Source organism: Glycine max, chromosome 18 (genome assembly GCF_000004515.6).
Source record: "Glycine max cultivar Williams 82 chromosome 18, Glycine_max_v4.0, whole genome shotgun sequence".
NCBI classification, from domain to species: domain Eukaryota; kingdom Viridiplantae; phylum Streptophyta; class Magnoliopsida; order Fabales; family Fabaceae; genus Glycine; species Glycine max.
In genome coordinates this window covers 21,925,802-21,997,890 of record NC_038254.2, presented here as the reverse complement: position 1 = coordinate 21,997,890, position 72,089 = coordinate 21,925,802, and the positions used below count along the sequence as shown (strand labels likewise).

Genomic DNA, 72,089 nt, shown 5'->3' with positions numbered 1-72,089 from the left:
CACCAACATCTCTACAAATCAAGTGGAATTTAAACCGAGTCAAATGCCTGTCAGTGCCAACTTTAAACTTTTAGCAAAAAAATAAAAAAGGAATGCAATGGCTTTAAAATACAAAATAGTTATACCTTACATGTAGCAAAAAAATGAAACCAGTTACATAATATACATGTAAAAATGTAGTAAGCAAGTGGAAATCCTCCCCCAAAATACCAATACACAAACATAGTTTGATACAACTAGTCCAAACCTATGCCCAAAGGCATAAGCATCATTGTTATTAACAACAACTACAAAAATCCAAATGTCCAAAACCTCCATCCATATATATGACACAATACCAGATTGCAGAATATATAGTGGACCTTGTTTGGATAAGCTTTTCTATAAGCACTAATAGGAGAAGAAAATTAAAAAGAAAAAGCTTCTCCATAAGATAATGAGTAGAAGCTTTCTCATATTACTTCTCCAAAAGCTAATTTTTAACCTATGCATAAACTAGTTTTAGTTTATGAACTAGTTTTAGTTTATGGAGAAGCTTATTTCATTTTTTCTTTTATTTTCTTCTCTCATAAGTATTTATGAAGAGATTTATCCAAACAAAAATACCATGAAGAACATAAAATTAGTCAGCTTAACCTCAAAAGTACAAAGAAGGTTAAGTCAATTCATAAACTATCATTATGGTGTAGCACTTACAATTTGGAATTCATCTGATTTGCCTCCTGAACAAGATTGGAAAATGAAAGTAGCACAAACAGTAACGAATAGGTCTTGCTACTATAGTGGAGAGAGGAAATTCTGATGGTCCCACAAATGCTAATAAAATTTAAACATGAATAGGTCGATCAAGGGAACAATGAAAGCATGAAGTACGGTGAAGTTGCTCATAGAATACTAGAGTAAATCGCATATTCCAATTACCAATACCAATATTTAACTCTAACTCTATCCCTCTGGAGCCAATTGCCCTACAGTAGGCACAGGAGAAAATCTGCATTCCCAAAACAAAGAAGATCTGCTGAATATTTCCTCAAGTAGGGCTCAATAGAGTAACATAAAAAGATCTATAGTAACTACCTTAACATGCGAAGTGACCACTCCATGACATTTTCCTCAACCCCATCTAACAGTATGTTTCTTCATTTGAGTAGAATAATAGCTACTCATTATCATAAATCTTTCTCCCCATTAGCTGGGCCAATAATCCATTCTGAATACAATTGTTTCAGGTGATAAATATTCCTCAGAGCAGTATTAGAATTCACATTATCTCTTAAAGCCAATCAATTCGTGCAATATCATTCAATTCTATGAAATCCTCCTCTTGAATGGAAAGCATAAGTTGCTAAGATGTCATAGCTTCTACAAACAATGCACTGCCACTGGGAAGTCCAGAAAGCCTTTCCTGAACATGATTACCACAATAGCAAACAAAACAATTTAATGCTTAAGCAACACTTTCTTTTCTCAACTATAAAATGAAAAAACTGAAAAGGTGTAAGGGTAAAAGAATATGCTAAAACTGAATGAATGAATAAAAAAATAGGTTTTAAGCAATGCTGGAATAACAAGTAACAATGTTAACTATTCAATTGGCAGATGTAGAGCTTTCTGCTAACTAGTAAATGAGTTTTCCACCTTCAGAAAACTAGAATATGACTATAAATATATATAAAATGAAACACATGTACATGTTTCCAGTTTTCAAGTGCATAGATACACAGTCAAAATTTTAGTGACTTACTATGACAGAAGAATTAAAGGCTTAATTAAGATGTTACATCCAACAAAAAAAGTTATATCACTAGTAAAATATGCATGCAAATGCAATCTAAAAACACCATCACATGAATGAGTTCAAAACTTTCCAAATTTAAAAGAAAAAAGTAGTCGCAACAAACATTTTGACTGACTCCCAGTATTGATAACCTAAATTCTGAATAAAAGTTTCAGGTTTGCAATTGACAACTGCGAAACAAAAAAAGAATCAAATGAATGCAATGGAACTATCTGGCTTCACACACAAAACTACCAACCCACAAAGCCTTCCCAGCAGTATCTCAAAGTGTCAAACATAGATGCAGCATGATAAATGAAATACAAACAAGCAGCAACAACTAAGGAAGGTGACAGATTATCTCAGGCTCTTCAATTCCATCCTTCATTAATTACTAGTTTATAAAGGTGAAATAAATTTCTATTACTATTTGTAAATACAATTTAATGTAAGCCTTCCAAAAAATAAAACAATTTAATGTAGTTTTAGTCTTTTAAAAATTTACCCATCAGAAATACCATGCATGAATTTCTAAAACACGTGATTCACACTACAGTTTCATTGTTACCCATGTTGTCATTGTTTTGTGATCAAGTTACACATTTGTATTTGTAGGCCCAAAATAGCTTTTTGGTACAAGCGTTAACTTGGTCTGGTCTAATATCAATATATACACAGGGAGAGAAAAGAACAAGACATGATTTAATAGTATCATTGTTTTTAGTTGATCATCTTTGTATTGCACTAGTATCATTGTTTTACATCTTTTACCTAGATATTTGTTTTAAATCTCCAAATAATATATGCACATATTATCTTATATCATTATCATGCAGTTTGGATTGAGAAGAAATGGATCATAGCATAGTTGACACTGCAATGACTTCAAGAAAATGTAAAAGAGAAGAGTATAAGAAGATAATCTTATTAGCTGCTGCTTGTGTTGTTCATATGGTCATTGGTGTAGTGACATGGTATCATAATAACTATTTTGTTAAGGAACCAACCCGTAATTGGGAACTAGAACGTCACAGCTTCCTTAATCGTCTTTATAGAGGAACAAATAAAGATTGCATTGAACAATTGAGGCTTAGTAAAAATACATTTTTTAACCTTTGTAGAATTTTACAAGAAAAGGGTGGATTAGTAAGAACAAGAAATGTTCCAACAACTGAAGCAGTAGCAATGTTTTTACATATCCTTGCTCACAACCTAAAATATAGGGTAGTGCAATTTAGTTATTGTAGATCTAAAGAAATCATAAGTAGGCAATTTAATGATGTCTTGAGAGCGGTAATGAAAGTGAGCAAAGACTATTTGAATTTTCAACCCTGTACTTTAAAAGGTGCGAAAGCAAACAAGTGGAGATGGTTTGAGGTAAGTTTATCAATTGTTAGGAGAAATTAGTTAATTATAAAATTTTCTTAGAATCTAAAAAAATTGTCTTGTTTGTAGAGATGTATTGGAGCACTTGATAGGACTCATATCCCGGTTACAGTTTCTCCTGATGAGAGACCTAGATATTGTAATAGAAAGGGTGATGTCTCTACAAATGTGTTAGCTGCTTGTGGTCCAGATTTAAGGTTTATTTATGTGTTACCTGGGTGGGAAGGGTCTGCAGGAGATTCTCAAGTATTACGAGATGCATTACATCGTCAAAACAAACTTGAAATTCCAACTGGTAATATTTCTTAGAAATAATTTTTTTTTCTTTTTTTTTTTGGTCTAGTTTAAGTCTATGTTTGTTATTTTAAACATTGTAGGTAAGTATTTTCTTGTGGATGCGGGATATACCAATGGCCCGAGATTTTTAGCACCATATCGAGGGACTAGATATCATCTCAATGAGTGGATTGGAAACACCCCTCAAAGTTACAAGGAGTTATTTAATCTTGGTCATGCAAGTGCCCGAAATGCAATAGAAAGGTCATTTGGGATCTTGAAAAAAAGATGGAGTATATTAAGAACTCCTTCATTTTTTGATATAAAGACACAAATAAGAATTATCAATGCTTGTTTTGTGTTACACAATTTCATAAGAGACGAACAACAAACTGATCAACTTTTAGAAGTTCAAGACTTAGAATTTTTATCTGTTGTTGATGAAGAGTTAGTCCATCAATCAAGGGAAGAAGTTCAAAATAATGTCATAGATGATATCACAACTATTCAAGCTACCGAGGAATGGACAAGATTTCGAGATGCATTAGCTATGAATATGTTTGCTAACTATCAAGTTAGGAGAAACTTTGCTTAGGGATAGTTCTTTTTTAAATGTAATTTGCTATTGCTGACAAACTTTGTGTGCTTTGTTACTATTGTACTTTTCTATTGAAGATAGACTTTTATGTACTTTGCTATTGCATAAAAACTTTGCTTGAAGTATTTTCTATGATTTTGCAATGGACTAGTCAAATGAATAAAGTAGGTCATATCTAATATTTATTATGTGCAGGTTGAATAAGTGACATTAACTTCAATGGAGTCATCTAATGAAAAAATGACGAACAAAAGAAAAGTTTTAGGAAAAAATAATAAGGAAACAAGAAGTTATTTTACATGGAATTTGGAAATGGAATGTGTATTGGCTGATGTACTTAGAGATCAAAGGAATTTGGGCAACAAGGGTGACAGAGGTTGGGAAAGGTCAGCATTGAATGCTGCAGCCGCAGTGTTATCTACAAGCTTCAATGTTAATGTCACATCAGATAATGTCAAAAATCGTATCAAATTATGGAGATCATGGTATGGTATTGTAAGTGACATCCTTGGCCAGAGTGGATTTGATTGGGATGGCACTAAGCACATGATCACAGTTGAGAATGAAAATGCTTGGAATGAATATTGCAGTGTAAGTATTCTTTAATATGTTGCTATTTGTTATTCAAAGTAGATTGGATTTGACTTTTTCTTTGTTTTCTAGTCGCATAAATCGGCTAAACCGTTTCAATTCAAGGTGCTTCAAAATTGGTATGATATAGTGGATATATGTGCTAAAGATAGAGCCACCGGTCATGGAGCTGAGATAGCTATGGATGCTGATGAAGTGATGAGTAGAGAAACAAATGAAGTGGAATTCATGGGGTTAGGTGCTACTGCCATAGATTTAGAAGAACCAAGCTCTAATACAAAAGGAAAAAGACAAGGTTCGACTTCTTCTGGCACACATCCTCACAAGAGAAAGATGGGAGAAGAAGAAGGAATAACAGCTTCTTTGGATAAAATAGCGAAATCTTTCAACCGAATGGTGGAAAAAATGGATGGTAAAGTTGATGATGAAGATATTCAAGAAGTATTGCGTGAGGCAGCTTTCATACCAGATCTTAATAGACAACAATGGGCTATAGCTATTAAATGGTTAGCTGACGATCCAAAGCAGTTAGCTATTGTGAGAGCCCATCCAATTCACCAAAAGACAGATTATGTTTTAACAGATCTTTGTTTGGAACTTGATTAATTAGGACCTTGTAATGCTTGTGTTGATTCGTGCTTATGCGTTGGTGCATTATTAACAATTTGATGCGTTATTAACAATTTGAATTTTCTTCCCGTATGAACAATGAAATTAATATCATTTGAATTTTGTACGAGATCATTATCCTTAAATTACATAATTATTTAATTTTAATATGTTTTTTAAAATTATTGCAAGACTAGGTAATTAATTTTTTAAACAAGAATAAAGAATTACATATCATTCATCTTTTAATTTTGCAATATTGTTTAATCCAAGTTTTTTTGTGTTACTACAAGAATATTGTATAAGATTCAAAATTGTTTAGCATTAAAATTATTTTGATTATTTAATTATTAAATATTAAAAAAATTTATTATTATATATTTTATAACATTAAATTTATTTTGAATATTTAACTATTTAAAAAATGACTCATGTTTATTTTCATTCAATATTGAAATTTTAAATAAATATTTAAAAATGAAAATTTGAATTTCATTGAAATTGAATTACTTTATCCAAATAAGAAAATTAAAATACAAGAAATTGAATTGCCTCATCCAAACAAAATATTTACAAAATGAAAGGAATTTAAATCAAGGCAATCAAAATGCTATGAATTTGAATTTCCTAGAAATCTTTAAATTCCTCATCCAAACACATAGTTATGGTATATGTTTTTTAAAAAACACGGGCTTACAAAAAGGATATAGCCCACCTCCACAACACGCAATAGTGACAACACCTAACACAACTTAACTACAACACGCAATAGTGACAACACCTAACACAACTTAACTCCGACCCCGAGCAGCATAAACAAAAAAACATACCTATACTCAATAACAACATATGGAATTGATAACAACCAATAACACTACGTGCCATTACTATTATCTTGCAGCCTCTTTCTTCATACTTTGATATTTTATTATTTTTTATTACAATACTAGTTGGTGACCCGTGCGTGTACGCACAAGTCAGTTGATTGTTTTATTTTTTATTACATAATAGGAATAAAATGAAATATAGTGTGTAACAATAAAGAAACTTACTATTTATAATAATATTATGTCTGAAACTATAAAATATTAACCGTAAATTCTAATTTCTATAATCCATTTTCATATCATTTTCTTTCCCTTTCACTTTACTGTCAAATATACATATGTCAACCTAGCTACTTCCATAAAGTAAACATGCAAAACAAAGGAATGATTCTTAACATCATTAATCCGAACAAACTTTTGAAGATTCTTTGGATCAGCAAAAAATGACTACTACCAGTGTCAAATAAAAAATCCAGGGAAAAATCCTTCATATTTAAATGATTCTTTTACTTAAAGCAACAAAGACATAATGTCTAGGATCAAGCAAAATGTCTTGAAACATAACAATAACTAATTTTTGTTTGTAAGAAGAAGCATTGTTAATAGTACATAATTCGGATCCACTGTTCAATGAAAAGAGCTAAAAATAAATGCTGATACTATACCTTTCAATTGGTCCTTCTAGGATGAACTTATCACCAAAATATATGACCTGTTTACAATAAATCATTCTTGCATATGTTATCCTTGCATATAAACTATATGCTATCGTTGTATATGAACTTATTTATAACGATTAAATAAAGAAAGCAAGAAAAATCGGTAAAAGCTCAATTAATTAGGTATAGCTCTTCAAGTTGCAATATAGGCTTAAAATTAAATCGAGAAGTGAATTATGAAGAAAGTTAATATTTATAATTAACTAATTGTTCAAAATACATCTTTCAAAAACATTTCTAAAAAATTGTAAACTACAAAAGGTAATTTAATCAGTATAACTATTATCCCAATCCTTTTGTCTTCTAATTACCAATTTATTTTCTTGTCTAATCCTTTTTATTTATTCTTTGATTAGAACATAAACCAAGAAACTATAGAAGAACAAAGCCTACATAATAATAATAACAATAATAATAATAATATAAATGTTTTCTTGGCTCTTTCTCTCTCTAGGAATTGCCGCCACCTCTTTCAAAACCAAAGAATTGAACAAATAATAAAAATAATTTTAACATTTATAATATAAATGTTTACAACAAACAGAAATTAGACAATTACAGATAAATACGCAGCGAGTATAACAAAGCATGAAATAATTTTTTTTTAAAAAATTAAAGTGAAAAAATAAGAGGAACACTAACGTCTTCAAATCCCGTGGTTGCCCTGACCTACTCATGGTGGAGACAAGAGATCACAAAAGCGAATAAAGAACAAAGAAATATGAGAATAACATGATTGTAATTTTAAAGAAGAAAATGAAACACAAATTAATAAGAATGAAGAAAGAAGACATATATCCATAGTAGAATAGCATGAAATTTGAAGTTGAAGTACCTCTCAAATAGCTTGAACCTTCCATCAAAATAATAATAATCATAATAATAATAAACATGCCTAAAACAAAGCGTAAAGAAAGAAACTTGTTGACTGGATGTTTTTTCGTGGATCACCTTGCAAGCGGGAAAATCAGAAAGGGGAGAAAAACGGGAAAAATCAATAAGGAAGGAAAAATATGAAACAAACAACTATAACTAAATAATAATAATAATAATAATAATAATAATAATAATAATAATAATAATATTTTCTTTTGCTGATATTGCACCTCAAGTTGCACATCCACTCAAGAAATCAACAATTTATTTTCTCCCCTAATCTTTTTTATTTATTCTATGATTAGAAAATAAACTAAGAAACTATAGAAGAATAGAGCCTAAATAATAATAATAATGATAACAATAATAATAACAATAATAACAATAATATAAATGTTTTTTTAGCAGAACTTGTTATCTTCTTCTCCCATTTCTTTTTCGTGGCTCTTTCTCTCTTTAGGAATTGTTGTTACCTATTTCAAAACCAAAGAATTGAACAACTAATATAAATAATTTTAACATTTATAATATAAATGTTTACAACAAACAAAAATCAGGCAATTGCAAATCAATACGCAGCGAGTGTAACAAAGTACGAAAATTTTTGTATAAAAAAATTCAAGTTAAAAATGAGAAGAACACTAACGTCTTCAAATCCCGTGATTGTCCTAACCAACTGATGGTGAAGAGCAGAGATCACATAAGCGAATAAAGAACAAAGAAATATAAGGATATAGTAAGACAATTTATCAAAATGGTGTCCACAATATAATGAATATCATAAGGAATGAAAAAATTATTATAGATGTATACTGCTACTTGCCTACCTTGTTCAGTATAAAAATATATATATACTATCTACTATACTTTCCATCCCTTACACCCCTGATTATTCTATCCAGATATAAACATGTATAATTTTTTAAAAATAATTAGACCAGTTCAAATTAAGCTTTCATAATTTTCCTTAATTATCATTATTTATATCTTATTTAATCTTAAAACATTCCTTTCTATCTTTTTATATCTTTTCAGTTAACAAATGATAAGAAGAATAATTCTATTATCCATTAAATTGAAATACATGTCTACGTATTTATCTCCAAGTTAAATGATTAACTGATTGAAATCAATTTTTTATAATTGTAATTATAATTAAAGTAATTAATTTTTATAAATCCTATTTTATAATTAATGAATGTAAATCATTTTTTTAATTTTATCTTCTAATTTAAAAAAATTTCACAATCATATTTATATTCAGTATCAGTATTTAATTAAAAAAATTAGTATGGAAAATATTTTTGTAAATAATTTAATTGAAATTAAAATAATTATATTGGAATAAAATATCAAATTAACTTTTTCATGGTCAATTGATAAATTAAATTATTAAATACATAAGTTAAATATTGAATTATTGAAATTGAATGGTCAATTATTAATGCATAAAATACAATAATTTGAAAAAATAATTTTAATTATTAATTGATATAAGTTCAATATATTTCAAATATTATTATTGCTCAATTTCAATCACGCGATATAAAATTATTATATTTCCTTAAATACTAACCTAATGAATAACGATGATAATAACACATTACTAAATATTGATTTAGATTAATTGAAAATTTTAATTATTAATTTATATTACTAAATATTCAAATTGTTCACATGCACCATCGTCATTATTATGGTTACTTTCAGATTCCACATCATGCACCTTCCCTACAAATGAAACATGACAACTACAACACCCTCCCATGTCTTACATGCACAACAAAAACTTCCAAAATATAAAGAGGGCCCGACAAATTTTAACAACTCCTTCTCCAGCAGTCTCGAAGCCACCAGATTAAATATCAAACCTCCCATGTCAGCGGCCATTAGAATCTCATCTTTGTATTTGATAGCGACTACAGAGGATCCAGTCACGTATGGGTACCTAAGGGTTAAAATGAAAATTAGCGCAAAGAAATATGCAAAAACCAGATTAAATATCAAACCTCCCATGTCAGCGGCCATTAGAATCCTGTAACATCCCAATTTTCGTAAACTAGATTAAAAAGGATTGTTATTTATAAATAAATAGAGTTTAAAAAAAATGATGAGATTTTATAAATAAATAAATAAGGAGATATAATTATTAATTAAAATAATGATTTGAGAGAAAATAAAAAGGGTATTTTATTTATTTGTTTGATAGAGAATAAAATAAAGTTTGTTTTTATAAAATAATAAATAAATAAATAGAGTAAACAATAGATCGTAAATGCCCCTAGCTATAAATAACAACATGCTAGGTCAGTTTACAGACTGACTCCTGAGCCTCCTCTGTCTCACAATGTTGTTTCTTCTCTCTTCTCCCAAAACCCTCTTTTTTTTCCCGTAGGCCACCTAACCTGTCTCAGAAAAACGACGATCTCGTACTCGTTCACCGTTGGATCGTCGTGAAATTCAAACACCAGGTTCACAACCCAAATACGAGCATTCCCACCGTTGGGGATTTCAAAATCATGTCTGAGCTTATAGGAAAACCCTTTTCATTATAGCCTTTAAATTTCCCACAGAAACCCAAAACTGTCTCGGTAAAACTATGATCCCGGTTTCGTTAACCGTTGGATTGTCATGAAATTTGAATATGTTGTTCGAAATTCAATTACGCAGACTTCCACCGTTGAGATTTGTGAGATAATAATCGTGGAGGGAGAAAAAAGAATCACATGAAGACAGTACAAGTGGAGGTTTCAATCTCTTCTCCGTCTCTCTGACGTTTGGGAATTCAATCGGAGCAGTCGGAGGAATAACTGAAGGAATCTCAAGGAACTGCTAGAGATGCTATTATCGCTGGCTAAAGACACGTGAGTCCGCCCAGAGGTAAGGGATGAGTTATTCACGATTGGGGATTAGTGAGAACATGTGCAGAGATCCTTAAAGTATCAATTGGAATGAGTTTTGGGGTGTTTCTACAATTTTTACTTTATCCTTTTAATTATAACTATGAGTTATATATAAATTATATATGTTTGATGAATCATTTGATGTCCCAATAAGAATTTTTTGTGAAATTAATGTGCTCTTGTGTTGAGTGTGAACCGTAGTATGAATTGATGAAATTAAGTAAGGAGATATTGAGTTTGTATTTTCCACTTTTCATGCTTTTTAGTTTTTTTTATAGTTTAAAATTGATATTATATTTGAAATTGAGAAAATAATTCTAATAGACTATGTGTTGTATTCTTAGATAATATATATATGAATTCATGTATACTTATATATATGAGAAAGCGTTTGTATAATTATTTAGAATTTGTACATTGAAAACTTTCTTTAAATTCATGATCAAATATGATATACGTTGCTGGATTTATATATATAGATTTAGTTATATATTTATTTATATTAATATTTTATGTAAATAATGTTATAGTGTTGTTATTGTGTGATTCCAAAAATTATTCAAGTGTTGGAGTTGGAGAATACTATGTTTAAATTTGAGATACATGTGTATTGAGATGTGTGTATTGAGTTATGAGTTGTGAATTATACAATAACCCGACCAGTGTTGATATTGAGAAAATTGTTTATGCGCAGTGTTAAAGAGAATGTGTAGGTCTCCTATTTAGGAACCAGTGTTAAATTGTAGCGCAATATGTTAAATGTGTTGAAACATGAGTGTGAGGTCGTGGTATTGTGTAATTCACTAGCAGTGTTTATAAATGGAATATGTGATAAATTGTGAAATAACATGTTGCCTTAAGATTATAATATTGTTATTGAGATTGAGTAAAAGTGTAAAGTAGAACATGTGTTGAATTGTGAGCTATGTGAAAACATGTGATGGTGGATTGTGACATTATGAGATGTGAAATTGTGAATAAGTCTTGGTTGTAAATAAGTGTGTGATTAACTCTTGATGTGACATTTTTTGTGTTGTAAGCTGTGAATTGTACAATAACCCGACCAGTGTTATCTTGAGAAAAGTGTAAATGCGCAGTGTTAAAGAGAAAGTGTAGGTTTCCTATTTAGGAACCAGTGTTAAATTGTAGCGCAATATGTTGTACGTGTTTAACACACGAGTGTGAGGTCATGGGTATTGTATAATTCACGAGCAGTGTTTGTGTGCTAAAATGATTTTAGGGGTTGGACCTGAATCAGGAGGGAGAGACCCTGACGGACTCTTCGGAGTGTAGGCCTTGGGGGTCACCGGGTTTGAGTGCTCCTTTAAGCCTATGCTGATCCCATATGGTTGGAGCATTCTCGCAAAACATCGTGACCCTGACTGGTCTCCCTATGATTTTACATAGTGAGAGTGACCTGGCAAACCCATTGTGTGGTGTGTCTTGTTATGTACTCCTAAGCGCCCCAGGGTGGTTTTTCACTGACATGGTACCACATTGCATGTAGGCTTGAGTCTTAGCATAATTGTCTCATGCGCTTGCTAATTGTTTATTATGAAATTGAGGTGTTATTATGTCTTGATCAGAGCGTGTGATTCTTGTGTAATGTGATTGATGATTGAAAAGTGTGATTGATGGATGAAAAGTGAACTTTGAATGACAAAGTGGTGGAATTACGTGAATTACATGTAAGTAAGTTTTATTTGGTTTATATGATATGTATATCTAGTTGTCTTGTTTCTCTATTAGTTAGGAATGTGATAACTCACTCCCAGTTTGTTGTTTGTGTTTGGATCCTGTGATGATCTTGAACTTTGGGTTCGAGGGGAGCAGATGACTAGGTGAACTGCTTTAAGGAATATTGTGCTGAAGGACGTCGGGACACAATGCTCTGATTGGATGTGACATTAGGATATAGGTTCTATATTGCATGAAACTTAGATGGCCTTCTTTGAGTCGAGATGACTTTATTATTTATTTGGACATGTTTGAATATGATGTAGAAGAAAGTGAATGTGAGCCTTTTACCCATTTGAAAGGCTTGTATTTAAAAATGTTTTAAAAATACTTTTAATTAATATTTGAATTTTTATTCTTTTATTAATATATATGTGAGGGGTAGAGGGTGTCACAAATCCCATCTTTGTATTTGATAGTGACTACAGAGGATCTAGTCACGTATGGGTACCTAAGGGTTAAAACGAAAATTAAGGCAAAGAAATATGCATTTAAGAGTAAAATCAAACTATTCAGTTCAAAATATTCAATTGTTGTTATAAATACACTGAGTAAACAACCAATTCCTTCTTCACATGAGAATTTCGAATTGATTGTTTAATTTTTAATCATTCCATTTTTTAATTTTTAATTTTGACTTCATAGCAAAGTTTAAGAGTGTCATTATCTATGTAATCTTTAAAATTTTATGGCTTTTCTTTTCATTTTTTCTCTCATGTAATATGTTGACCGTAGAGTTTAAGAGTGTAATTTGAAACTTTTGAGATTTTTTTTTTCATTTTACTTTCCTCATCCTTTTATTGTATCTGTAACTTTTAATTTAGTTTGTATTTTAACATTATTTTATATTATTTTCCATTTCAATTATTAAGGTGAAGTAAAGACTTGAAAAAAAGAAGGAAATGGTGGTGCACTATTCTCTTGAGATACAATGTTTGGATGAGTTTGTCTCAGCCTCCCAGGTGCGCGCAACATGCGTTGATGATTCTTTAGAACATTTCTAGGAAAAACCAACTTAGACATAGGAAAAACATGCATCATGTAACATTATCTCCTTAAATCATCTACAGATTTGGCAACAAAATCATACAATTCCTTTCAACTCAGCCACATAATTTAATTCAACATGGCCTGCATAAATCCAACCAAGGTAGCCAAGAGGTAAAATTTGTAGTTTGAAAGAAGTGTGCATAGTTGAATTGACATATTTATTTATTTTTTTCTAGAAAGCTAAAGTTAACTTCCTAGTCTTATCAAATTAGTCCATCAAGATATAGATCTTTATTTTCCCCAAATAAATCCATACCAGAAGTCTAGAACTGCAAATTCAGACTTTAAAACACAATTTGCAGAATGGATAATTCAAAATGGACCAAATGTTCCTGAAAAGGCACGATTGATTGGGAGCCAGTTAATAACAGGAGAACAATGTCTGACATACTTACAAATTACAGTTGGTTGGGAGCCAGTCAACCATAATAGTGAGATTTAAAGGCACCAACACAATAAAGCGATGCTCTTGAAAGCTAAAATTAAGATGTATGAAGAGATTTGATGTAATTTGGGAAATCACAAGGAATATAGTAACTCACCTCTATCAGTGGCAGCTTAGGTGAGAAAATCATTAAGAGATTCCAGCCCAGAAAATATGTCTGCAGCCTGTAAAGCACAACATCCATCAATGCTTAGCAAATTAATGAAATAGAAAAACAACCAATAATTTTTCCATTACCTCTCCGATTGATCCAAAGCTAGAAGGTCAATCTCTAGTTCCATTATGAACTGCATCCTCTAAATACATAGAGCATTGGCATCCAGTTGGGAAGGTTTATCTGAAAATAATAGTTCCTTTGAATAATGTTTTAATCGGGAAATCACTGTTAATTTATCGGGATAACATCTAAGAATATTTAGGAAAAATGAGTTGCTTGAAAAGTGGTTTTTCTAGTAAGGTAATAATTTTTATTAAAACTAAGTGATACCACAAGAAATGCACCAGATTGTAACTGCATAATCATCCAATGAGTTGGATAGGAAAAAAGGTTTAAATAGCACCTGCTACACTTATATAAATCCACTTTTGATCAGTTTTTAAGCTAAATTTGTCTAAGTAACAACTAATCATGGCTTTATTGGAGTGGGTTTGGGTCGCTAGATTAGAGGATCCAATCTTCTGGGTGAAAGTGAATAAAAAAATGAGACAAATGAAAAAGAGGTGCAAAATGTATTAAACTTTTTTGTATAAAGCTTTATTCTTGTCTCATGGATTCTACTTCACCTTTTACATTCAGTTTCTGTATTGTTGCATATTAGTGCTGCGGATCCTAGAGTTGTGCAGACAAACCTCATGCGAGAAATTCCAGCAATGCTATCTTGGTTAGCAATCTATGTGTTGAAACATCTATGGCTGTTGCAATCCCCTGAGAAAAAGAACACCAACCCACTTGACAGCACCAAATTGTTGTGATCACAAAAGGGAATAAATATATACACTCAAAAAACTGAAGGAAGGGTACCTTCGATTCAGGGAATCAAATATAAACTCAAAAATGGTTTGCCTCATCCCGAGAAGAGTACCTTTAGAAAGCTATTCATGTTAGATCAATTCAGGGAATACATATATAAACTCAAAAAACTGAAGGGAAAATTTAAGGGTTACCTATATAATTGGAAAAAATAAAAGGAAATCCAAACATGCATAAACTGAAGGGAAAATTTAAGGGTTACCTATATAATTGGAAAAAATAAAAGGAAATCCAAACATGCATAAACTGAAGGGAAAATTTAAGGGTTACCTATATAATTGGAAAAAATAAAAGGAAATCCAAACATGCATTCATAAACAAAATGATTATTCAAACCCGTGGTAACGTGGAATAACAGTTCCATCAGCTAAGCACCTTTTGCTTGCACCAACCCCATTCGTTAACAGTTCCATCAAGCTGTTGAACCATTAAGTTGTCAATAGCAGTATGTTGAGTTGGGTCCTGCTCATCATCACAAAAAGATCGAATTCAACCCATGTCAAAATTACAGGACTACCACACAGCCTCTTCTGTGTATTAATAATAAGACTATACCACACTGCCTCTTCTATAAGATCTCAACATATATAGAAAAAAGAATAAAATATCACCTTAAGAGCGAGCAGAAGCAACAACGTTTCAACCGAGTAAAACCCTCTATCAACAAAAATAAAACTTTTTTTGTGCCCCCATGACACTCTGAACACAGAACAAAGCACAAAACAACGAATTTTGTAAATAGGTCAAAATAAAGAGACAAAAAACACCAAAATGCTACAAAAAGGAAACAACCTCTAAAACGCTTTCCATTCTCGCAACCTTACTTAGTGTGGTGCCTTCCTTCGCATCTTCAACCGCCAAATCGCTACTCCTCCCAGAGCACTAGCTCTAGAAAGCACGGGAGAGAGAGAAATGGAAAGATAAAATGGAAAGCGAAAAGGCTTGGGAACGCACACTTCCAAACTCCACGGGAGAGAGAAACATGGAAAAAAGCAAAGCACGTGGAAAGCTTTCCAGACTCCACGGGAGAGAGAAAAATGGAAATAAGCAAAGCACGTGTCAATCTTGCAAGTTTTTCAAAATTCCAATTTTGTCAACTACAGGGGTACACGTGTCAGGCTCCTAGGTATGGGCACAATAGTCTTTTCCATAGACATCTCATTTATAAGGCTTATTATATATTATTATATATAGATCTTATTTGAAAGTTAGATTCTTTTAACTTTTAATTCACATTTACCGTATAAATTTAGCTTCTCTCTTACAGTTCTCCAACCCATTAAAAAGAGAAAAAACACTTTTGTATTTGCTATGTTGTGACTTGTGGGTTTCACTTCTATCTGTCATTCGTCCCTATGCTCATTGGTTCATTGTCCTTTTCTCTACGTTTTGAGTTCTTGTTTTCTCTTTTTTTAAGATTGTTTTGAGTTCTTGTTACCTTTGTGTTTTTCTAACGTTTTAAATTTTTTTTTATAAATATGCCTTGGTGTTAAATGAAACATGATTAGGCCAATTAAGTTTAATCTTGCCCAAAATTATTATAAATCATATGGCTAACCTAATCATTGCATCATATATTCTTAATACGTGAAACATGATTAAGCCAATTAAGTCTAATCTTACACAATTAAGAATGTAAGGACAAGTGACCCATAGGTTACCGCATGTTTAGATATTCAAAGGCAAACATCACAATTCTTATGCATTACTTTTCTCATCATACTCATCCACAATATTCACAACCGCATAGTATTGACACCAAGAATGAAAATAAGGAATAAGTGTAAGCTTGTGCTACGACATGTATGTATTGTTTATACTTGAATTGTCATCCTGTAACTCTGAAAAGAGGTAACCATCCAATAACTTATGAAAACCATTCCCTAGGTATCATATTGAGCCAGTTCAGCTAATCCTATATATAACTCACATGGAGTTAGCCGTTCTTGAAACTCACATTGAGTCAACTAATCCTATAACTCACAAGGAGTCAACCATTCCTAAAACTCACATTGATCCAGCTAATGTTTAACTTACTTAACGCATTTTAGAGGGTTCGTTCTCTCTTTCTAAACCTTAATCCTTTCGCAAAACCATATAAGTGGCACTAAGCATAGGATGTTTTACAAGTCTATTAGTATAGGGAAAGCACTACAACATTTAAGGGTTAAAAAACAACACATAACAATAGTAGTTGTACAAGGATTCATCCACACAAAACATAAGGGAGAATATCATTCATTAGAATTTTCAAACAACTCTAAAGGTTATGTGTTAATCCTTAAAATTATAAATAGCTTTCGAAAAGAGTTTTTACTTCAATCAATAATTTTCACGCTAATGATTTTATTAACAAATAAATGTTTAGGTGTGAGACATAAAAATATCCATATTGATAATTTTTATAGAAGTAATTTCAATAGATAGATTAGAACGATTTTGATAGTAACATTTTTTGATAGTAATAATGTTGATGATAAACTTAGTAATAGATTTTATAACAATACTACTAGTAATTTTGATAGTAATAAGTGGTTGAGATTGGATAAGAACAAAGTTTAGAGAAGAAATAGTGATTGAAAAGAGATAATGGTTCACAAAGATATAAGAAAGTAAACAAAAAAAATTTCATTAAAAGTGAGATGAATATATAGACTGTGATCTTTGAACTAATAGCCATTTTTGTGTGAGCAGCGTGATTAAAGTATGTGAGGATTTGACTGGTAGTGATTCAATCCAACGAAAAATGATTGTCAGTGACCTTATTTATAGACATACTAATAACGATTGAATTCTAGAATTTCGACATGTGTACAATAATTTCTTAACTACTTAAATCTTGGCACATCTGATTGTCTTTGCTTGATCTCTGTCACCAACTGGAACAACTTCCTTTTTGAATTTGAATTCAAATTCAAACTTGAACTTTCCATTTGAGCATTTTCATTCTTCACGTGCTGAGTGGATTATCGAAAACCTACCTTTATCAAAATGTATTTCAATAGGAATATTGACATCTTGCATCTATTACTTTTAGTTAACATCATCCCTTATTGTCAAAATGGTTGCTATCGAAAATATACTAAGTTCTCTCAAACTAGAATTTTTTTTTACAACAGAGATAACACTATGGTACTAGTGGTACTTAAAGTAACATATAGAGCTTTAGGTTCAACAAACGACCTCACTTAACTCACTAGGGACTACATACTAGCAATGTAAGCATCATACCTTCATTCACCATTGCAAACATTACACTTTTTCATGTTCTTAGACTTAACTTAGCATCAGTTCTATGTAGACAATGTACTTTACCATAGGGGAAGATCATTATGATACTTTGAGGGAGTATGATTATGGAATTTAAAATTGAAGTACCTGAAACACACTAGAAATAGGGGGGGGGGATGATTATGTAATTTAAAATTGATGGATAAAACCTTAGACTTTCCAAAACTTAAAAAGATTTTCTCGAACAGATATCAATGGATGATGGGTCTCGTCCAAGGCATTCGAAATCACTTTGTGTTTAAAACTAGTTCCCAAAACTTTTGGACACAATAATGTAGAAGTAAACTATAGAAAGGAACTAATTATATAGAAGCAGTAAAGAAAACATAAAGGTTTTATACTGGTTCACCCCAACTTTTTGGCTATGTCCAGTTCTCATTCAAAACTTGAAGGATTCCACTAATCAATACTTTGATTACAACCAAGTATTCTCTATGCCTCTCCTGGCTAGAACAAGTACTCTCTAGGCCACTTCTGGCACTACCATTAATCTCCCCTTGAGATTAAGACCAAAGTATTTTTTTGTCACAAAGTCACTCTTGGCTTTCACAAACAATAAATGTTTGATAGAATATGTACTCTAATCACTCAAAGAGTGTTCACAAAGTAAGTTCGAATACAATGGAAACTTGCTAACTTAGTAGAGCTAAGGTTCACTCTATTCGCTCAAGTTTATTTCATCCAACTAAACTAACAGTGTTACAACACTTTTTTCATTTTAACTCAGAAGATTCTCTAGTGATTCGACAACTTCATTATGAACATCTTCAAGTTTTATATAGACTTCAAAGTTTCGATCCGTTGAGAGACAGAGTGTGGGGGGACCATAAACATCTTTTGGAGTGTATCTTTAGAGAAGTACATCTTGCTAGTGTCGCCATGTGTTCAAAGCTGACTCTCAGTGTACAATTTAAATACATCGTTACTAGCATATGAGAAAAGGAATAAAGAATGTCAAGGCAAAACTATTCAAAACTTCCTTTTTATGCACCATGGCATGAATTGCTTACTAAACCATGAACGTTACTTTTTGGTGATAACTTCTTAGTTCTTGAGGATCGAGTAACTATTTCGTTGCCTTGGACTATGAGGCAAGTGCTAAAACACTTGTCTTTTTAGGACTGGACGTTGAGGTAGTATTGTCCAATGACTAGCACTTCAGCTATCATCGAGAGCCTTTCTAATCATGCATTCTGCTTGTATTTTGTAGAGATAGATAAAATCTATCACTAAAGAATGAAAGGTTAACACATTAAATTTGTACTTTGTTAACATCAAAACCTTTAAGGACTTAATTGTTTGGTACAGTTCAATGTGACTTTGGTGCAATCAAACTTAACAATCTCTTTTATTTTATGATGACAAACAATATAAATTTTGATACCAAGAAAGATAAGATGAAGAGATTAAGATCAAGGTACCATAAGTGTTTTGAGTGCACTATTGCACACCACTTGCTCTTTGTTTGTGTATCTAAAGAATGTAACTTTGATATACAACAAGCATCAGAGGATAATAAGAGCTTTCAAAAACATAATCAGAGCAAACATGTTATCTGTATACATGAGCATATTATGTTGTGATATATGAAACTCTCCTTGAGTTCATTACCTTATGCATGTATTAGAGAATATGTGTCAATTAGAGCATGCATGTTATAGATATCAAAGCATATGTGTAGAAATTTTTTTTAAAACATGAAAACACACATATGTGACCACCAGAACACTTGTTTTATTAAAATTGGCATATGAGTACAAGTGTTTTCAAATCAAAATTCCTATTCTATTTTCTCCCCCTTTGTCATTATCAAAAGACACGGGCTCAAAACGAAAGATGAAATGACTTGATTATCATGGTGAACCTTCAGTGGATGGTGGTTGAGGGATAGGAGGTGATGACTTTGATGGTGAAGGCAATGGTGCAGACATATGATCTTCAAATATTGTAGCCTCTGATGAAGGAACCATGGGTGCAGGAACCTCAGGATGAGGTTGCACAATAGTGGTTGGTGGTGGTAGAGGTGGTTGAGGTGTGGGTGCATACTGTTGTTGGACAGATGAAGGCAACCTTTGTTGCATCAGCAGATTCATGTTGTAGAGAACAAAATCGTTGAAGGATTTGAGTGAAGACTCCAAAGTTTTCTCGATCAGCAAGTTGGTCTCCATGCATTTAGCAATGAATCTTCGTTCCATAGTTTCTTCCAAGTTGGCCTGTTGAAGGCACAACAGTTCTTGAATCCTTTCTTCATCCACACCACTTGGAGCAAATGTGATCAAAGGAGTTATCTCACGAGGAGTACTGGAAGTGCTAATGGTGGCTAAGGTATCATCCACAACTGGTGGAGGTTGTAAAGTAACTTCAATTAGTGGAGGTTCAATAACATCGACTTAAGGTCTAAGATGTGCATGAAGATGGTTGAACAATTCTTTAGATTCAAGCTTCTTCTATTGTTGTTTTGCTTCAGCCTCTTTTTGTATCTCCATCAACTAACAGTTCAACTTGTCTTGTTTTCATTGAAGCTCAGTTGCCATGCCTTGACCTGGAACCCAAGGATTCTTATAAGAAGAGTATGGATGTTCTTGAAGGGTAGGAAACCTTGCCCAGATAGTGATCATGACTCTTCTCATTGCATCTTCATAATACCTATGCAAGTTGAAGACAAACCGAGAGCAAAGAGGAGGAGTATCATGAATTAGATGTTGATAGAACTCATTATCTCCTTTTTTCCTTAGAAAACACATTTGTCAGTTGTTGAAGCGATACGTCTTGGTTGGATGCAAGATTTGCACCATATGCATGTGGTTGGAGTTTTCTTCCTTATCGTAGTCAGAGGTGGAAGAAAGGTGAGAGTTCTCATACATGTCTTTATAGTAAAAGAGCATGGTGTCATTCTGATTAAACTCAATGCCTAGCTTTAACACAACAGATTTTGTAGCCGTATCCTTGGTAAAGTGCCTACTCCATTCATAAGGAATTGGACACAAGGCAACCTTGTCTTTTGAACCTTGATTCGGCGTAACCTTGCTATGGGGAAGAACTTTTCCTTTCTTCTTCCATAGGTCCAACAGTGGTAATCTTGGAGCTATTCTATTAGGCATGAATTTGATAGAAGTTGTGCATCGGATGTGGAAACCTGGAGGATAGCTTGGCCATTGATCTGTCAACCCACATTGCAGCATTATCATGCCAACATTATATACATCATCCTTAGTCAGGGGTTTGCAGAGAGGTTTCTGAAAGAGAATGTAAGGGGTTTGCAGAGGGTTTGATCATGAAAGGATGTGATGATGAATGATGGTGATGCTTAAGTGTTTAGGGTGAAGAGAGAGAAAGAGATCGTAGGGGAAGTTGAAAAGATATGGGCTTTTTCAAACTAGATCTAACTCACTTCAGTTGTCTTAGCACATGTGCACTCAAAATGCTGTGTTTCACTAAACTTGCGTCCAGGGTCACAGTCCATATATTGGACACATGTGTGTAGTGCATAGATACTGACTAAGCTCATTGGATGATAGGTCCTTTTTAGTGATACCGTCTTTAAAGCCTGGTTTTCTAAGACGGTCATGATGTCAGCACCGTCTTTGAAAGTTGATATTTTCTAAGACGGTGTCCTTTTGACCGTCTTTGAAAGTGAGACACTTTCAACGACATTAGATTCAAAGACGGTCAAACACCGTCGTTGTTTGTCTCTTTCCACCGTTGTTGAAACTGCTTTTTCTACCAGTGGGCTCATTTATTTAAATTTATTTGTTAAAAAAATTTAATAAAATAAGCAAGTTTTTATTTTTTAGTATTTTTGTTTAATCGGTTTTTGCTAAAAATAAGTCATTTTCTGTTTTTCTAAAAAAAACAAATTCTATCTACTTCCTAAAAAAGTGTTTTTTTAAAAAGTATTTTTTTTAAATTGTTTTTTTTTCAAATTTAAACAAAGTCACCTTTGGAAGAGATTTAGTTTATGTCTTTTATCAAAGTCTTATTTAAGCATGTTTTTTTTCTTAATTATTAGAAGATATGACACAAGATGAGCGATATATTAAAAATGTATGAATAAAATATATTATTAAGTCTTGAACAAATGATATCTTTCCATATCTAGATTTCAAATATTTATTCTTAACTATTAGTAATATTAGATTTATACGAGTTTTCAGTTTTGTGTTTTTCTTGTCCCTCTCTCTTACAATTAGGGGTGGGTAAACGAGCTCAGGTCCATGGACTGGTCCGCGGGACCCGTGGTCCACGCGGGTTACGGACCAATTTTTTAAAACAGTCTATAGTTATGTCATATTTTTGGGCCTGCCCTGCTTAACCCGCGAACTATGCGGGCGGGTTTGACCTGTGGGATCCACGGGTTGCCCGCAGCCCGCATTAGGTTTGATTTATGTGACCTTGACCCAATTATATTAGGTTTAATTTTCTCTTTTTCACTTTAAACTTTTCTTTTAAAACAACAGATAAAGAAATATATTAGATAAGATAAAGATTTAAAGATAAAAATAAAAGATTTAAATTAAAAGATGATAAATATAAAAAAAATAAGATAGATAATAAAAATAAAAGATTAAGATAAAAAAGATAAGTGATAACATGCTAAAAATTTTCCTTTTTGATATTTTCTCGATCTTTTTTCTCTTTTAATCTATTCTTTTCATGTCTGCAAGCCATAAATAATAAAAATATTAATTCTTATCATTTAAGTCAAAAATAATTGTTAAATAAATATTTTTAAAGATATTTAAATATATTTTTATTATAAAAAATAGCTTACATCTGAGATGAAGATGTTTAAATTTCATACTTTAGATTTATTGCTTGGATTTTCTTTTGTTAAGACATTATTTATTTTATTGATGTAATTGACGAGTTATTGAGATTTTATTTACATTTGTATTGAACTTAATTTCATTGTATTGTATTTTTATTAAAATTGAAATTCTTTTACAATTAGGCCCACGGACCGGTCTGTTTGACCCGCGGGGTCCGCGGGGCGGGACAGACCAATTTATTTGGTCCGTGAAGAAGCGGGACAGACTGACCCAGTCCGCTGCCAATGCGGGGGCCTTATGCGGGGTGGGCCGGCCCGCTTACCCACCCCTACTTACAATAACAAAAAATTATATTCATTTTATTTGAATTGCAATAATAATGAATTTGATTTAAGGTTTTATGAAGAGAAAATTATAAGAAAAAATTTGAGACATAAAATGATAGCTTTAAATAGATAACAATTATTTGAAAAGAATTTAACGAATATACCAGTAATCCATTAAAAAAAATGAATATACGAGCAATATAAAATTTAAAAAATGTTAAAAGGAATTTGAATATGCAATTCATCATTATTGAAACAATTTTTTTAAGTCTAAATTTTTAGTATACATATTATTTATTATTTCTCTATAACTGACATTTTAATCAAATTCAATATCTTAATTATAAATTAATATAATCATTAATATATATAACTACTAGTTAAATGCAATTTCAAATTATCAGTTATTCAATAATAACTATTCTTAATCACACATAACAATGACAATTATCATATTATTTGAATGAAACAAATCAACGCAAGTACTACAAGGTTTGGGTACAGTGACAATGAGTTTAACGTATAAAAGAACAATGGAAATAGATGGGAAACTAAATCTAATTACCTATAGAAATAAATGAACTGGGCTACACAACCTCCAGTACAAAACCAAAAAAATAGTAGATTATGTAATGCAACCACATTATCACGTGGAGTATAAATAGAAATATTAGCTCTCCACTTTAGTCCTCGCCTAGGATGGGATAGCCTACTTGTAATTCCTAGCAAATTCACCCAACCATTTTAGTGAAGTGTTAGTGTGTTGTCCGCACATGACCAAAAGCAGAGGTAGTTTGCCATAATCGACAAAAATTAGTCTTAAGGATTGTAATTGAAAAGGTGGAATGATGTTATTATAAAGGTAATAAAGGGTAAAAAGACTGGTCGAGGTGTGTTAAAGAGCCAATAAAATATAGTCGATGATTTCAACAGATTTGAGGAGCGATCAAGGGACACAAGGGAAGATGAACAATTCATAATGGAAGTATATGATATAAGGATACTTTCATCCATTAGACTACAATTTTTTAAAATTAAGATTTTGAAGTTTTGAGGAAAAGTTGAAACTACCTTGAAATACTAATGTTGCTAATGCCATATTATTATTATAAAGGATAAAAATCCTCGGAGATATTGTTGTTGGTGCCAATTCAAATGCAATTTCTTGGTGTATACCTCTAGATTGGCACAGAACAAGAGTCATATCACCTACACCAGTAGAAAGAGACATCATATTCAACCACATCTATAGATATCACTCTTAAGTTAAACCTAGCCACCCTGTATTTTTTCAAAAAATATATTCAAGGAAGTATGTACAGCTAAACATAACCTCAATCCCCATTTGGATTTCAGGTTTATACAAAATAGAAAGAGACCAATGAGAAAATTAAATTACAATCCAACTATATCCTCTTTGTAATCCTCTGTCTAGTGTATATATGTGTCATCCAATTGCCAAAAATGAGACTGGATAAAGAGAAAGCTTACCTGTTCTTGAATTTTATCTGCAGAGGGTTGCTTTAATTTGTGACATTCTGCAGCATTTTGCTATGGAATCAATGGAAAGAGAGATGATGGAGGAGTTAGGAAAACATAAGAAGGTGGAGAAATAGGAAGAGATGCCTGAGAAAACGATGAAGATTTCAATGAAATTTAGTAACCAATGAAAAACATTTGGTTCACACTGTCAATTGAAAAAAAAATAGTAACCTATATGCCATAAAGACTAAACAGGGTATACCAGATTGAGAAATGGGAGGAGTACTATGCCACGTAAGCAAAAAGGCTGATTTGGAAGAATGTGGTATTTCTAAAAATCTGGGATGGCAACGTGACATTTCATTACTCTGATTTTATATATTATAAATATATGCTAACATTTACTTTATCTTTTGCTTTTGGATTATCGGTGACTAATTCTACTAAAGGGTAAAAGAAGAAAGGAAAAGGTGGAGGGAAGAGTAAAGCTGATCCTAAGAACATTTGTAATTATTGCAAAGAACTAGGTCATGAGAAGCGAGATTGTCCAAAGAAAGATTTTGTTGTTGCTCTTGTTCATGATGACTCTTCATCAGAAAGCGATTTGGTTCTGATTGTTGGTGAACAACTACAATAACATTTTAAACAATGGGTATTGGACTTAGGTTGTTCTTATCATATGTGTCCACAAAAACATTTGTTTGTGACATATGAGAAGATGTCTGGTGGTAACATTCTCATGGGTAATGATGCTCCTTATAAGTCTATAGGTATAGGTTCTATACAAATCAAAATGATTAATGGTGTTGTTAGAACCTTAACTGAAGTTCATCACGTTCATGAGCTTAAGAAAAATGTTGTATTTATAGGTGCCATGGATTTGAAAGTTTTTTCTTGTTGGGTTGAAGGTGGAGTTATGCAGATCAAAGGGAAAGGAAAGTCTATGGTAATGCAGTGAACCAAGCAAGAAAATTTGTACATCCTTTAGGGGTCCACTGTGGCAGGCTCTGTCTCTACTATTTCACAATCTAAAAGTCATGCGTCCAATGACTCATTTGATAATTCTCTGTGGCATCTAAATCTTGGCCACATGAGTGGAAAAGGTCTGGATATTCTTAGCAAGCAAGCCTTACTTGGAAATGAAAAGGTGGAACCTCTTCAGTTTTGTGAGCAATGCGTCTATAGGAAGCAACATTAGACAAAGTTTCCAAAGGCTATGCACACAACAAAGGCAATATTGGATGATAACGATTGTTGAATCATTTAAAAACAAATTTACCAAGGAATTCTGTAGCACAAGATTAGCCTAGGTCGAACTCAAAAATATGATTCAATATGGTTCCTACATTCATTCACTTATAAACAGGAAGGGGCATTTTTGTCAAACAGTTTGTGAGCAACTCTAAAAGAATATGAAAACACAAAAACAGAATTGAAGAAACAAAACAAAACAAGAACAAGATACAATTCAAGATTAAAAGCATCAATCCAATTTGCCAAACCAATGCAATTAGAATTATCACAGTCACTACAGATGATGTTCAATGTGAAAGTTCACTCAAATGCATTAGAGAAAGTTCAATCGAATCAAATCTCTAAATTGTTTGAAATCGCAAATTAGAGTGGACAATCATCCAAACAATTTGTGATTAATTTTCAAAATTAGGAAATGAATCCATAAACTAATCCATTTTCAATAATATACGTAATCAGAATCATGAAAAACGAAAATAGGATTGAAGAGAAAGAAGAACATTCACAAAGAGTAGAAATCTCAAACTAAGACTCAAAATCAGCTTTGCTTGAAGTGGATCCTTGGATTGATTAACTGTTTAGCCCTCCATGATCATCACCAATGGAGAAGCCACAAAATTTGTGTAAGAAAATGGTGGAACAGAAGTGAAAAGTTGAAGAAGAATGAAGAACACTTGAGAGAAAAAGAGAGAAAAGAGAAAGCTTGCACAACAAGTTTAGTACAAAATGAAGTGTAGTGAAGTGTTTCTCCCAATGAATTTCTCCAAAATGGAGTTCACTCTTAACTAACTATCTAACACTAATATATAGAGTGTTAGTAACTAACTAACTAATTAACTACCTAACTAACTACACAAAACAAAAGCCCAAACTCGCAGCCCAATTCTTCAAGTGCAAAGGCTCTGTCTTCCAAGCTCAATTTGACCCTCAAGATGGTAGAATTGGCCAAAGCTTATTTGTAACGAAATTGAATATCCTTTTCTTATCTTTCCAGGGACTACTCACACGTTCCATTTTGAAGTTTGGTAGTGTCCTCTAGGCCTTGCACAAGGAGGATAGGTCATGCACAAAATCTGAAATTTAGCTACAATTCTCAATTAAGTTCAATCATTTGCCTTAGACCAAAATTGGGTTAAGGTGAGAAAATAAGAGTCAAAGATATGTCAATAGGTCTAATAAGAATATAAAAATATTAAACTACAAATGCTCTATCATTGGACTATATCCATTCTGACTGTTGGGGGCTCTCGAGAGAGTTCCATCACTGGGAGGGGCAAGGTCTTTCCTCTCCATCACCGATGATTACTCCAAGATGGCATGGGTATTCATGACAAAGCAAAAATCTGAAGCTTTGAATTTTTTTCAAGCATTGAATGATTCTTATAAAGAATTAGACATGAAAGACAGTAAAGTGTCTTAGGACTAACAATGGCTTGGAATTATGTTCTACTGAATTCAATGAATTCTATAGAGATGAAGGCATAGAAATACAATATATTGTATGTTATACTCTACAACAAAATGAAGTAGCTAAAAGAATGAACAAGACCTTATTGGAAAGGTCTAGATGCATGTTATCCAATTCAGGCTTGAATATGAGTTTTTGGGCTGAGGCAATCAACACAACATGTTATCTCCTAAATCATTCATCGTCCATTACCGTAGACTTTAAGACCTCTATTGAGGTATGGTCTAACAAACCTACTGAATACTCAATGTTGAAGGTGTATGTATGCTCGACATACTAGCAAGTAAGTGAAGGTAAGCTGGAGCCCAGAGCCAAAAATGGCTCCTTTATAGGCTATGGAGATGGAATCAAAGGATTTCAAGTCTAGTCTCCATTTGAAAGAAAGATCATTCTCAATAGAGATGTCTTCTTTGAAGGACTCTTTATGCTTCATTCTAAATCCGATGAAAATTTGGGCAAGGTTGAGGACATTACTAAGCAGGTGGAGTTTGAGAACACCACAATCAAAAGCATTAGTGATCAAAAGCAGTTTGAAACACCTAATGAGACTGATCAGGATCTTCTAATGCACTCTCAACATCAATTGGGGGACTGATTGGACATGTCAAAACCATCTGAAGCTGCCCAAAACCACAACACCTACAAAGTCATAAAGGAAAATCAAAGCTCTTAAAAGATATGGCTTTGATATAGTGTCTTATGCGCTATAGGTAGCAAAAGACATTGATTCATTCAAATCAACCACTTATCAAGAAGCAATTTCCTAATCTGAAGCTAAAGAATGGACGATGGCTATGAATAAAGAGATGGAATCTCGTCAAAAGAACCAAACTTGGGATTTAGTTGAGCAACCGAAAGGCAGACGAGTAGTGGGGTGCAAGTGGATCTTCAAAAAGAAATCTAGATTGTCCATTAAAGAATTAATTTGTTATAAAGAAAGTCTAGTAGCTAAGGGTTATAATCAGAAGGAAGGCATGGACTACAACGAGATATTCTCTCTAGTAGTTTGATACACGTCCATCCTTGTTTTGCTGGCCCTTGTGGAAACTCTAGACATAGAGTTAGAGCAACTCGATGTCAAAACTGTCTTTCTTCATGGAAGACTAGAGGAAGACATTCTAATGCAACAACTTGAAGGTTTTGAGGTGGAAGGAAAGGAAAATGTTGTTTGTAGATTGAAGAAATCTTTTTATGGGCTGAAGCAATCACCAAGATAGTGGTATAAGAGATTTAATGAGTTATTGTCTCTTAGAGGTACATCAAAAGTCCCTATGACTCATGTGTTTATCATAGGATGGTGGAGGATGGTTTCCACATCTATCTACTACTCTATGTGGATGACATACTCAAAGCATCTTAAATTTTTTTTGACAATTCAGAAGTTGAAGTCACTACATAGTAGTGAATTTGAGATGAAGGACATGGGAGCTACTGAAAAGATTCTAAGCATAGAGAACAAGAGGGATCGAGTCTAGAATAAGCTTTTTTTGTATCAGAAGGAATACATTGACAAAGTGTTGAGTCATTTTGGGATGGCATCCACAACACCATTAAGTACTCCTTTGATAGCGTCCATTCGTCTATAGACTCAATACTACTCAATCAGAATCATAGAAGGAATACATGTCTCGTGTTCCTTATGCAAGTCATGTAGGTAATCTCATGTATGCTATGGTATGCACCAGACCGAACCTAACACAAGTAGTCAGTATTGTGAGTAGGTATATATGTAATCCTGGGAAAAGACATTGCTAACCTAGGAAATGTATACTCAGGTACCTTAAGGGTAAAACTGATATTAGACTTGTCTTCTATGGAGACACGCCATTGTAGAAGCAAGCTTCATGATGAATCAAGAATGATTCAAAGAAGTTTTGATGATAACAAAGGTGATGAAAAAAAGCTCAAAGGTTAAGAACACTTCATGATGATCTCAAGAATCAAGATTGAATCAAGAACACTTCAAGGTTCAAAGAGAAAATTTGATTTCAAGAATCAAGAATCAAGTTTCAAGACTCAAGATTCAAGAATAAATAGAAGAATTAATCAAGATAAGTATGAAAAAATTTATTTCAAAAACTGAGTAGCACATGGATTTTTCTCAAAACTTGTTTACCAAAGAGTTTTTACTCTCTGGTAATCGATTACCAGATTGTTGTAATCGATTACTAGTAGCAAAATGTTTTTGAAAAAGTTTTCAACTAAATTTACAACATTCCAATTGATTTCAAAAAGCTGTAATCGATTACAATGTTTTGGTAATCGATTACCAGTGTGCTTGAACGTTGAAATTCAAATTCAAAAGTGAAGAGTCACATTCTTTCACAAAAAGAGCTTTGTGTAATCAATTACACTGATTTGGTAATCGATTACCAGTAATAGTTTCTAAACAAATCAAAAGATGTAACTCTTCAAATAGTTTTTGACTTTTTCAAATTGGTTAGTTTTTGTAAAAGTTATAACTCTTCTAATGGTTCTCTTAACCAGGCATGAAGAGTCTATAAAAGCAAGGCTTTGTTTTGCATTTCAATAATCTTGAACAACCTTTACAATACAATCCTTTACAATCTTTTAATCTCTTTGAACTTCTTCTTCTTGTGCCAAAAGCTTTCCAAAAGTTTTTTGGTTTTCTAAACCTTGAAAACTTGTGCTATTCATCCTTTTCATTCTCTTCTCCCTTTGCCAAAAAGAATTCGCCCAGGACTAACCGCCTGAATTCTTTTGTGTCTCCCTTCTCCCTTGTCAAAGAATTCAAAACGACACAGTCTGAGAATTCTTTTGATTCTTCCCTTTCCCATATACAAAAGATTTCAAAGGACTAACCGCCTGAGAATTCTTTTGTATCCCCATTCACAAAGTTTCAAAGGTTTAACCGCCTGAGATCTTTGTCTTAACACATTGGAGGGTCATCCTTTGCGGTACAAGTAGAGGATACATCTACTTGGGTTTGACTGAGAACAAAAGAGGGTACATCTCTTGTGGATCAGTTCTAGTGGAGGATACATCCACTAGGTTGTTCAAAGAGAACAAGGGAGGGTACATCCCTTGTGGATCTTTGCTTGTAAAAGGATTTTTACAAGGTTGGAAAAGAAATCTCAAGGACTGCAGGTCGCTTGGGGACTGGATGTAGGCACGGGTTGTTGCCGAACCAGTATAAAAACTCTTTTGTGTTTGTCTCCTTCTTCCCTACTCTTTTAATTTCCGTTGTGCACTTTAATTTCCGCTTTTACTTTTGGTTAAGATTCTTTTTTGTCTTTCATTTACTTAACAACATAGTAAAAGCCTTAGAAGAGTAAATTTTTAATTAGTAAAGATTTAGGAATAATCAATTCAACCCCCCTTCTTAATTATTCTGAGGCTACTCGATCCAACAACCATGTGCTCTCGCTGTCAGTTGGAAGGCAACACTTCAGACCACAGTGGCTTTATCCACTATAGAGGCAGAGTAATGGCTCTGGTAGAAGCAACAAAGGAAGGGATCTGGCTAAAGGGTTTGATTAGAAATCTTGGGTTTCCACAGGAAAAGACAATCATTTTATGTGACCTTCTTAGTGCAATCTATTTAGCCAAGGATCAAGTCTATCATGAAAGGACTAAGCACATTGGCATTAGATATCACTTCATCCATACTAAGAAAAGAGTCGAAGTCCAAAATGTTGATACGAGCGAGAATCCAACTGATATGTTTACAAAGGTTGTTTTGAGAAGCAAGTTTGTGCATTGTCTGGATCTACTTAACATAGATTGTTGGAAATGAATTGAAATATTTGTAATTTAGAAATGTTATTGAACCAAGGTAGAAACTATTGATTGTTGGATGATAGACAATAGAGATAGGGTGAATAATAGTGGTTGTTTGGTCAATACTCTTTTCTTTTGTATTAATCATCCAATCTTCTGGTGGAGCGTCCAATCGTGTAGAAGGGAGCATTAAGTCTGGTGGTTCATTAACATAAGCTGTGTTGTAACTGTAACTGTTTTCTATTTTTTGTTGTAACCATTTTTTATTAGACAGTTAGTTGTTGTCTCCTTTATAAGAAGCTTTGTATTCTAGATTCAAAGAGCTTGAGAGTGCTTTGAACCCCTTCATTGTAAATTCTATTATTCACAATAAACTTAAAAATTTTGTACGATCTCTCTCTCCCCTTTCTATCATTTATGCTTCCCTATCTGAATAGAATTTCTCGAATCTTCCCAACAAGTGCATTTAGCCCAAAGGTAAATGTGTTATTATATTGGCCTCATCATTGATAACTCCTTACTTCTTACACTATATTTTGCCATAGTATATATGTCCCTATTAACTCTTATTAAGGTGATAGTTGTTTTGAAACCCATATCTCGAAGTAGGTATGGAAATAGTGAAAGACGTTAGCTTGGTCTCAAAATTTGGATCTTACCTTTTTTTTAACGATGTAGTATATGTACCTTCCTCAAAAGGAATATTATGGTAAATATGCTGCCACAGGGCAACATATGGGATAATTTACATACTCATATAATAGTATAATAGGTCCTCTATATATCATGCTTAGGAGTTTTGTATTGTATTGTGTGGTTGAAAGGCGTGACTGCACACTCAAAGATATGATGAAGAGAACTGAGACTATGGATTCCAAGTATACTAAGTTCCTGAAGCTTAATGTACCATACCTTGCCATCCCATCAAATAAAGTTAATGTTACTTTAACCTGGTTAAGTTCACATTTCCTGCAATGGATGTTGGTAATCCTTTAGTTGATGATGTTGTTGACTCTTTTGTTATGGTTGAGGTTTCACAACCTATTTAGTTAAGTATATGCTTGCAAAAAGGTCTATTAGACAAAGGCAAGTTGCTAAAGAAGTCAATTGTAAAATAAAATTTCAAATCGACAAGGTTTTTTGTCTGTGAAGATAACTTTGTAAGAAAATGTAACAACCTTTATTACAAGAGCGCTTCAGATGATAAGAAAAACAAGTTCACAAAAACACAGTATATCTTAAAATGACTAAAACACAATTTAGACCCAAGGTCAGTTAAAAGTTGAAAGAAAGCAAAAGGTAAACAAACACATAGAGTTATACTGGTTCGTCTCTACCAATGAGACTATGTCCAATTCTTGGAAAATCACCAAGTTCCACTAACTTTTCACAAGTTACAAGTATTATGTTACGACCATTTCTGACTCTTACAAATGAAACTCTACCATAAGTTTGATCAACACCCATTATTCTTTGTTCTATCAGACAAGATTTTTCGTCACTGCTAACTCTAAACAAATCATACAAGATTTATGGTTAAGGACTACTTAGAGACTAAAACAGAATCGTCTTACAGATGCATAAACAAAATCAACACTTAGTCCTTTACTCAAGGTGTTTAAGGTGTTTTGAGAGCTTTTTCTAGTCTTGCAAGAGTATACATAGAGTCTTGTTAAAGGAGAATAGTAAGAAATATTTGTGTGAGATCAAATCTTTTGGTCTTCAAAGCTTCTAGTTTATATAGGCCTCATCTTTAAGTATATGTTGTCCCATAACGGGTAAATCTTCATCTGATCCACGTCTGATAAAAAAGGGTCATTGGTTGCATTTAATGCACGTCCTTTCCTCATGTAGAGAAATCTTTTTTTAAGGCTTGGGTGTACAAGAAATTTCAGCAAGAAGTGACATCTTTGTGTCAGAGCAGGTCCTGCGTAATAAAGCTTTTATTTTGATAATGAAGATGACATATCAGATCTTGACTTCATTTATTCTTCATAAGATTCAGCAGATCCTAAGAGAATGTTTTTGGAAACAAAATTTCAAATATAGAGTAATAAATAAAGTTTTAACGATTATACCACACGTTGTAACAGATCATGACTTTAATTGTCTATCGTCTGAAAAACATTAGACGTAAATGTTAGAAAGATATCAACCGAATACCACACAACATTTTATCTTTGTATTTGTTTTCATGTAATCAAAATAATTAAGGATCTTGATTCATCTTTAAGACAAAAGACGTCCTTTTGACTCAACAATCTCCCTTTTTTTATGATGTCAAACAATTACAAATGTAGAAGATGAATACTAACTTAAAGACTTTCATTGAAAAAAACATTAGTAGTCTTATTAGATGCAAGAAAGTATAAGACAAAAAGGAAAACTTAAAGCATCATAAGACATCAAGACAAAGTCTGAACAGGTAACAAAAAACATTTCTCCTCTCTTTTATTCATGTAAATATTTTCACACCAAGGATATGTGTTTTGGAGTACAGAATAAACAAATAGGACAAAATTCACTATAAGAGCTCCCACTTAGATTGTACTTCCTCCAAACATAAAAGCTCAGCTCCCCCTCAGATTTTGCTTTCTTTAGACTTTGACATTTTCCCTGCCAAAGGCTTTGCCAAGTGCTTCAGCTTTTAAATTTTTCCCTCTTTGTTTGGTAGTTTCTTCATCTAGCTTCCTTAGGAACTCATCATCAAAGTCATCGGAATCATAAGAGATGGTAAAGGGGCTACCTGTTAACCTATTGGCAAGTTTACCAATTTGCACAAGTAGTATTTAAACGGTAAGACCAAGTATCGTATCCACATGGAATTTGTTTCACTTAGATGCTGCATATTTAGTATGTAAACACTTTTAACTTTGGAAATGAAATAAAAGGTTCAACAATGATTTGATTTTCTGTAATTAATTACTCTACTTATCAACTTACGAAATAAACACAAACCTGTAAAATGTGATACTTATCAAGGTAAAAGCATCGGGGAGTCTTCTACTAAACTTTCTCTTGCCGTAGTAAAATTTTTTTCTCTATCTAACGTTATTTTAGCGCTCTTGCACCACCTATTTACTCAGACCATGATTCCTCAAAAGAATGAGCCTAACTCTCTTAGTTTTTGTTCTTGATTCCTCAACAAACTCGTTCTAAGGGAGTTGCAGTATGCACACAGTACAAAATACACTAGATTACTACCTTTTATTCCTAGATAAACAGACCCCTAGCTGCTCTATCAAGTCCTAAGGATTCCAAGCATTTTCCAACACTTAAAAACCTAACTAAACATACAAATGGATGATCAAGCCACTAACATGTAAAATAAATGTAGATAGAAGCAAAGAACACCAGAAAATAACATTAAATAGATAGTTAGAAGTTTACATTAAGAGTGCTCAGTAGAATAACTCCCCAACAATGAAGTTCCTAGCCCTCCATTAACAAGGAGGACTTAATACAAAGAGGAAAATAGTGTTTTGTGAAAGAAAATGGTAAAGGATGAAGAAAAATGTCTTCTCTCCAGCCTAAGTGCCCTCTTCCTTCAGTTTCACGTATTATATGCTTGGTGTCCCTTCATTTCCCACCAACTCAGTGCTTTAAAGGCTTTTGGACTTCTCAGCACATGAAGGTGTGCTCAGCGAGCATGTCTCGCTGAGCGAGAGTAAGTGAATATCCGCTAAGTGAGCCTGGGCACGCTAAACGTGAGTAGAGACAATGTCCTCGTTGGACGGGCTAGCTATACGCTAAGTGCACTGCTCTCTAACTAAACATCTTCTAGGGTTTTGCATTCACTCAGCGAACTAGCTGCCTCGCTAAGCGAATAAGGCGTGCTTAACCAATCTGGCTCGCTAAGCGAGTTCTTCAGCAGCATTTCATACCTTTCCTTCTTTAGCCTACAGACTGAGTTAAATTCAACATTAGTTCACAAAAATGGAGTTTCTACTTTATAAATTCATACAAGAATGAAAATATTTACAATCTTCACAAAAGAAACCGTAAATTAGAGGCACATTGCTATTTTTTTTACTTCTTTTTAATGCAATAAAAGCTCATGAATAGCAATTAACAAACTCCCCCAAATTTACAGTTTTGCTTGTCCTCAAGCAAAGAAAATAACAGTTTTCTTGTCCTCAAGCAAAAGGAATCAATAGTGGTTAACCAAAATGGTGCTTGTCTCGTATGCATCAATCACACAAACAGAGATGACTAAACATGCATCAACCAATAACCTTCCGAAATGAAGTGCATTATATTCAAAGACATTAGCATGTGCATTAAGTAGCAAAAATGAAATAGGCTAGTAGGCATGACAAGTATCAAGGAAGGTCAACCAAGTTTAATCCTCACAGCCACTGTTTCTCTCATATGCACAGGTGTTTCAAGTAGTTCTTGAGATAGACAACTAACACAATTAACAACTTTTGCATTTCATCTCATTCCATACAGTCATAAACACACAAAATGAATCTAAAGGACTTCCTTTGGCTTGTAATGAGGCTAGGCTAAGAACAATTTATGGTTTTTCTAGGATGCAAAACTTTGGTTTTAGGAGAGCATTCATCCATAGATCACTTTTTATTGACATGCCACAGTCAGCAGCGCAATTAATAACACACAAAGCTTCCTTTGTTTTTTATGTTCTTTTTCTCTTCTCTTTTTATTTTATTTTATTTTAGCAGTTTATAATTACTGTTAATGGTTGAGATTTTGACTCTCTGTGTAGCTGTTACTTACATTCCTAAAATATAATTCACCCAAACACACTCCTCCAAATTTGGGACAAATTTTTCTTAAACCATACAATGCTCTCCTATAACCTAAGATAGGATATACAAAGATAACATTTACATTTAGGTTCATGGTTCAATGACTCATTCATTCATATTTAAGCTCAAAAGGGGTGCAAGGGTTTAATCATTCATAAACATGGTAAGGCTATTTGGCTAAGTGGCTAAATCAATTCAACATGGCCTTCATCATTTCCAAATCATGCATTCATTCAGTATTCAAAGATTCATGCAAAAATCAGTACTTGATGCTAGTCGTCCTCTCATAGTTTAAGATTCACACAACTCACCAGGTTATAGCAATTGGTTACACCTTCACTATTTTCCTGTCATGCAAACTAATATTTTCACTCACGCCCCTAATTTTCATGCCCTTTCTCTTCTACATAAAGCAAACTTATTCTAGGTATATGATTTAGCAGCATAAGTCACTCATATCATGCAATCAATTCAGTTCAAACCAAATATCAAAACAAACACCACTGCTGAATAAAATCATGAAATGCAAAATTAAACCACTGTTCAACTTCCAAAGCAGTAAAATACTTCAAAACCAGTAAAATACTAAATAACTAAATGACTAGAATAATAAAAAAAAATTGTTCAAAAAACAAAATAATTAAATAGGGTCCTATCAAGCTTCAATCATCCTGACCTAGAGTGGGCCATGGGTCCCAAGTCCCCTGTGCCGCAGTGACATTTTCTACATAGTCATCATTAATATCTGCCTCTATTGCGCCTGAGACTCCCTCATCAGCAGCCTCCAATGGTGTGTGATAAGGTCGTGATGAATGCTCTACAGCATGGGCACGATTGCATCACTGCTCGGTGCGGAGGGGCTGGCTAGAGCAGAAATAGGTGCTAGAGGTGGAGGGACTGGTGTTGGTGTTGGAACGTCTGAAGGGGCTCAGGCCTTGGCCTTGTGGGACCTAGGGAATGTGATGGAAGGATCCTCCGAGTTCCAGCAGTTCTTCCTGATATAGGCCAAATTAATGGCTGGGTTAAGGGACTCGAAAGTCAGAGAATCAAACACTACTCCTCTGGCTATGCATAAGGCTGTGATAAGGGCAAGAAAGCCCAACCTAGGGGAGTTGGATTGGGCCATCTTAGAAATCTGTCCTGAAATGATTGAGCCCAGGTCCATGTCCATCTTCATGATGAGGTCGTACACCAACCTTGCTCTGTCCATGTTAAGGTCAGACGTGTGAGAAGTAGGAGCGAGGTTGCAGTAGGATAGAACACTCCATGTTTGAGCGAGAGTGGTCAGATCGTTCCTCAGCAGCTTCCACAGTGCCCCCTCAACATTTAGGATAAACCTACGCCCTAGTAAACAAAGTTTGGCTGCAATAGCTTGAGGGTCAGGGTATGTGTGGCAGAAGCGGGAGTATGCTGAGTACCTCTCCCTAGGTTCGAGTACCACCGATGTCTCCAGGAAGGTATTTAGCATGGAGGCATCAAACTTGATCGTCTTCCCCCGCACCTTACATTGTATGGGGGAGCGATCCTCTGGGTCATAGAGGTTGGAGTAGAACTCCTTAACCAACGCCAGGTTAATATGATTCTCCATCAGGCGTGTGAGATTCCTATGCCACTGACAGCGCTCCAGCTCCCGGAGGAACTCATCATAATGGGAGTAAGCTAACTCCATGTTTCTCTCTGGGAGAATGTTCCTATGATGCACGTTCATCTTAAATCTCTCCCATGCGGTCTCAAACACAAATCTGGACATGTCATAAGGCTCCTGAGGCCTGGAAGAGGAAGCACATCTCTTTTTGGAAGCCATATGCACCAAAACATAGAAAAAGATTAAAGTTAGTAAGGATTTTATTGAAAACTGTCCTAAGAAAAATAAGAGGTAACATAGGGTGGGCGCTAAGCGAGATGGGCTCGCTTAGCGCGCCTTACCGAAATAATAGCATTGCACTTAGCGCATCTATCTAACTCAGCTTAGCGCCAATGGGCACTTAGCAAGACTTACTATGAATGACACTGGTGGCTTAGCGAGGTAGCCTCGCTAAGCCTTATTCCATGACAGAGAGCTATTTGCGCTTAGCACGCGAACAAACATGCAGAAGACTAGATTGCCTTGGGCTTAGCGAGACAGGCTCGCTTAGCCCAATTTTATTCCAGAGGCAAAATTGGGCTTAGCACGTGTGACGTGCTAAGCCGCAGAGGGAATGCAAAAAGCCTCTAAGTTTTAGACAATCTAAGTATGCTCGCTAAGCACAGATGGTCGACTTAGCGAGTTCATACAAACCTAGAAAATATAAGCCAACATTAAGGACTCACTAAGCCATAGTGCAATGGCTTAGCGAGTTCATCCTAAATTGCAGAAATTCCAACAAACTTGATGAACTCGCTTAGTGGAACAGGGCGCGCTTAGTGAGTTCATCCTGAAACCCAGAAATTCAAAAAAACATATGAACTCGCTTAGCGAGCACCCTCACTTAGCGAGTTCATCGCAAAACTCAAAAATTGGGGCTTGTCAGCCTCAACTTCCTAAGCCACTATTCAGGCTTGGAAGCTTGAGGCTTAGCCCTTCTAACCAAACCATATTGCAACCTAAAGCATAGACCTAACATTACATTAACTAGACAAATACTAACAATCAACAGAACATACACAATTACATAATCAAAAGGAAACTTCTAAAGTCCTCTACCCTAAGGTTTCAATACAGAAATTAACAAAAGAAAAGAGGGAAAAAAAACTTACTTGGAACTGTATGGAGTAGTGTGATGCAACGAAAGCAGAATATGAATGATGAGCAGAAGAAAAAGGGAATGAATTGCAGTTATAGAGAATGGTAATGTAATTGCCCTAAGGCAGTTATGTTTTCCCTTTGCGGTTTCGATTTGCTTGCTAAGCGCGAGTGTCACACTAAGTGAGCACTCTTGGACGTTTAAATTTTCAGAATTTGAATTCACGCGCTTAGCGAGACAGACTCGCTCAGCCCAATTATCTAAAATGTTAACCCGAGAGGTTTTTAGTCTTAGCGCATAGATGCGTGCTTAGCGAGTTCTATAGCTCTGATTGGCTTGCAACTTCTGCTAAGCGGGCCTTGGCACGCTTAGTGGATTAAATGAGTGTTGATGCAGTAGTGGGGGTGCGCTTAGCGAGGTAGTCTCGCTTAGTGCAATTGCCATTCCAGAGAGACTTTTGGGCTTAGCGAGACAGACTCGCTTAGCCCAAGTATCATTAAGGCCTAGATAGAGAGGGTTTTGCACTTAGCGCGTAGGTGCGCTTAGCGAGGCAATTTGACGCGCTTAGCGAGCTGGCTCGCTTAGCTCAATTTCATTAAATGCACAACCCGAGAAGGTTTTGGGCTTAGCGCATGTACTCATTTAGCGAGGCCCCATCAACCACTAGATGAGGGGTTGGCACGCTTAGCGAGAGTATTACTCGCTCAGTGCATAGGCTATGTCTCGCTTAGCGTAGGTGTCGCGTTGAGCGAGTTGGATGACTGAAAAAATTTTCTAAGTCTCAACCCATCCTTAGCTTCATAGAAGCTTGTTGCTAACCCCTTTCATTTAAGTTTATGTTTTTTCACTCTACTCTAAGCACTATCAAATGAACACAACCTAACTAATATGCATTAAAACAACATAAAATGATTGAGGAAGATAAGAAAAGTTGGGTTGCCTCCCAGCAAGTGCTTCTTTAACGTCACTAGCTTGACGTGTGTCACCTCTAAGGGTCCTGTAAATGCAAGATGGTGGTTAATCGCTCAATGTTCCCACCATGATACAACTTTAATCTTTGCCCGTTCACAATCCAGCTTCTCTTAGGAGTTGTTGACTAAGGATCTATTAGCTCCACTACTCCATATGGCTTCACTTCTTTGATAGTAAATGGTCCAGACCATTTAGACTTCAATTTGCCTAGGAACAGCTTTAGCCTTGAGTTGAACAACAGAACTTGTTGGCCAGGCTGGAAGTCCTTCTTCAACAAATTTTTATCGTGATATGCCTTCACCTTTTGCTTGTATAGCCTGGATGATTCATATGCATTCAACCTCATTTCCTCCAACTCCAAGAGTTGCAGCTTCCTTTTCTCTCCCGATAGAACTTCATCAAAATTCAGAAACTTCAAAGCCCAATATGCCTTATGCTCCATCTCTATTGGTAAGTAGCAGGCTTTGCCATAAACCATTTGAAATGGAGATAGTCCCATGGGGGTTTTAAAGAAAGTCCTATAAGCCCACCAATGCATCATCCAGCTTACTTGCCCAATGTCTTCTAGTAGAGGCCACAGTTTTCTCTAGAATCTTCTTCAGTTCCTTGTTGGAAACCTCAGCTTGACCATTTGTCTATGGATGGTATGGTAAGGCCACCTTGTGTGTGACTCTATAATGACCTAGCACCTTTTGAAGTTGGCTATTGCAAAAGTGAGAGCCTCCATCATTAATTAGGACTCTCGGCACCCCAAAATGAGAAAAGATATTCTTCTTCAAGAATTTTACAAAAGTTCTGGCATCATTCTTTAAGGGCAGCCACTGCTTCAACCCACTTAGACACATAATCAACAGCTACAAGGATGTATTCATTCCCATAAGATGGAGGAAGTGGACCTACAAAGTCAATACCCCAACAGTCAAAGACTTCTACCTCCATGATATTTTGTAGGGGCATTTCATTTTGCCTTGAGATTCCTCCCATTCTTTGACATTGATTGCATTGAGTTGCATGTTCATGGGCATCCTTGAAAAGTGATGGCCAAAAGAATCCCGATTGCAGGACCTTGGCTACTGTTTTGTCTCCACTATAATGGCCTCCACAAGGTGAATTATGGCAGTGCCACAATATGCTTTTAGACTCCTCGTTTGTTACGCATCTCCTCAAAAGATTACCAGCTCCAATCTTAAACAAGTGTGGATCATCCTAGACAAAAAAGCGAGCATCATGCAAGAATTTCTTCTTCTGCTGCTAGGTCAAATCCTTTGAAAGGATTCCTGCTGCCTTAAAGTTGGCCAGATCAGCAAACCATGGCCTTTCATTCACCACTAACAGCGATTCATCTTGAAACTCATCTCTTATTTCCAGTTCCTTCAAGGTCACTTCCTCATTTACTAGTCTTGACAAGTGGTCAGCCACCAGATTCTCAGATCATTTCTTGTCTTGAAGGACTAGATCAAATTCTTGTAGCAATAAAATCCACCTGATTAGCATGGGCTTAGAATCGGCCTTGGTCAACAAATATTTGATAGTTGCATGGTCGTTGTACACAATAACCTTGGATCCCACCAGGTATGATCTAAATTTTTTGAGAGCATAGACAATTGCAAGCATCTCCTTTTCTGTGGTGGCATAATTTAATTGAGCATCATTTAAGACCTTACTCGCATAGTAGATGGCATGAAAAACTCTGCCCTTCCTCTGGTCCAACACAGCACCAACGGCATAGTCACTTGCATCACACATGAGCTCAAACTCTTGGCCCCAATCCAATGTTGTAATGACAGAAGTGGACACTAAGCTGGTCTTTAAGGCGTTGAATGCCTTCAAACACTCTTCATCAAATAAGAACACAACGTCCTTATTGAGCAAATTGCTTAGCGGTTTGGCAATCTTCAAAAAATCTTTGATAAATCGCCTATAGAACCCAGCATGCCCCAGAAAGCTCCTTACTGCCCTAACATTCATTGGTGGAGGTAGCTTCTCAATAACATCAATTTTTGCCTTATCTACCTCGATTCCCCTTACAGAAATTTTGTGGCCCAAAACGATCCCTTCTCGAACCATGAAGTGGCATTTTTCCCAATTAAGCACCAGATTGGTCTCTTCACAGCGTTGCAACACAAGCTCCAAATTAGCTAGACAGCAATCGAATGATGAGTCGAACACCGAGAAGTCATCCATAAACACCTCAATACACTTCTCTACCATGTCAGCAAATATTGCCATCATGCATCTTTGAAAAGTAGTAGGAGCATTGCAAAGCCCGAAGGGGATTCATCTGTAAGCAAACACACCGAAGGGGCAAGTGAATGTTGTCTTCTCTTGGTCATTTGGGTCCACAACAATTTGATTATATCCAGAGTAGCCATCCAGAAAACAATAGAATGATTGACTAGCTAATGTCTCAAGCATCTGGTCCATGAAAGGAAGAGGAAAATGATCCTTCCTTGTGGCATCATTCAACTTCCTGTAGTCGATGCACATCCTCTACCCCGTGGCTGTTCTTGTGGGGATCAAATCATTCTTTTCATTTCTGATCACTGTCATGCCACCCTTTTTTGGGACTACTTGAACAAGGATCACCCAAGCACTATCTGAGATGGGATAAATGAGGTCTGCTTCCAGCAATTTGAGCACTTCCTTGTGCACTTCTTCCTTCATAGAAGGATTCAGTCATCTTTGTGGCTATCTCAGAGGTTTGTACTCGGCTTCCATGTTGATTTTGTGCATGCAATAGAAAGGGCTAATTCCCTTAAGGTCTGATATGTGTCATCCAATCACTGCCCTATGCTTTTTCAAAACTTTCACCAGCCAAGATTCCTCCTCATCAGTTTGAGAATTGCTAATCACTATTGGTTTTGCCTTATTATCTTCTAAGAACACATACTTCAAATGCTCCGGCAAGATCTTCAAGTCCACCTTAGCTTTCTCTATGGGAAGGTCCTTCTTCAATTCTTCAAACACCACTTTTTCTGAAGGCCTTCCTTTCAACCCATCCAACTCTTCTAGACATTTCTTCAATTCTTTTTCTTCTTCCTTTGTAAGGCACTCCACAACATTGGTTAGAGCTTTTTCTAATAGAGATTATAATACCATAGCTCGAGCTACCATGGCCACCTCATGTTCAACTGCCTTCATCTTAAAACAGGCCTTGTGGTCACTTGGGTGCTTAATTGTGTCGAATAAATTGAAGGTAACCTTTTGATCATCGACACTCATTTCTAGGTTACCATTTCCCATGTCCACCACACACTTAACCGTCAACATGAAGGAACAACCTAAGATCAATGGAATTTCAGCATCTTCTTCTATATCCATGATCACAAAATCCATAGGGAACATGAATTGACGCACCTTGACCAACACATCCTCCACTACACCGTAGGGTCTTGTAATTGAATGATCAGCTAGATGCAATGTCATTCTAGTTGGTGCAATCTCCAAGTTCCCGATCCTTCTACACATAGATAGGGGCATCAGATTGATGCTAGCCCCTAAATAAATAAGTGCTTTTCCTACCGATACAACACCTATTGAGCATGGGATAGTCACACTCCCTGGATCTTTGTACTTTGGTGGGGGGATTCTCTGAATAACTGCGCTGCAATTGCCTTCCACCATAATGTTTCCATTATGTATGTATTTACCCTTCTTGATCAGCAAATCCTTGAGAAACTTAGTGTAGAGTGGCATCTGTTGTAAGGCTTCTCAGAATCAAAGTATCGCTCTGAAACCCCCTAAGGAATTCTCTGCTATTTTCTTGGCCAGCTGCCCTACTTGGATTTCTAGGTTCTTAATTGCTGACTCAGTACTCTTGTGATTAGACATTGAGACCTACATAAACTGAGTCAAGGTATCCTCCAGCTTGGTGGTTCGATCATTTAGGTTTGGGCCTTGATTAGAAGGTCGATTAGAAGACCCTCCTTAGTCCTTGTCGCAACCTACCCTTCGGCGGGAGGGCGACGCGAGACTCGCGGGATGCGTGTTCCATGAAAGGAATACGCGCGGAGTCGCCACCAACGTTTATTTGAGGAAAACATCGGAAAAACCGGAAAAGACGCGATCTATGAACTTTTAAGTGAAAGGTTCGGGAGTTGGATTTACGCACGGGGAAGGTGTTAGCACCCCATACGTCCGTCCCAAGGGACGGCAGCCTTTAATCGAATGTGCAAACATGACTTTTGATTTTTAGTTCCCTTTTATGTCCTTATATCCTTTATACCCTTTTTATATTTTTCTCTTTTTGTGGTCGACAAGGGTGTTTCCCTTTGCTCCTACGTATTCCTCAATTTGCGATGAGGAAATCAGACCTACGTAGTTCTTTCTTTATCAAGTGATTCTTTTTTACTTAAGAGGTGATCATTTTAAGGCGTTGGACCTTAAAAATGATCCATTTTACTTAGTGAGAATTTGAGATGACAAACTTCAAAAGCCTATTTTTGTGGACGAGCTTGACTAGGCGAGTTGATTTTAGCCTTAGTTTCACTTTAGTTATTAATCAATTCGATTAAGAATGAGAAATCCCAAAGAGAAAACGTCCGATTGATTTTCCGCTTTATTTTACTAAAAGATGTTTTTTTGATTATTATATTATTTTTATCTCCTTTTTTTGATTTCCAACGTGGTTACGGCACGACCAAACGGTCGGAATTCATTTTAACCGAAGTTAACGGATAATACAATTCAAACGTTCGGTGGAAATTTATTTTATTTTTAAGTTAAGCGAGAAATGACTTAAGTAAAATGGCTTAAGCACGTCAAGAGGGGGTATAAAAAGTAAACAAAACGAGAATAAAAATGCACGAAACACAATGTGGACCACTACGGGTACATAGAATGAATCGAAAAGCTTGGTTCGAGGTACTTACCCGTTGAAGATCGAAGAACAATGAAGAACGAATGAAGAACGTCGAAGAACGGTTGAAACCTTTGCGAAATTCTTCACGGAAAACGTTACGGAAACGATTCGGAAGCGCCTCGGCTTAGATTTTCTTCACGGAAACAATTTTTCCAAGCAAATTCGAAAGAGAGAGAAGTGCCTAAGGGGCTGAACCCTTTTCTTCTTCACTTCCTCCCCTATTTAAAGCAAAATAGGGGAGGTGGTTGCCGCCCAGCTCGCCCAGGCGAGCTCAGCTCGCCCAGGCGAGCCAGGTTGCTTCCTCCAGAAGCAACAGCCTTCTGGAGGAATATTCTGGAGGGCCCAAGTGGGCCTGGGTGCTATTTGCACCCCCATTTTTACTAAGTACACCCCCTCTGCTTTTTTTGGTGATTCTTTTTTCGTAAAGTTACGGAAACTTACGAATTTCGTAACGATACTTGTTTTCTTTCCGTAATGTTACGGAACCTTGCGGATTACATAATCATCCCTTTTTTGACTTATGGAATGTTACGGAACCTCACTTAATTATGCAACGATGCTTCCATTTGATTTCCGTTGTGTCACGGAAACTTACGGATTGTGCATCAATATTTTTTTGGTTTTTCGGCATGTCCTGGAATTTCACAAATTGCCTAATGATGGATGCCAAGCACCTCACAAGGACCAAAGAAAGGTCGCATGTCATCAAGCAAAGGTCCCCGGACAAAATTAGGGTATGACAGTTGCCCCTCTTTACTTGTCTTTTATTGGAGATAAAAGGAAAGTAAAGATAAGACACTAATTTCGTTCCTCTCGATTTGACGAGAGTCGCGGGTGACCATAAAATCTCCACATGCAAATGACTTGTTGTTCCCGGATTTTCACAAATTGCCTAATGATGGGTGCCAAGCACCTCACAAGGACCAAAGAAAGGTCGCATGTCATCAAGCAAAGGTCCCCGGACGAAAATTAGGGTATGACACTAATTTTGCTCCTCTCGGTTGACGAGAGTCGCGGGTGACCATGACTTGTCGTTCCCGGAATTTCACAAATTGCCTAATGATGGGTGCCAAGCACCTCACAAGGACCAAAGAAAGGTCGCATGTCATCAAGCAAAGGTCCCCGGACGAAAATTAGTGTACGACACTAATTTCGCTCCTCTCGGTTGACGAGAGTCGCGGGTGACCATGACTTGTCGTTCCCGGAATTTCACAAATCGCCTAATGATGGGTGCCAAGCACCTAACAAGGACCAAAGAAAGGTTGCATGTCATCAAGCAAAGGTCCCCGGACGAAAATTAGTGTATGACACTAATTTCGCTCCTCTCGGTTGACGAGAGTCGCGGGCGACCATGAAATTTCCGCATGTAAATGACTTGTTGTTCCCGGAGGAACAAAAGGTGCAGAAGACTATGTCAGCCTCTGCATGCTATCAAGCGTTCTGTCTTACAGATAGCAAAAGAATGTTTATACGGATAACCACTCGGGTATTTCCGCGTATCATCGGGCCCGCCGCCTCTGGATGACACAAGGGTGCGGATAACCGTAAGGTATCTCCGCGTATCATCGGGCCTGCCGCCTCTGGATGACACAAGGGTGCGGATAACCGTAAGGTATCTCCGCGTATCATCGGGCCCGCCGCCTCTGGATGACACAAGGGTGCAGAATGACCAAATTTTTCTCTGCTTGTCATCGGGCCCGCCGCCTCTGGATGACAAAAGGGTGCGGATAACCGTAAGGTATCTCCGCGTATCATCGGGCCTGCCGCCTCTGGATGACACAAGGGTGCATGTCACATGACCTCAGGGTCAGTATGACAAAGATTACGGGGCAGCCGACAAAAGCAAGGCTCTTGCTCCTACGTATCCTCCAATGAGGAACTCAGACCTACGTAGTTCTAGATAACTTGTGAGACTTGAAAAGTCTCCATCGGAAGATGCTGACATCTCCGGAAAGGGCGCAGATGACCACATTGGCCTCTGCTCGTCAATCATACTTGGGGTCACTGAATGACGAGGTGCGAATAACCGTAAGGTGTCTCCGCAGGCTACCAGCTCTTGGGTCATGGCAACAAAAGGCGGTGTGGTCGACAAAAGCGAGGCTCTTGCTCCTACGTATCCTCCAATGAGGAACTCAGACCTACGTAGTTCTGGATAACTTGTGAGACTTGAAAAAGTCTCGGTGTTTTCTCCACTAAAATGCAAACATGCTTTAGCAAAGAGACAAATATTCCAACTGATTTAGAGCAGCATATGCTTTTTTGAGTGAAAAACAATGCGTCTACCGGGGAAGGAGAGTCTGCTGATGAAATCTCCCATAACCATAAATGAGATTTTGGATGTTAGCATTTCGTTTCTAAATGACCATTTAGAGGAAACACTGGGTTCGACAAAAATAGAAGAAATCCACTCAAAGTGTATCAATCTCGCACAGGTAAGTGTTTCATCCTAATTCCGAACCATAGATATGTCATGACTTGACTTTGCAAATTATTTCCTATCAAATCAAAAATTACATGCGTGATCATGGATCAAATAGGACTTCCCTTGGGAATGGGTTCTTTTGGGGAGTTTTTCGGCTTTTGATTATTTTTTTGCCTTTTCCTTTTCTGTTTTGGTTTTGCGCGAGGCGAACAAGTCACCGACGCACAGGATTTTGGTTGGTAATCAAAGGGAGAAGACCACTTTAGGTCATGGTTTCCTTTTCTTTCTTTTGTTGATTTGATGACAATTCTGTACTGTTCAGATATTGTCTGGTCCAAAGACCTCTCTACACATTTCTTCTGGTTTCTTTGACCAGGAGCTTCCTTCTTTTTTACTTTCTCCCATTCTTTGGTTGGGAATTTTCTTTCTTTTCTTTTTTCTTTCTCCCACTCTTTGATTGGGAATTTCCTTTCTTTTCTTTTTTCTCTTTCTCCCACTCTTTGATTGGGAATTTCCTTTCCTTCCTCTTTTGCTTTCTCTTTGATTGGAAATTTCCTTTCCTTCTTTTTTTTTTTTGCTTCCGAGGGTAAGGTTTATGGTGAGTCAGGATTTTGGCTCAAGGCTTGTAGAATGGCTAGACATGATACATGTCAGGGTTTGGTTTGGTTCAAGGATAAAAAGGGATACCCCACATTATTTCCATGACACAAATGCAAAAATGATGATTTGGAAATTTCATGCAAAACTGGTCATGCATGCACCTATGTGGATGCTCAAGTGTCAAATTTTTATGGTCATGTGATGCTAGGGCTCAGGATTCATTTCCTCTATTTTAAATCAACCCAACGTTTCCAAAATATGTTCTTTTATCAATTTGTGCATTCATCCGAGTCCATTTTGGGCGTCTGGGAAAATCTTCACAGCATTCACCCTTCAGGTGTATACACATTTTTTCAAAAACTAGTTATGATCAGTGAATTTTTCCAAAGAAAAGTTGGAAGTCATCTCTTTTCAAAAGCATGTTGGTTTTTCAGCTTGACAACTTATTTTTTTCTTTTTTCTCCTTCTTTTTTTTTTATCATTATCATTTGTTTATTTCTTTTTCTTGTTTGTTTTTCTTTTTCTTCTTTTTTTTCATGAGGTATTTTGCTACCTAAACATGTGCATATTTTTGTGAGGTATTTTTGCTATATACATGCATATCCAAGGTATCTTGCCACCTAAACATACATATATATGTTTTGTGAGGTATTTTTTTGCTACATACACGCACATCTAAGGTATCTCTCTACCTAAACATACAAATATATATTTTGTGAAGTATTTTTTTGTTTACATACACGCACATCTAAGGTATCTCTTTACCTAAACATACATATATATTTTGTGAAGTATTTTTTTGTTTACATACATGCACATCTAAGGTATCTCTCTACCTAAACATACATATATATATTTTGTGAAGTATTTTTTTGTTTACATACATGCATATCTAAGGTATTTTCACTACCTAAACATACATATATATATTTTGTGAGGTATGACTACCTTCCGAGCTTGCGCTTGTTTTGTTTAAATCCCCAGGATCATGAGCAACTAGGTGCGTCCTACTATAAAAAGTGATCAAATACAAGCATAGATTCAAAAGGTACTAGGTTGCCTCCTAGTAGCGCTTCTTTAACGTCTTTAGCTGGACGCCTTATGACTTGTTGGTCACGGACCTAGTACTTCGCTTACCTTTGGCTTTGGACTTGGTCGCCTACTGGTCGGCCATGTGTCGTAGGCAACACTCTAACCTTTTTATGGATGAGCTGAGGTGAATTTTAGAGGTGGTGGCGGTGTGTCTATTGCCCGCTACCGGCCATCCCAATGCTGCTGTGGTGTTTCGCCTTGCGCCTGCCTGGGGACGCAGTACTTCTTGATAAAAGCTCGATCAGTAGGGGGCCTGATGCCCTTGCTGGAGGTTACAGGTACTCCGTAGAATTGACAGAGACCCGTAATTAGAGCTTGACAACTCCAAGACCCTGTTGGACTTCTTCGGGTCCACTGGGTGTCTTGCAGGTACGATCCCTGCAAACAATAGATGAAATCAGAAATCAGTTGAGCGATGTGCATACTTACCTATGATGACATGACCTTGCCGGGGGGGTACGGGCACCCTATAGGACTGATAGAGGCCCGTAACCAGAGCTGGAAACCCCAAGGCCCTGTTGGACCTTTCCGGGTCCACTGGGTGTCTTGTGGGTGCGATCCCTGCAAACAATAGATGGTATCAGAAATCAGTTGAACCATATGCATACTTACCCATGTCGAGACGACACAGACAAACTGATACTTTTGCAGGGGGTGATTGGCATTGCGGTCGCTGGGCAGAATGTTGCTAAGTAGCAACGTCATCTATATCTATGTAAGAGTGGTCATGTTGGTGCGCATGATCCGCACTCGTCTCTTTGCAGCGGCACTGGTGAAATCTTGCCCCGGTATGCATAGTAGCTGTGTGATAGCCTCCCTCTCTGGTTGTGCTTGCACAGTTGGCCCTCCTCCAATATCAGGGGGTGGCCCAGGAACCGTTAAAAGGAAACTACTGGCCCCTTAACCGGAAGTGCAAGTCTCAGTTAAGCATCTAAGGGCAGAGGACCTTAAATTCTTTTAAGGTGTGGATGTCGAGCACACTGAAAATGAGGACACGTAGCCCTCTAAAGGTGAGGGCGTGCAGCCCTCTCAAGGCGAGGAGGTGTAGTCCTCTGGAGGTGAGGGCGTGCAGCCCTCTGCTGGCGAGGACATGTAGTCCTTACAAGGTGAGGGCGTGTAGCCCTCTGACGGTGAGGGTAACTAGTACCCAAGGTGAGGACGTGTAGCCCTCTCAAGGCGAGGACATGTAGTCCTCTGATGGTGAGGGCGTGCAACCCTCTGATGGTGAGGACGTGTAGTCCTCTCAAGGCGAGGACGTATAGTCCTCTCAACGGTGAGGGTAACTAGTACCCAAGGTGAGGGCATGTAGCCCTCTCAAGGCGAGGACATGTAGTCCTCTAGAGGTGAGGGCGTGTAGCCCTCTGATGGTGAGGACGTGTAGTCCTCTCAAGGCGAGGACGTGTAGTCCTCTCAACGGTGAGGGTAACTAGTACCCAAGGTGAGGGCGTGTAGCCCTCTCAAGGCGAGGACGTGTAGTCCTCTGATGGTGAGGGCGTGCAGCCCTCTGATGGTGAGGACGTGTAGTCCTCTCAAGGCGAGGACGTGTAGTCCTCTCAACGGTGAGGGTAACTAGTACCCAAGGTGAGGGCGTGTAGCCCTCTCAAGGCGAGGACATGTAGTCCTCTAGAGGTGAGGGCGTGCAGCCCTCTGATGGTGAGGACGTGTAGTCCTCTCAAGGCGAGGACGTGTAGTCCTCTCAACGGTGAGGGTAACTAGTACCCAAGGTGAGGGCGTGTAGCCCTCTCAAGGCGAGGACGTGTAGTCCTCTGATGGTGAGGACGTGTAGTCCTCTCAAGGCGAGGACGTGTAGTTCTCTCAACGGTGAGGGTAACTAGTACCCAAGATGAGGGCGTGTAGCCCTCTCAAGGCGAGGACGTGTAGTCCTCTGATGGCGAGGGCATGTAGCCCTCTGAAGTTGAGGACATGCAGTCCTCTGATGGCGAGGACATGTAGTCCTCTCAAGGTGATAGGTACAAGTACCCAAGGGTCCACCCTTATGAGAAAGCAAGAGATCGACTCATCGAGAGGGCCGGTCATCCCAAATCCACAAGATTTGGACATTAGATGTAGGAAATCTATGCAGTTAACATGATTTTTAGGGATGCAGATGCATGCAACCTTTGTCGTGAAATTTGGTAAATGCGGACTTCATATGAAACAATGCAATGTAATGGAAAGTTGTACAATGTTCATGACATTCTTTCCCTATTTTTTGATTTTGATTTTGATTTAATTTTTTTTTTTTTTTTGGAAAACATAGATTGACTGTCCTTTTGAAAGAGGTGATAATTCATGCAACCTCATCCTATCTTTTTGCAAATCTCTCCGGGAACTCCCTCAGAGTGTATGTTCTGTTTGATTTAGTCACTTGACCATTTTGGAGTGACAGGAATGGAGCCGTTTGATGCTTAATCAATCTATTGAAATTCTAGGGCTTGTCTCCCTTTTTTTCTTGTTTAAAAACATCGACGGGTGTGAACTTTTGATCGGCCCCTATGTTCACTTGAGGCTCATGCACGGTGCCCCTCATTGCCCCAGTGTAAGGCTTTGAGGTACCAATCGTTGCCTTTCGTCATGACCTTGTAGGAGGGAACCTATTGGGTGAGAACTGCTAATCTGCCCCTAGGTTCGCTTGAGGTTTTTGCATGGTGCCTTTCGTTGCCCCAGTGTAGGGCTTAGAGGTACCAAGTGTTGTCTTGTTTTCACGACCTCGTAGTGAGGAAGAATGAAAGAAGCAGTTGATTCTTGCAAAAAGAATTTTCCAAGGACGAGAAATAGTTGAAGGATCTTTCAGTTGATGGATTAAGTCAAATGACTCCTATGTAGAAGCAAGATGTTTTGATGTCTTGATGATGCTAAAAGATCAAATGCTTCTAAGTTTTATTCAAGACAAGAATCCAAGAAAGTCAAGATGTATGATCAAGTTTGATCTCTTAGAATCTTTAGGAAGAAGTTTCCAAATTGAAACAAACAAAAGGTTTGACCAAAGAATTCTATCATTTCAAATTGAGATTTGCTCTCTGGTAATCGATTACCAGTAGTTGAAAATGTTTTAATTCAAATTTTTAAAACCTGTAATCGATTACATAAGTCTTGTAATTGATTACCAGAGGGGATTTTCAGAAAATAATTTCCAAGAGACATATCTATTCAAATGTTTTATGAACGGCCATTCAAATGTTTTAAAGAGAGTTTTTATTGCCCAAACAGTTTTATCCTCTCGAAAGATCAAGAGTATTTCTGAACTGAAATGTCTTATCCTCTCAAAAAGATTCCTTGGTCAACCACTTGCATATTCAATAAGGAATTTTTGATTGATCTTCATTTTACAATCTACCTCTTTTAAGAGAGACCTCTTCTTCTCTACTTCTTATTTCTGAAAAGGGATTAAGAGACCGTGGGTCTCTTGTTGTAGGGGATTCTTGAACACAAGGGAAGGGTTGTCCCTATGTGCATTATTAATCCGAAAAGAGAGAGTGAAAGTTTAATTGGGGAATAATATTCGTATCTTATTTCAATCCCCTCTTCTTCTCAAGGTAACTGAGGCCATTTGTCCAACATCCTATTCTTGATAACTCACTTCTCTCTAAAAAGACAAACTTTCCAGGATGATAAAATGAGGTCACATGAACGTCTTGAAAGCACAGTCAATCAAATGTTTTTTTTTTCTTTTTGAACACTTTTATTTTATTTTATTTTGAAACTTATTTGTTTTGAACTTTACTCGTTGTTTTACGGCACCCCCACCAACGTGCAAGACGAGTAATCTCTGATTGAACAGTCTTGGAAGTCAACACTCAGGAGCGCAGGTCGCTTGAGCAAAAGACCAATGGCTTGCACCCACATTCCGGTGAATGTTGAATAAGCAAACATGCATTTGTGAGAGGATGAGGGACAAAGATATCAACTTTATCCATTTCATTTAACATTGTAGCTGTGGTTTACAATAATGGCATAAACTTGGAAACCCTGATGAGTCATTAGGGACACCTAACAACAGCTTTCAAAATTGCCCCATGTGTGGCATCTCTTGTCAATGTCAGGATTTACACGCAATTCTCCTCAAATTTCAGCCAGCCCGCATCAATTAGACCTTGCACCTTACGCTTCAGAGCCCTACCATGCTCAATGGAACGCCCCGGGGCTTCTCCGTGACAAGCACACGTTGCGTTCGAGTCGTATTCTCAGAGAAATGGAGGTTGATGAACCTTGGCTAGGGTTATGGCTACCATTGAATTATCAAGTAGATATGGGAGCAAGTCAGCATAGGACACTGGAATTGGGGTGAATTCTACAGGCTTTCTCGCTGCAAAATTCACTTCTTGGTTGGTGTTTTTGGTTTGTGCTAAAGGTGGTGTTCGTCATTGGAAGTGCGGTAGACAGACTTTGTGGTAGATTTAGGGATGGCCTTTGTGGATAACTGGGTGGTGGGAAACTTGGCCGTACAGGAATGACAGTCACAGCATGGGTTTCTCCCTCATGCTCACCCTCTTTATTTGCCCCAGTTTTCTCAGTCGTCCTAGTAGGATGATCAAATTTGCCTCTTTTTGGACCCACATTGATCCTTTCACTGGCGAAGACCAAATCTGTAAAACTTGAAGGTGTGTAACCCACCATTTTTTTCATAGTAGAACACCGGTCACGTGTCTACTATCATTGTGATAATCTCTTTCTCTGTTTTTGGGGGTGCTACTTGAGTTTCCAAGTCTCTCCATCTTTGGGCGTATTCTTTGAAAGATTCGTGCCCCCTTTTTGCACACTTTTTGTAGTTGCATCCTATCCGGAGCCATATCAGAATTGTACTGACACTGCCTAATGAAGGCAACCATTAGGTCCTTCCAAGAATGGACTCAAGAAGGTTCCTAAGTTAGTATACCAGGTGACAGTTGTCCTAGTAAGACTTTCTCAGGAAAAATGTATCAGCAGTTTCTCATCTTTTGCGTATGCCCCCATCTTCCGACAGTACATCTTCAGATGGTTCTTGGGACAAGTAGTCCCCTTGTACTTGTCAAGGTCCAGCACCTTGAACTTGGGAGGGGTGATGATATTGGGTTCTAGGAACAACTCTTTTAGGTTAGCAAAGGCATAATCTTCACCTCCTTCAATGGCCCTGAGCCTTTCCTCTAGATGATCCAACTTTCCCATTTCTGCCATAGCATGAGGGTTTTTACTTGTCGTGGAATGCAAGAGGTGTAGTTGTGGGTGATACTGAGGGCCCTCCAAAGTGTTTTCAAAGGGTATACCACCAACTGCTTGCCCTTCAGTGGCATATCCGAGCCAAGGCTCGAAGTCAGCTAGATTGTGGTGGGGAATTTCATGTGTCTCCCCCATGGTTTGAGAGATATGTGCCTGATGAGGTTATTGGTTCTCAATGAGTATCGGAGTGGAGTTATTGAGATTTTCATTGAGAGTGTATGCCACATTGGGTGGTGTATAGTCGGGAGGCAAGCCATATGATGGAAGGGCGTGCTTGTTTTGAATTTGCACATCATGGGGTCGTCCGTACTTCCCAAATCTTTGCCTAACATATTTGAGGTTGGATGATTCATTTGCTTGAGGCCAGATGGAAGCATCGGGTTCACCTTAGCGATAGCGCTAGTAGCGGAAACTATAACCGCATTGGTTTCCATTATCTTCTTCATGCTCATCATGGCCTCCATCATTGTGGCCATTTGCTCTTTCATGGCCTCCATGTCGGCCTTCATCTTCTCTTGCACCTCCTCTGCTTCACCCATTACTCTAGCTCTAGCACGAGTTCGGTAAGGGCGCCGTAAAGCGTGTCCTTTTCCTTTTGATAACAATGATTAAGTTCATTTTTTATTTTATTTTATTTTTCAAGGAAAGAACGCAATGAGCAATGCAACCAATGAAAAGCATGGATGTATGCGAATGATGTACAGTTTGAAGTATTGCGAATTTTTACGCAGGATATGGGGTTGAATCAATTTAGATTTTCAACATGGTCCATGACATCTTTGTCAAAGTGAAACTGGAAGTAACAAGGACATCAACAATCCTAAATATGTTTGGCAGTAGATGAAGCAGTGATGTGACTCGATTCATCTTTTGCCCCAATTTTGCAAGACGGTTACTTCCATATTTCAACTTGACTTGATGAACCTTTTTGTAAAAGCATGAGCTTGGTTCAACCCTATAATCCAAGGAATGGCAATTCTGATCGCCAATACTTCAACAACATCTCATAGGGATGAATGACTCGGGCATACTTTAAGCTATGCATGGAAAATGTAATTATGAAATTGAGATGCCCGAAGAAACACCATTTCCTAGTTAACCATGCATTAGGTACCATGTTCAATTATTTTGTTTTGTTGTTGTGTGTGTTTTTTTTTTTTTTTTTTAGAAATGGGTTTATGATCCCAACATGGTTGGCTCATGGTGCCTAACACATGCAACTAAGAATGTAGTGTGAAGTTTTCACGCTTCCCCTTTTTTGTTTTTGTTTTGTAGAGGAAAACGCAAGGATGAGCAAACATGAAAACAAATGGTATGCAATTTTGCAGATCAAAAAGTTTGTTGAACGCATATGCATGATGATGCCATGACTCATGCAAAATGTGAGGCTGGAATATGATAACGGACAAATCCAGGAACGATATGTTCATTATGATGTTATGAAGAGATGCTTATGTGGTGCATGATATGAATGCATTTTACGGACACGAGAGCCCGGAAAATTATCTCTTCTTACTTGCGCATTTGGGGGCGCAGTGCCCCATGTGTACAATTAAGAAAGTGATATGGACCTTCCGGCTTCCCGTGACAAAGGACGAGACCAACATACAATGCATGCTAGAGATAAAATGCGGGAGTGACTTGATTCGCACTGATTTTTGGAGTAAAAACGTGGGATAAACTCATTTTTTTCAAAAAGTTATAATTAGTCAAGATCTGAGCGACAATACAAACTTCCTAGCGGTTTCTAATCATATGGTCCATTAAGTCTATCATATGTTGACAATAGCTGAGAAGTCCGTGGATCTTCTTGGGGGCGGAGTAGGTGTCCGTCATTGCTTTGGCCTTGGCTAGCAATCGGGGAAGTTCTTGACTCCTGTTCAAAGTAAGAGCAAATCGGTCCGTCCACATTGTTGCCTCTTGGTGCAATGAATCAATTACCCTTTCCCTTGCTTCCCTTTCTGCTGATATCTTGGCGTACTCATCCTCTAGCCTTTGCTCGTGAGTCGCCGCTAGATTTAGCTTCTCTTTGCACTTATCGATGATGGCCCACATATTCCCTTCAGTCTCGCTTAACTGTTGGGACAAATTTCTTTTCGACCTAAGGCAAACCTTTAGCTCGTCCTTCAAGATCATGCCTTTGACCCGTGATGATTCCTTTCACCTCTTCGGAGCTTGAGCTCACTATTGCTGCCCTATAAAGCCCCTCAAAACTTTGCTTTGGTCGTGTTCTTCCTTTCGGGCCTTCTTGGTTTCTCATTCCAAGGCTTCATCGGTGGCCATATTGACATCCCTTAGTTCATCATACTCTTTTCAGACTTTGATGTTTATGGACTTGAACTTCTCTTCGACTACCCAGGCTCTTTCAAGCTCTGCCTTTAGGGCTTGTACCTTATCACTTTCTTCCGAAGCTTTAACCTCATCGTCTCTCACAGTCTTTAGATTTGGGAGCCAATCCAGTCCTTGTGTTCGGACTCTCAGCCACTTATGATAGCCGCCGATGATCCCATTACTGCTTCCCCTAAGCTCTCTGTCCTTTCTTCACGCTACATCCCATGCCTTGCGAACTCCTTGGAGTACCCTCGCGTTGTGGTCACTGAAACCTCGTGCGATGAAAGGCGTGATGCTTTCGTCTGATGGCACTCCTCTCATGGGACATCCTTCGCATGAAGATAGAATCCTGATTCTTCCTTCCTTCTAGCGAGGGAACCATTTAACAGACGCCCCTCCATGCTAGCCAAGAGTTGGTGCACAACAAACAATTCTTGCGCTGCTCTTTTCACATCCCCGGTCGAACGTGTCATACATGGCCAAAATGGCGACGATCGGGCTTTCCTTGCCATGATGAAAGGCGAGGAAAGCGTCAATCGCTGCTAGGTCCACTAACCCTTCCATATTCGGAAAGAGGACAACTCCAAAGATCAAAAGCGCCAAGATGTCAATAAAAGAAAGCCCATTCGCCTTGATTTGCCAAGGCCTTTGCCCTTTCCTCCAAACACTTCCTTGGTACTCCGACTACCCCATTCCTGTTTTGCTTTACACGGTCCAACTCTTGTGCTGAGATTTTCACCACCTTAGCAACTCTTGTCGTGGAGGGATAGAACCCAGAGAAAAGATATGGCTTCCTTCCTCCCAGTGGGCATCCCAGGATTTCTTCAAACTCTTTCACAGTCGGCACTAGCTGGAAGTCCTCAAATGTGAAGCACCTTAGGGGCTGGTCATAATACTGGGAAAGGGATGCAATCGGTTCCATGGAGACTTCTACCCTAGCTAGGTCCCAAATCTTACCATAGGCTTTGCGGAAGGCTTGCCGTTGAAGTTGACCCATTAATTGCCCCAACTTTCGTAAACTGGTGACCTCTAAGCTCTTGATTTTGACTTGATAGAACCTCTTTTTAAGCGAAGGCTTTTGACTTGATCCCATGTTTTACTAAAGTGAAATAAAATCTAGTGCGAAACAAAACTCCTACATCTATCATGGGTGGAATGGATGAATGCATGAAGAAATGCATATGACACAGATGCAATTTACGAATACGGGAGCCCGAGAAATTGTTTCCTTCTTGGATACAACGTTTGGGCAGCATGGCACCCAACGTATGTTTTTTAAGAAGGCGACACGGACCCTCCGTCGGTTTGCTAAAGTGAGGGGATCAAAGACGAAACCCACGCATGATGCATATGCGAAAGGCACAACACGGGGATGTACATAGTACGACAATATTCACAAACAAATATAAGCAAAAGGGTATATGATACTTATGCATGGCAGTGTGAAAAATGGCACGCAGCGTGTCTGCTCGTGCCCCTATTTAAGGGACCTATAAGGGAGAGAACTAACTAGGCATCTAGTGATAACCCCCAAGGTAGTCATATCTCTTTTTGATGGTTTCTAGAGGTATTATCCTCTTTGAAGAACATATTGTAGCAGTAGGGACTACTAGCAACAATAAGTTTTCAAAGAGAAAAGCTCTAGATGAGGGTTCACTGTAATCAAGCAAGTCGGAGACCTAGCATGATCACAGATTCACCTCCACTCCTTATGTTCCCACGAACCCGAGTATAAGGCCCTTTTTCACTCACAGTGTGTGCAAATAGTGTTGGTGTTTGTGTGCATCAAATGAATAAATATCTATTTCATGCATACATTTCAAAACGTACTAAAAGCAATAAAGAGCTTATACACACAAGAACATAATGAAGGGAAACTAACAAAGGGATAAGTCATGGTAAAACATTGCACAAAATAAAATGGCCTAACTCTCTAAAAACAGTCCCCAGTGGAGTCGCCAACTGTCGCAACCTACCCTTCGGCGGGAGGGCGACGCGAGACTCGCGGGATGCGTGTTCCATGAAAGGAATACGCGCGGAGTCGCCACCAACGTTTATTTGAGGAAAACGTCGGAAAAACCGGAAAAGACGCGATCTACGAACTTTTAAGTGAAAGGTTCAGGAGTTGTATTTACGCACGGGGAAGGTGTTAGCACCCCATACGTCCGTCCCAAGGGACGGCAGCCTTTAATCGAATGTGCAAACATGACTTTTGATTTTTAGTTCCCTTTTATGTCCTTATATCCTTTATACCCTTTTTATATTTTTCTCTTTTTGTGGTCGACAAGGGTGTTTCCCTTTGCTCCTACGTATTCCTCAATTTGCGATAAGGAAATCAGACCTACGTAGTTCTTTCTTTATCAAGTGATTCTTTTTTACTTAAGAGGTGATCATTTTAAGGCGTTGGACCTTAAAAATGATCCATTTTACTTAGTGAGAATTTGAGATGACAAACTTCAAAAGCCTATTTTTGTGGACGAGCTTGACTAGGCGAGTTGATTTTAGCCTTAGTTTCACTTTAGTTATTAATCAATTCGATTAAGAATGAGAAATCCCAAAGAGAAAACGTCCGATTGATTTTCCGCTTTATTTTACTAAAAGATGTTTTTTTGATTATTATATTATTTTTATCTCCTTTTTTTGATTTCCAACGTGGTTACGGCACGACCAAACGGTCGGAATTCATTTTAACCGAAGTTAACGGATAATACAATTCAAACGTTCGGTGGAAATTTATTTTATTTTTAAGTTAAGCGAGAAATGACTTAAGTAAAATGGCTTAAGCACGTCAAGAGGGGGTATAAAAAGTAAACAAAACGAGAATAAAAATGCACGAAACACAATGTGGACCACTACGGGTACATAGAATGAATCGAAAAGCTTGGTTCGAGGTACTTACCCGTTGAAGATCGAAGAACAATGAAGAATGAATGAAGAACGTCGAAGAACGGTTGAAACCTTTGCGAAATTCTTCACGGAAAACGTTACGGAAACGATTCGGAAGCGCCTCGGCTTAGATTTTCTTCACGGAAACAATTTTTCCAAGCAAATTCGAAAGAGAGAGAAGTGCCTAAGGGGCTGAACCCTTTTCTTCTTCACTTCCTCCCCTATTTATAGCAAAATAGGGGAGGTGGTTGCCGCCCAGCTCGCCCAGGCGAGCCAGGTTGCTTCCTCCAGAAGCAACAGCCTTCTGGAGGAATATTCTGGAGGGCCCAAGTGGGCCTGGGTGCTATTTGCACCCCCATTTTTACTAAGTACACCCCCCTCTGCTTTTTTTGGTGATTCTTTTTTCGTAAAGTTACGGAAACTTACGAATTTCGTAACGATACTTGTTTTCTTTCCGTAATGTTACGGAACCTTGCGGATTACATAATCATCCCTTTTTTGACTTACGGAATGTTACGGAACCTCACTTAATTATGCAACGATGCTTCCATTTGATTTCCGGTGTGTCACGGAAACTTACGGATTGTGCATCAATATTTTTTTGGTTTTTCGGCATGTCCTGGAATTTCACAAATTGCCTAATGATGGATGCCAAGCACCTCACAAGGACCAAAGAAAGGTCGCATGTCATCAAGCAAAGGTCCCCGGACGAAATTAGGGTATGACAGTCCTTATTGAACTGATTGGCCTGGATGTGATCTCCACCCCTGTCCTTGATTCTAATTGAAGTTTCCTCCCTATTGGTACCTTGAGAAACCACCTGTGTGAAATCCTTGTATGTTTTGGTTTGCCATGTAATTAACCTCTTTAGCTACGTCATCTTGGGCTATACAGCAACCCGATTCATAAGCCCCTCCAGAGATGCTACAGCCCCCAACTTGCATAACTACTGAGTGAGACGGTTGAGTTGCTTGCAGCTGTGTTGGCAGTTTGCTTAATGTTTTTGTGAGTTACTCAAATTTTTTAGCTAACAGCTTGTTCTAAGCCAACAGTGCATCTTGTGAGGAAAGCTCCAATAGACTTCTTTTTGTGGGAATGTGTGTTCTGTCACTCAAAATAACATGATCACTGGCTTCCATATTCTCAATTAGCTCCATTGCTTCCTCTGGAGTCTTCAACTTGATCTTCCCTCCGGCTGAAGCATCCAATAATTGCTTAGACTGCGGCCTCAAACCATCAATGAATATATTCAGTTGAATGGGATCAGTGAATCCATGAGTTGGTGTTTTCCGAAGCAAGCCACGGAAACGCTCCAAAGCTTGACTCAAGGACTCATCAGGAGATTGATGGAATGAAGAAATTGCTGCTTTTCCTTCAGCTGTTTTGGATTCAGGAAAATATTTCTTTAAAAATTTCTCCACCACTTCTTCCCATGTCATCAGACTATTTCCTTTGAAAGATTGCAGCCATCTTTTAGCTTCACCCGCTAAAGAGAATGAGAATAAGTTCAGTCAAATAACATCTTCAGGAACCCCTGCTATCTTGACAGTGTTACAAATCTCTATATATGTTGCTAGGTGAGCATATGGATCTTCATTGGGTAGGCCATGGAAAATATTTCCTTGAATCAACTGAATCAAAGAGTGTGGATATGAAATATTTGTGACTTGGACATCCGGCCGTGCAATATTGGTGAAAAATTGTGGCACGGTGGAGCTGGAATAATCTTTAAGAGTTACCCTTAGCGGTTGATCGCTTGCCATGGTGTTAGCTTCGGATGTACCAACTTCGGTTCCTCTCAAATATGCTGGAAATGATGATGAGAATTCAGACAACAAAAATCTCTCACCACTTGGGTTAGCTGTCCTCTCTTGTAGTTCTCTTCTCCTTTTTTCTATGTTGTTTCTCCTGCAAGTAGCTTCAATCTCCAAATCCAATGGAGCTAAATCCCCTGGTGGAGTTTTACCTTGCATACAAGAAGCAAGCTACTACAGAGCAGTTAACCAAGTCAAGAGATTAAATTGAATTGAAAATATTCACAATAAAAAATCAAAGAATAAAGAATAAATGTTTCAAAACTGTTTTATACAATCTAAGTGGAAAGAAATTCCCCGTCAACGGCGACAAAAACTTGTTAACCTATTGGCAAGTGTACCAATTTGCACAAGTAGTATTTAAACAGTAAGACCGAGTATCGTATCCACAGGGAATTTGTTTCACTTAGATGTTGTATATTCAGTATGTAAACACTTTTAACTTTGGAAATGAAATAAAAGGTTCATCAATGATTTGATTTTCTGTAATTAATTACTCTACTTATCAACTTATGAAATAAACACAAAGCTGTAAAATGCGAGACTTATCAAGGTAAAAGCATCGAGGAGTCTTCTACTGAACTTTCTCTTGCCGTAGTAAAAGGTTTTTCTCTATCTAACGTTATTTTAGCACTCTTGCACCACCTATTTACTCAGACCATGATTCCTCACAAGAATGAGCCTAGCTCTCTTAGTTTTTGTTCTTGATTCCTCAACAAACTCGTTCTAAGGGAGTTGCAGTATGCCTTCAGTGTAGAAGCAAGCTTTATGATGATGAATCAAGTATGAGTCAAGTAGTTTTGATGATGACACAAAGCTTAAAAGAACCCAAAAGAATGATTTCAAGAATGAGTCAACAAGTTCAAGAACAAGATTAATTTCAAGATTCATGAGAAGAAATCAAGAAGATTCAAGAATTCAAGAGAAGTTGATTTCAAGATTCAAGAGAAGATGAATTCAAGATTCAAGAGAAGAAATCAAGAAGACTTAACAAGGGAAGTATTGAAAAGGATTTTTCAAAAACCAAACATAGCACAGTTTTGTTTTTCAAAAGAGTTTTCTCAAAATTTTCTAAGTTACCAGAGTATTTACTCTCTGGTAATCGATTACCAGTTTCCTGTATTTAACTGAATTTGCAACGTTCCAAATGATTTTTAAATGGTGTAATCAATTACAATATATTGGTAATCGATTACCAGTGTATCTGAACGTTGAAATTCAAATTCAAGTGTGAAGAGTCACACCTTTTCATTAAAAGCATTGTGTAATTGATTACATGGTTATGGAAATCAAACTTTATCACTAGTAATCGATTACAGGAAACTGCTAATCGATTACTAGAGAGTAAATACTCTGGTAACTTAGAAAATTTTGAGAAAACTCATTTGAAAAACAAAACTATGCTATGTTTGGTTTTTGAATAATCCTTTTCAATACTTCCCTTGTGAAGTCTTCTTGATTTCTTCTCTTGAATCTTGAATTCATCTTCTCTTGAATTCTTGAATCTTCTTGATTTCTTCTCATGAATCTTGAAATTAATCTTGATCTTGAACTTGTTAACTCAATCATGAAATCATTCTTTTGGGCTTTTTGTCATCATCAAAACTACTTGACTCATACTTGATTCATCATCATGAAGCTTGCTTCTACACCCTTACTTCTATGTATCCTCAGGTGAGATGAGGAATTCAGACCTACGTAGTTCTTTAAGTCTGAATGTTTGTGTATTAAATTGATTTTATGTTTTTGAAAGATTTATTTTAATTGCGAACAAAAAAGTCATTTCAGGTGTTGGACCTTGAAACGGTGTCTTAAATTTTGAAAAGTGGAGAGAATCGTTAAGGTGTTGGACCTTGAAATGATCTTTTAAATTTGAAAAGCGGAGAGAATCGTTAAGGCGTTGCACCTTGAAACAATCTCAAGTGATATTTGATAAAAAAAGAAGTTAGTTATGAGTTGGTTTTATCTTGGTTTTGTTTATTAACTTTCAATCTCTTTAAAGACAATTTTACAACACTAGTGATCGGTTAAGATAGAACTTTCCAAAGAAAACAAGATCACCGATGATAGATGGAGGATATGAATATGCACAAAACAACAAAGGGGACCCCTAAGGGTGCATAGATCATATTCAAATCTTAAAAACAAAACTAACTGACGGTCGCACAAAGAACACCGAATAAGGAACAACATAGAGATTGATCACAGTCACGATTTTGCAGTGCCTCGATTTCGTTTCCTCTTCTTTCCTCTTTTTCTTTCTTTCTTCTCTCAATTCCTTCCCCTTCTGAACCCTGAAACCCTTTAAAACACCCCTAGGATGCCTGTTTATAGGCAAAGGGTCACTTTAGGGCAGTTGCAACTCGCCTAGGCGAGCTCAAACTTAACCCTGCAGCAGTGAGCTCACCTAAGCGAGCTAAAGCTCGCCCAAGTGAGCTGGTTTCTTCACCATGAAGCTATTGCTTCTGGGCGAGCTAGGGTCCAGGAAAAACAAGGAGAAGACCCTTTTGCCCCCTTTTTTTTTGGTATTTTTCACATTCTTTTTCAAAACACTAAACGACCATCTATTTCGCACTATAATTGATGTTCAACATTGTAAGTCAACTAGCAAGGATCAAAAGATCTACGAACGATAGTCCCCAGGTGAAATTAAGGTATGACAATTTCCCCTCTTTACTTATCTTTTATTGGAAATAAAAGGGAGGTAAAGATAAGGACACTAATTTCGTTCGAGCGACCTTGCTATTCGATCGGCCAACTGGCAAAAACCAAGGAAGTGAAACCAAAAAAACAAGAGGACATTGAAGTCTTACAAAATGTAAAATGGAGGACATTGAAGTCCTGTAGAGCAGAAGACATTTGAAGTTTCTTTTTTCAAAGCATAGAAATAGAGTACATTGAGTCCTAAGAAGCACAAAGACAGGGACATTGAGTCCTATAAAAGACAGAAGACGTTGAAGTCTTATAAAGTGTAAAAGAAAAAAGACATTGAAGTCTTGTAAAATGTAAAAAATAGAAGATATTGAAGTCTTGTAAATGTAAATGAAGACATTGTAGTCTCTGAAAGCTTAAATGACTGAACACATTGAAGTCTTTGAAATGTAAATGAAGACATTGTAGTCTTTTGAAAGGGTAAATGACTAAAGACATTGAAGTCTTTGAAATGTAAATGAAGACATTGTAGTCTTTTGAAAGCGTAAATGACTGAAGACATTGAAGTCTTTGAAATGTAAATGAAGATATTGTAGTCTTTTGAAAGCGTAAATGACTAAAGACATTGAAGTATTTGAAATGTAAATGATAAAGGACTTTGAGTCTTATGAAAGCATAAAGACAGTGATGTAAGCTCCATTGGAGCTTGTAGGCCTAGGATCTTCTTCATCAATGGATTCCTTTGCTTCTTGGAAGATGAATGGCAGCAGAATGAAGAAAGGAAGAGAGAGAGGAGACGCCACTTCAAGGAGAAGATGAGTCTAGAAGAAGCTCACCACCATAGGAGGCCATGGATAAGAGCTTGGAGGAAGAATGAGATGAATGAAGGGAGAGGAAGAGAAGAGCACGAAATTTTGTGCTCTGAATGAGCTTTGAAATCTGAAGTTTAATATTCAAATGATCAAAGTTTTTAAAAAATGCACACACAAGGCCTCTATTTATAGCCTAAGTGTCACACAAAATTGGAGGGAAATTTAAATTTCTATTCAAATTTCACTTGAATTTGAAATTGAATTTGTGGAGCCAAACTTTGAAGACAAAATTTCACTAATTATGATTAGTGAATTTTAGCTATGGTTCAGCCCACTAAATTCAAGATCAAGTCCAAGATTCTCCACTAAGTATGCTTAGGTGGCATGAGGCATGTAAAGCATGGAGCACATGCACAAAGTGTGACTATATGATGTGGCAATAGGGTGTAGCAAGCAAATGCTCACCTCCCCCTCTAAAATTTAATTGGATTGGGCTTCTCCCAATTTAATTAAATTTATTTTCCAACACACACATCAAATATTCACTTAATCCATGTGAAATTACAAAACTACCCCTAATACAAAAACTAGTCTAGGTGCCCTAAAATACAAGGGTTGAAAAATCCTACATTTCTAGGGTACCTTACCTACATTATGGAGCCCTAAATACTAGGCCCAAAAACAATGAAACCTTAAGCTAATATGTACTAAGATAAGTGGGCTCATACTTAGCCCATGAGCCCGAAATCTACCCTAAGGCTCATGAGAACCCTAGGGCCTTCTCTTGCATCTCTGGCTCAATCTTCTTGGAGTCTTCTATCCAATGCCCTTGCGGGGTAGGATTGTATCAGACAGAGGACTTTATGTCCTATGAAAGATAGAGGCGAGGACTTTGAGTCCTATGAAAGATAAAAGCGAGGACTTTGAGTCCTATGAAAGATAAAGGCGAGGACTTTGAGTCCTGTGAAAGATAAAGGCGAGGACTTTGAGTCCTGTGAAAGATAAAAGCGAGGACTTTGAGTCCCATGAAATCATAAAGCAAAGGACGTTGATTCCTATGAAACAAGCCAATAGGTACTAGTACCAAAGGGCTCAATCTTATGAAAAAACAAGAGGTTGACTATTTGAGAGGGCCTCTCATCCTAAACTCGAAAGATAGGGCATTAGATTTGGGAAATTGATATATATAGAGAAATCTATGCACTTATAGCCTAATATGAACATGATTTTTGGGATGCAGATTCATGCAACCTTCATCTTGAAATATAGTAAATGTAGAGTTTGTATCTAGTAATACTAAAGGTTTTGAATCATGAAAATTTTGTAATGCACATGACATTCTTTCCTATTTTCGTGATTTTGATTTTGATTTGATTTTTTTTCTTGCTTCTTTTTTTCTTTTTTTATGGAAAACACAAATTGACTCTTTTTCTAAAAGACATGATAACTCATGAGACCTCATTCTATCTTTTTTAAATCTCTTTGGGGACTCCCTTAGAGTGTATTTTTTATTTAACCACTTGACAATTTTTGGGTGACGACAATGGAGCCATTTGACATTTAATCAATCAACCGAAATATTGATCTTAGGGTTTTCCCCTTTCTTTTTAAAAACTTCAATTATTCTGCACAACAAGAAAACATAACGCTTTGGGATCAATCGTGCGCCTCATTGAAGGATGGAATTGGATTGTCACACTTTGGTACATGACCAAGTGAAATTTTCCCGATTTAAGATCCTAGAGTGATGCCAAGGGTCAGTCGATCCCGCTGAAACTTGATGGCATGGGCTGATCCCGAAAGAATTTTTACAACAAAGGCCACCCTTGGATTCAAAAGGAATCCTAAGGAGTCTGCATGAGTGACTAACATCAAATGTACCCTACTATCACAATTGTCTTTGGGCATTTTCCATGAGCTCCTGGTCGAATGAGTTTTCTTCTCAGATGTGCAAGTGCGAAACCTCGAGGATTCTCTTTTATATATATATATATATTCAACAATCACAAGCGTGTATGGGTCAAAATTAGTCATTCCTTGATCCACATAGGCTTTATTGGGCTTGTAACATGGTCAAGGGTAAGAGGGCTATGAAAGAAAGGATTAGAGAGACTCAAAGAGTGTTTGAGGGTTATATGGAGTAAGAACCTTGAGAGTCTTGCTTGTACTTTTGTTCCTTTCAACTCTTGAGTCGGGCTCTACTCCTTTTGTCTTATATATTAATCCTTATCGCACTTTTGTGCCTTCCTTGTAAAATCTGGAGATCTTTTGTCTCTCTTTTTCTTCACTCACACCTTTGGCAGATTTTTATTTTTCTTTTTCCTTTCATTGTTGCCCAACTTTATGCATGTGTTATTACTCTTCTTACCGGTTTAGCGGTGGTTCCTACTCAGGGTTCCTATTTTGTTTTTGTTTTTTTTTTTTTGTGTGTTGTTTTTAGAAAACAAATATGTTTTAGCTCGGAGGGGGTAGCAAGGGATAAATTAGTGTTTGGGATGTTGAAACATAGCTATGTGTCATTTCAAATTTTGACTAGATACTTTTGTAGATTGGATTTAAGGACCAAACCCCTGATCAACATACTCTTGATTGTTTTTCCCCCATTTTATTTTTATTAACCCTAATTTTTGCTTAGGCCGCCCTTTCGGGTTTTCAACCTACCGGGTGAAAACTTCTGATCTGCCCCTAGGTTTGCTTGAGGCTCATGCATGGTGTCTCTCATTGCCCCAGTGTAGGGCTTTGAGATATCTATTGATGTCTTTTGTCATGACCTTGTAGCAAGGAAAAATGAAAGAAACTGTGTAGGTTCTCGAAAACGAATTTTCAAGGACGAGAAATATTTAAAGGATTTTCAATTGATAGATTAAGTCGAATGACTCTTGTTCTTGACAACTCACTTTTTCTCAAAAAGACAACTTTTAAGAACGATAAAATGAGGTCACATGAATGTCTGTACTTCTTATTTGTAACACAGTCAATCAAAGTTTTTTTTCTTTTTGTGTTGAACATTACTCATCATTTATGGGACCCCCACCAAACGTGTAGAATAAGCAATTTCTAATTGAACAAACTTGGAGATCAACTCAGGAGCACAAGTAACTTGAGCAAACAAACCAATGGCGTACATTCACATTCTAGTGAATGTTAAATAAATACGCAAAGATGTAATTGTGAGAGAATGAGAGGCAAGGACATCAAGTTTATCCATTTTATTAGCATTGTGACTGTTGTTTACAATAATGGCATAAACTTGAAAATCCTAATGACTCATTGGAGACATATAACAACAACTTTTAAATTGCCCCACACATACTGTCACTTGACAAATGTCAGAATTCACAAGCATCAAAAAATTTTCATCTTTTGTGTATGCCCCCATTTTCCTACAGTACATCTTCAAGTGATTCTTGGGGCAAGTAGTCCCCTTGTACTTATCGAAGTCCGGTACCTTGCACTTTAGAGGAATGACCATGTCGAGCACTAAGCACAACTTTGCCATGTCGGCAAAGACATAATTTCCGCCTCCTTCAATGACCCTCAACTTTTCTTCTATATGATCAAATTTTTCCCTTTCTACCATGGTAGGAGGCAGTCTTTATACCATAAAATGTAAGGGTTATGGTTATGGGCGATACTAAAGGCCCCCAAAGTGTTTGGCAAGGGTATGCCACTAAACGATTGCCCCTCAGTGGCATATCCGAGGGAAGGCTCAGAGTCGGCTAGAGGGTGGTCTCGGGGTACTTCATGTGTCTCCCCCATAGGTTGAGGGACCTGTGCCTAACCAAATTAGGGTTGTTGGCTCTCAATGAGTATGGGAGTGGAGTTATCGATGTTCTCATCAGGAGCGTGTGCAACATTGGGTGGTGTATAGTTGAGAGGCTAGCTATATGGTGGGAAAGATTGCTTGCTCTAAACCTACTCAAAATGGGGGCCGCCCACACTTCCCAATGCTTCACCTCCCTGACCTACCATGTCTGAGAGTGGGTGATTTACTTGGTTGAGGCCAGATGGAAGAGTCGGGTCCACCTTAGTGGTGGTACTTGCGGTAATGACTGTAGCCATGTTAACCTCCATCATTTTTCTCATACTCATCATGCCTTCCATCATTGTGGTCATTTGCTCTTTCATGGCCTCTATGTCGGCCTTCATCTGCTCTTGCACCTCCTCTATTTCACTCATCACTCTAGCTTTGGCATGCGTTCGGTAAGGGTGTCGTAAAGCGCGTTCTTTCCTTATGATTACAATGATTACGGTTTTGATTTAAAGGAAAGTGCAATGAGCAATGCAACCAAATGTGAAAAGAAAAAAAAGCATGGATGTATGTGAATGATATATTGTTGAAGTATTACAAGTTTTACACAGAACATTCAGTAGAACATAGGGTCGAATCAATTTAGATTTTCATTAAAGCAACATGGTTCATCACATCTTGTCAGAGTCAAAGTGAAACTGGAAATAAAACATGGACATCAACAGTCCTTAATTTTGTAAATTATTTAGCTCAAACATGTGTTGACAGTAGCCGAATAAGCTATGTAAACTCAATCCATCTTCTACCCCAACTTTGTAAGCTAGTTACTTCCATACTTGACCTTGACTTGATGAAAACCTTTTCTTAAAGGCATGTGCTTGGTTCGACCCTATGTTCACAAGAATAGAAATTGTGATTGCCAATACTTTGACAACCTATCATAGAGATGAATGATTAGGACATACTCATGCTATGCATGACACATGTAATTATGAGATCGACATAAGATGTTCGAAGAACCACCCTTTCCTAATTAACAATGCACTAGGTACCATGTTCACATGATTTTCAATCATTTTTCAAGAGAAATGAGTGTACAATCCAAATATGGTTTGTTTATAGCTATCATCATGGTATCCAACACATGTAACTAAGAATGTGGTGTAAACTTTCATGCTTCATTGTGACTTTCTTTCTGTTCCTTTTTTTGTGTTTGTTTTTTTTTTTGGAAAATGCAAGACATGAGCAACTGTGTGTCAGGATCATGCATGAGTGAACATAACATGCAGACGATGAAAATAGAATCAATGTAATTGGTAGAACAAAAGCATGCCAAATGAAGATGTATGATAACGCAATGACTTATGCAAATGCAATGCATGAATATGATAAATGATAAATGCAGGAATGATATATCCATTATGATGCCATGAAGATATGCATGATGCAATCAAGGAATAAGCCAGAGTGAGTTTGCTATATGCCTCCTAATTCAGGAATCTAATGAAAAGGATCCAAAAGTCCACTTCTAGTGATAACTCCCAAGGTTACTTTTATGTAGCCTTACCGGTCTCTAGAGATATCATCCTCTTAGATAATACATTGTGGCTATAGGGACTGTCAGCAACAATGCATCACCCAAAAAGGAAAACTCTAGATGAGTATTCACTGTTATCAAGCAAGTCGGAGATCCAGCATGACCACAGATCAACCTCTACTCCCTATGGCTCACACAGACCTGGGTATAGTGCCTAATATCTCAACGTGTGTACAAAGGTGTAGGTGCCATATGTGCATGGGACAAAAAATATTTCTAACTAGGAATGTAATAGATAGACAAACACACACCAAACACAATAACATCGCAAAGGTTATACACAAATATGGACAAAACAAAAGATAAAAGAGAAAAAGGGAACATAAATAAAGAAGAAATTACGATAAAACATTGCATACTGATCGAACGCTTAACTCTCTAACACCTCCCCAATGGAGTCGCCATCTGTCGCAACCTGCCCTACGATGGGACGACGAAGGCCAAAATGATAAGCAAAAAGTTTTCGTCTCCAAGGGAGAAAATGAGTGGAGTCGCCACCAACGTTTATTCGAGGAAAACGTTAGAAAAACCAAAAAAAGGTCTGTGAATTTTGAAAATAAGGATTCGGGAGTTGTTTACACATAGGGAAGGTATTAGCACCTTACGTGCCCACCACAAGGGGCAGCAGCCTTTAATCAAGTATGCATAACGTGACTTCAAAATTATTTATTTTCCCTTTTTATATTTTTTGCTTTTTTAGGGTCGACAAGGGGGCTGCCCTTGCTCCTACATATCCTCAGATGTGATGAGGAATTCAGACCTACGTAGTTCTTTAAGTCTGAATGTTTGTGTATTAAATTGATATTTATGTTTTTGAAAGATTCATTTTAATTCCAAACAAAAAGTCGTTTAAGGCGTTGGACCTTGAAACGGTGTTGTCATACCCTAATTTCGTCCGGGGACCTTTGCTCGATGACGTGCGACCATTCTTTGGTCCTCGTGAGGTGCTTGGCACCCATCATTAGGCAATTTGTGAAATTCCAGGACATGCCGAAAAACCAAAAAAATATTGATGCACAATCCGTAAGTTTCCGTGACACCCCGGAAATCAAATGGAAGCATCGTTGCATAATTAAGTGAGGTTCCGTAACATTCCGTAAGTCAAAAAGGGGATGATTATGTAATCCGCAAGGTTCCGTAACATTACGGAAAGAAAACAAGTATCGTTACGAAATTCGTAAGTTTCCGTAACTTTACGAAAAAAGAATCACCAAAAAACAGCAGAGGGGGGTGTACTTAGTAAAAATGGGGGTGCAAATAGCACCCAGGCCCACTTGGGCCCTATGGAATATTCCTCCAGAAGGCGGTTGCTTCTGGAGGAAGCAACCCTGCTCGCCTGGGCGAGCTGAGCTCGCCTGGGCGAGCTGGGCGAGCTGGGCGGCAACCACCTCCCCTATTTTGCTATAAATAGGGGAGGAAAGCAAGAAGGAAAGGGTCCAGCCCCTTAGGCACTTCTCTCTCTTTCGAATTTGCTTGGAAAAATTGTTTCCGTGAAGAAAATCTAAGCCGAGGCGCTTCCGAAACGTTTCCGTAACGTTTTCCGTGAGGAATCTCGCAAAGCTTTCAACCGTTCTTCGACGTTCTTCATTCGTTCTTCATCGTTCTTCGATCTTCAACGGGTAAGTACCTCGAACCAAGCTTTTCGATTCATTCTATGTACCCGTAGTGGTCCACATTGTGTTTCGTGCATTTTTATTCTCGTTTTGTTTACTTTTTATACCCCCTGTTGACGTGCTTAAGCCATTTTACTTAAGTCATTTCTCGCTTAACTTAAAAATAAAATAAATTTCCACCGAACGTTTGAATTGTATTATCCATTAACTTCGGTTAAAATAAATTCCGACCGTTCGGCCGTGCCGTAACCACGTTGGAAATCAAAAAGAGGTAAAAAATAATATAATAATCAAAAAGACATCTTTTAGTAAAATAAAGCGGAAAATCAAGTGGACATTTTCTCTTTGGGATTTCTCATTCTTAATCGAATTGATTAATAACTAAAGTGAAACTAAAGGCTAAAATCAATTCGCCTAGTCAAGCTCGTCCATAAAAAGTAGGCTTTTGAAGTTTGTCATTCCATTTCCTCACTAAGTAAAATGGATCATTTTTAAGGTCCAACGCCTTAAAATGATCACCTCTTAAAGTAAAAAAGAATCACTTGATAAAAAAGAACTACGTAGGTCTGATTTTCTCATCCCAAATTGAGGAATACGTAGGAGCAAAGGGAAACACCCTTGTCGACCACAAAAAGAGAAAATATAAAAAGGGTATAAAGGATATAAGAACATAAAAGGGAACATAAAAATCAAAGTCATGTTTGCACATTCGATTAAAGGCTGCCGTCCCTTGGGACGAACGTGTGGGGTGCTAATACCTTCCCCGTGCGTAAATACAACTCCCGAACCTTTCACTTAAAAGTTCGTAGATCGCGTCTTTTCCGGTTTTTCCGACGTTTT

At 37.1% G+C, this 72,089-nt stretch overlaps 2 protein-coding genes and 1 long non-coding RNA gene across 5 annotated transcripts; all 3 read right to left on the bottom strand.

The window, feature by feature from the left end:
- Positions 1 to 12,701: 12,701 nt before the first annotated feature.
- Positions 12,702 to 15,836, bottom strand: LOC102663824 (uncharacterized). Of its 3 annotated transcripts, XR_005889541.1 has the most exons (7): positions 15,617 to 15,836; positions 15,436 to 15,523; positions 14,816 to 15,286; positions 14,578 to 14,719; positions 14,032 to 14,131; positions 13,892 to 13,958; positions 12,702 to 13,681 (listed from the first exon to the last, which is right to left on the bottom strand). It is a non-coding gene; the product is annotated as an uncharacterized lncRNA (long non-coding RNA). The 3 variants fall into 3 exon arrangements; XR_005889539.1 differs by having other exon boundaries at positions 14,578 to 15,286; XR_005889540.1 differs by having other exon boundaries at positions 14,644 to 15,286.
- A 23,910-nt stretch (positions 15,837 to 39,746) lies between these two features.
- Positions 39,747 to 40,121, bottom strand: LOC102669319 (uncharacterized). Its single transcript, XM_006603263.1, has one exon. It carries the CDS (start codon positions 40,119 to 40,121, stop codon positions 39,747 to 39,749), a length of 375 nt encoding a protein of 124 aa, XP_006603326.1.
- A 2,273-nt stretch (positions 40,122 to 42,394) lies between these two features.
- On the bottom strand, positions 42,395 to 43,318 carry LOC100818882 (uncharacterized). The gene is made up of 2 exons (XM_006603262.1): positions 42,734 to 43,318; positions 42,395 to 42,661 (listed from the first exon to the last, which is right to left on the bottom strand). The coding sequence occupies exons 1-2, from the start codon at positions 43,316 to 43,318 to the stop codon at positions 42,395 to 42,397; spliced, it is 852 nt and encodes a 283-aa protein (XP_006603325.1).
- Positions 43,319 to 72,089: the final 28,771 nt, after the last annotated feature.

Excerpts from the sequence above, each read along its gene's own strand:
- LOC102669319 (XM_006603263.1), bottom strand. The coding sequence starts at position 40,121 with ATGGGACTATCTCCATTTCAAATGGTTTATGGCAAAGCCTGCTACTTA.
- LOC100818882 (XM_006603262.1), bottom strand. The coding sequence starts at position 43,318 with ATGCCACTCTACACTAAGTTTCTCAAGGATTTGCTGATCAAGAAGGGT. Across the intron at positions 42,662-42,733 it reads TTGAACATGAGGTGGCCATG|GAAGAAGAAAAAGAATTGAA; the intron begins GTAGCTCGAGCT and ends TGCCTTACAAAG.